Source organism: Rousettus aegyptiacus, unplaced genomic scaffold (genome assembly GCF_014176215.1).
Source record: "Rousettus aegyptiacus isolate mRouAeg1 unplaced genomic scaffold, mRouAeg1.p scaffold_m13_p_7, whole genome shotgun sequence".
Lineage (NCBI taxonomy): Eukaryota > Metazoa > Chordata > Mammalia > Chiroptera > Pteropodidae > Rousettus > Rousettus aegyptiacus.
This window is the reverse complement of record NW_023416310.1, coordinates 66,580,255-66,651,733: the sequence shown is the minus strand read 5'-3', so window position 1 is coordinate 66,651,733 and position 71,479 is coordinate 66,580,255. Positions and strand designations below refer to the sequence as shown.

The 71,479-nt window shown below is 49.8% G+C and overlaps 1 protein-coding gene and 2 long non-coding RNA genes across 10 annotated transcripts; 1 reads left to right on the top strand and 2 right to left on the bottom strand.

Moving 5' to 3' along the window:
• Nucleotides 1-19,987: 19,987 nt before the first annotated feature.
• BCL2L11 (BCL2 like 11) lies at nucleotides 19,988-57,717 on the bottom strand. Of its 8 annotated transcripts, XM_036225219.1 has the most exons (5): nucleotides 56,020-56,198; nucleotides 55,098-55,234; nucleotides 54,840-54,929; nucleotides 33,201-33,310; nucleotides 19,988-24,168 (listed from the first exon to the last, which is right to left on the bottom strand). In XM_036225219.1, exons 1-5 carry the CDS (start codon nucleotides 56,196-56,198, stop codon nucleotides 24,070-24,072), a joined length of 615 nt encoding a protein of 204 aa, XP_036081112.1. In that variant the 3' UTR covers nucleotides 19,988-24,069. The 8 variants fall into 8 exon arrangements, with proteins under 8 accessions (XP_036081112.1, XP_015981602.2, XP_036081115.1 ...); XM_016126116.2 differs by having other exon boundaries at nucleotides 54,840-55,234; XM_036225222.1 differs by lacking the exon at nucleotides 33,201-33,310.
• A 2,383-nt stretch (nucleotides 57,718-60,100) lies between these two features.
• On the bottom strand, nucleotides 60,101-60,823 carry LOC118605615. The gene is made up of 2 exons (XR_004952234.1): nucleotides 60,699-60,823; nucleotides 60,101-60,620 (listed from the first exon to the last, which is right to left on the bottom strand). It is a non-coding gene; the product is annotated as an uncharacterized LOC118605615 (long non-coding RNA).
• A 57-nt stretch (nucleotides 60,824-60,880) lies between these two features.
• On the top strand, nucleotides 60,881-65,730 carry LOC107500666. Its single transcript, XR_004952233.1, has 2 exons — nucleotides 60,881-62,087; nucleotides 62,721-65,730. It is a non-coding gene; the product is annotated as an uncharacterized LOC107500666 (long non-coding RNA).
• Nucleotides 65,731-71,479: the final 5,749 nt, after the last annotated feature.

Sequence of the window (71,479 nt, the reverse complement as noted above, 5' to 3'; positions counted from 1 at the left end):
CTTATTTACGATCATGTCGGATCTTAAAATATGGAAAAAGTTGTGATAATCTTGGCATCCAAAGACAAGGGAACTTCCTTTTATCTAGTTTTACCTTCTGCTTCTAAACACTTGTTTATTCTGTTTTATAAATATCTCTAAGTAGAATGCTTAAGTGAAAAAGAGGAAGTAGCAGGATATTCGGTGTACTGTAAAGCCAGCTCTATCAACACACAAGCCCACGTGCACGCATACACCCATACAGACATACACACAGAGACGAGAAAACTCTGAACGGCTTACTAAACTGTTGAGTGTTGTGATCTCTAAGACTGGAAATATAAACTCATTCTCTAACTTTTGCTTTCCTCTAAAGTGTGGTTATTTGCCACCGAGTTTTTATTGCTTTTGCAACTAAAACCAATACAAATCACATGTTGAAGACAATCAGGCATAAAGACACCCTTTGCGTGGGAGGTGTCCCTAATGGTGGACCATCTTCCCATCAAGCTACCTCCATTCCCTCTCATAGGAATGACTTCTTTCCTCCTTGTCTTTATTCTAAATGAAGAAGTGGTCAGCATCCTGGTCAGAGGGACCATGCGTACATTTTCACATTTTACTGTGAAAATTTCAGACACACCCAAGTGATCAGAAGTGACTAATAAACCCGGGGACTCATCCCCAGCTCCCACACTCACCCCATCTCTGCCATTCTGTTTTTATCTTGACCGTCATCTACCTTCCACCCCCACCGCAACTCAATTGATTTACATACACTTCTTTTTGGTTTTGAGGTAAAATGTACAGACTGCAAAATACACAAATCTTAACATTACATTTTTGAAACATAGATATACCTGTGTAACCCACACCTCATCAGGATACAAAAAAACTACCACCCGAAAAAGTGTCCTGGTGGGCTTGAAGGCATCTCCTCCTCACTCTCCACTCCTATGCCCTTCCCACCCCTACCGGCAACCACTGTTTCCCCATAGTTAGTTTAGGTGCCTGTCCTAGAATTTCTTTTTACTGTTTTTTAATATAATAAAGCTATTTCCATTATAAAAGTGGTACACATTAGAGAAAATGTTGAGAAGAAAAAACCTAGAAAAATAGAAAGAAAAATGGATAATTCCCCACCATACAAAGGGAAGATAGTTAAAATTTCTTTTTCTTTTTTTTGGTCTTTTCTAGGTATAAACTTTGCTTGATTTATGTACCTGTGATTGTTTATAAAAGTTAGTAGCATACTTTTATCTTTACATTGATCCCATAATAACTTCATATGATAAGCATATCTCCTGCAGTATTCTCAAAGGAAAAAAAGTCTGTCAACTTAGAATTTAATACCCAAGAAAAATATCTCTCAAAAATGCAGATGAAATAAAGACTTTTGCAGACAAACAAAAACTGAAAGAATTCTTAGCAGCAGATTCACGTGACAAAAAATGGTAAAGGCTGAAGACAAATGACAATGGATGAAAACATGTATCTGCACGAAGGGAAAGAGGACCAAAAATGGCAACCCCTTGAGTAGATGCAAAGGAATTTTATCTTATTATTTAATACCTTTGAAAGATCACTCAGGACCTCCAGTTCCAGCTGAGAGGGAGCAGCCCTGGGCTCTTGCCCACTGACCACTAAATTCCCTGTACAGAACACAGTACCGCAGACACAGAAAGACAAGGAAAGGGGCGAAGGATAAAGTGAACCACCTGAGACTTGAGGGGACAGCACAGCAGTGCATCCTCTCTTTGATTTTTAAAATTTTTTGTTTGTTTGATTATTCGCATCATGGATGTGATATCTGTAACCCCAAACCATCAACAGGCACAGACAAAACAACTCCAAGGAGAGTCTGCTTCCCCAAGCAAAGAACAGGACAAGGTTATAGAACACAAGAACCTGTTTGCTCATACTTGCCCTGTTCCAGCTACGCTGGTCCCCATGAAAGTTTCTGCTTCCTTGGGTGTTTTTGTTTCCCTGAGACATGATTATCTCTGCTTGCTTATCTGTCTCTCCAATTTGGGGGGTGGTGGTTTTCACTGGGACTTCACCTGTCTGACAGATCCAAGAAGAGTTGTCAGTTTGTTTGGCTTTTTGCCTTATGTTAGGACAGTGTGATGACACTTAAACTCCTTAGAGGACAGCCTGGAAACAAGAGGTCAACCTATCCTTTAGGAGTGAAGGTGAAATAAACATACTCTCGGATGCAGGGAAACAGAGGATACATCATTGGAAAGCCTGCCCTTAAGGAATGGTTAAAGGAAGAGCTCTGAGCAGAAAGGAATGAAAACAGAAAGTTTCAGGACCTCAGGGAGTAAATTTAAAAAGTAAGTATGACTATTAAAACATAACTGACTATTAAACAAAAGCTATAATGAATGAGAATATGTTTATAATCTATATATAAGTAAAATGAATGACAACAATATTAAGGCCAAGAGGAGACAAGTGGGATGCGCTGTTGCAAGCTTCTTACACTATACGTGAAAGCAGACTATGACAAATTAAAGATGTATTGTATAATCCCTAAGAAATACTAAAATACCACTTCATAGGATAAGCATATCTCCTGCAATATTCTCAAACGAAAATACCACAATGAAGAGTTACAGCAGTAAGACAATGAAAGAGATAAAATGTAGCCATAAAAATATTCAAGCCAAAAGAAGGCATAGAACAGATGGGAAACATTAAAAAAATAAACAACAAGATTAAACCTAATTGTATCAATAATCACGCTAAATATAAATGGCTGAAAAACCTCCAATAAATGGCAGAGTTTATCAGACTGGATTTTTAAAAAGTGCATTTCCAATCACAGGCTGCTTATAAAAATGTACTTTAAATATAAAGACAAAAATAGATGAAAAGAAAAAGGATGAGAAAATATGGACAGTGTGAAAATTAATAAAAAGAATCTGGAGTGGCTTTGTGAATATGAAATAGATTTCAAGCAAAGAAATTATCAAGGATAAAGAAGGAAATTTCAAAATGATAAAGGATCAATTTATCGAGAACATGATAATCTTAAATTTTTATGTCTCTAATAATGGACCTTCAAAATACTGAAGTAGAAACTGATAAAACTATAAGAAGAAAGAGATAAATATACCTTTATAGTTTTCAATACCTCTCTCTCAATAATTGATAGAACAAGTAAACAGAAAATCAGAAAAATGTAAGACTTAAACAATACTTTTAATAAAATTTACCTACTTGGTATTTATAGGACACTTCACCCTGAAACAGCAGAATACACATTTTTTCCCCACAAGGGCACTTGGAACACTTACCAAGATGAAATATATCTGAGCCATAAAACAATGCTTAATAAAATTAAAGGGATTCAAGTTGTACAAAGTATGTTTTCTAAACAAGTTGCAATTAAAATGGAAATCATTAAGAGAAATGTATCTGGAAAATTCTCAAATATTTGGAAACTAAATACTTCACTTCTCAATAATCCATGGGTCAAATAAGAAATTAAATGGTTAAAAGAAGTATTTTGAACTTAATGAAAATGAGAACACACTATATCAACATTCGTACAATGCCATTATAGAAATCTTAGTAGAAAATTTGTGGCACTAAATGTCCAAAAACAAAGGAAAGGTATTGAGTCAATGAATCCACTTTATACTTGAAAAAAGTAGAAAAAGAAGAGCAAATTAATCCCAACTAAGCATTAAAAGAAAAATAATAAAGATTAAAGTGAAAAATCAAAGAGAGAGAAAACAGAAAAACAATAAAGAAAAACCAATGAACCAAAAGCTAGTTCTTTAAAAAGATCAACACAGTTTTAAAACATCTAGTCAGTCCAATTAGGAAAAATTACTTAAGACACAAATTGGCCAATATCAGGAATGGCAGAGGTGACACCACTCAGATTGGTTAAAGGAAGCACACTGAGCAGGAAGGAATGAAAATAGAAGCCTTCGGAACATCAGGGAGAAATTTTTAAAAGTAGACATGACTATATAACTGGCTATTTAATCAAAAATAATAATGATGGAAAATTATTAAAAAGATAATAAAGAAATATCAAGAATAACTTTATGCCTATAAATTAGAAAACTTAGATGAAATGAAAAAATCCCTTTAAAGACACAAACTGCCAGAGCTTGCTCAAAAAGAAATAGCTTGCATATCCCTCCATCTATGGAACAAACTAAATTTGTAGTTAAAATGTGCTCATGAGGAAACAGCAGGCTGAGCTGGCTTTGCCAGCAAACTCTACCAAACCTTATGGAAGAGGAACAATTCTCAAACAGTCTCAGAAAACTGAAGAAAAGAGAATACTCCCAATTCATGTTATGATTCCAAAGTCAAACAAGTTATAGACTAGTAACTCTCATGATCAAAGATGCAATATTTCTAAGAAAAAATTAGCAGAGTCAATTGAACAATATGTAAAAATAGTAAAACACCATGACCAAATGGGTTTTATCACAGTAATGCAAGGTTGGCTTGATATACAGAACTCAATCAGTATAAGTCACTATGTTAATTACAAAAGAAAAATCAGGTAGTCATCTCAATAGATGTAAATAAAACCTGGCAAAATCTGACATCCATTCCTGATTAAAAACTTCTGGAAAACTAGGAGAGCACTTGTCATCCTATCTAAAGGCAGTTGTGGAAACCTATAGTTAGCTTCATATTTCATGGTGAAAGGTGGGATCTTCTTGCCCTAAGATCATGAACGAGGCAAGAGGGTCTGTTCTCACCATCCTACTCAACACAGCACTGGCGATGTCAGCCAGCACAATAAGGCAAGAAAAAAAATAGATGGTATAGGCTAGAAAGACCACAGCTGGCATGACCAGGAAAGCTGTTAGGAGTCTTCAAATAAAGTCCTGAAACATGAATGAGGAGTGAATTTACCAAGGTTACAAGACATGGGAAAATAAAAAAATATTGTATTTCTATATACTACATACCTGAAATACATAAGTATACACACACAAATTTGCACAGCTGTCTTTTGACAAAGGTGCAAAGCAGCTCAATGGAGAAAACAGACTTTTCAACAAATTATAGATTTCAGTGTAAAATCTGAAACTATAAACCTCTAGAGGAAATCAGAGGAGAAAATCTTTGTGGTCCTAGGTTACACAAAGGGTTTTTAGCTATGACATCAAACACATAATCCATAAAAACAAATTAAGAAATTGGATTTTATCATAATGAAAAACTTCTGCTCTTTGAAAGACACCATTAAGAGAATGAAAGGACAAATCACAAATTTTGGAAGAAATTTCTTGCCAAGTATATATCTGATAATGCACTTATATCTAGATATATAACAAACTCTCAAAATTCAGTAATCAGAAAACAGACAGCCCAATTAAAAATAAAGTAGATAAAACATTTGAACAAACATTTTCCCAAAGAAATTATATATGTGGCAATAAGCACACGAAAATATGCTCAACATCATTAGTCAAAAGAAAATGCAAATTAAAATCATGAGCTAGGGCTACACATATTTTAGAATGGATATAATGAAAAAGACAGACCAGGGCAAGTGCTGGCGAGAGAGTAGAGGAACTGGAACCCTTATACACAGCTGGTGGGGATATAAAGTGGTACAATCCCTTAGGGAAAACAGCTTAAAGCCTCTCAGAAAGTTAAACGTGTACCTACCATGTGCTCCAGACATTTGATTGCAAGATGGAGGAAAGAAGGTATCCCCACAAAGCCTTTCTCTATAGTGTCCACAACGCCGTAACTCACGATGGTCAACAAGTGGAAACAGACCAAATGCCCACCCACAGATAAATGGAAAAGCAAATCGTGGCACATCTTTTCAATAAACTACTACTCGGGGGAAAATAAGGAAGAAAGGAAAGAGAAAAGAAAGAAAGGGGTGATTTATTGATGTGCACAACATAAATGAATCTCCAAAATAATTATGTTGAGTGAAAAAAATCAGGCAAAAAAGGACTCCACTCAGTACACTCCATTTATATAAAGCTGTAGAAAATGAGAATCTACAAGGACGTGAAACAAACAATTAGGGATGGAGGAAAAAAGAAAGGAGGCCTGGGGGGCACTTCCGGGGGTGACGGGGGATGTCCATTACATTGATTGTCGCGATGGTTTCATGCACGTGTACTTATGTGCAGCTTTTCTCCACATCGATTCCACAGCAATAAAACTGCTTTAAAAAAATAAACAAGGCAATGGAGGGCAACGGGCTTTACTCCCGTACAACTGCTTCCATCTGGTCTCTGACAGGAGCTCACCAAACCTGCACATTTGGCTGGAGCCTGCCGATGGCCCCTCTGTCACATTTCTCAAATTGCTATGTTCCAAACCAGTGTAACACGGCCACTTCCGTATGCTTTTCTGTTGTTTTTTGTTTTGTTTTGTTTTGTCTTGTGTTTGTTTTTTTTTGTTTTGTCTTATTGTTTTGTTTTGTTTTCAGATCTGGGTTGCCTACAGCATGCGGCTGCCAGTTCACCCAACTCAGGGCTTTTCTCTTTGGTTTAGAGAATCTGACACGAAGCTCTGCCAGAGTCACATCTGCATGGTGGTTCGTGGTGGAGAGCACCCAGGGCTGCCCACAAACTCGGGCTCCCCACGATGGCCTCAGCATCCAAACCAACTCCTGTCTCCTGGGTTGTTGGCTTAGAAATAATCCCAGGGTTGCCATTCTGGCCACTTTTAAGTAACCTATAAGACACATTTCTTTTCTGGGCGCATGATCCCCTGTTGTTTAGGGTTTTCTATTTTCCACTTTGTGGGGGGACTCGTTCTCCCCAGAGAATGATTCCAGTACTACCCTCAGTCTCTACTCCCTTCTCCACTTCCTTCAGCAGACCTTCTGGCCCAGCTGCTGTGAAGGCCCTCAGATTTCAGGGCTGTTCTTGGCACCCGGATGGGCCAGGTCTCATCACGGAGGTGGCTCTGCCTGGGCACAGCCACCTGAAAAAGCAGCAGTCTACTTCGTGCCAGAAAATCCTGTGCCTGTGCAAAGCCTCTTCTAGAACTAACCATGTTGCGGTACGGTGGGGAAGGAGACCGAGCCCCCACAGCCGGGTTCCCATACCCTCACCAGCTCTGTACCTCGCCCCTGGTTTGTAACGTCTATGGGGAAGCACTGCATGTTGTGTTTGCAGGAGAGGGGAAAAGCCTCAACTGCACACCTGTCCCATGCTATGAAGGGTGCTGTCAGGGGACCATTCCAGACAACTTCTAAGACCAGCGCCATCCCACATGCTAGATGGAGCTCAGAGACCCTGGCAGCTCACATGCCTCAGGTCTTGGCAGGATGGGGCAGGGCAAGCGTGTGGGTCCAGGCCAGTCTGGCCAGAGAGCCATGTGCTTTCAATTTGCATGCTGCCTCACCAGGACTGCTGGGTCAGCATCACTCATCACGATCCCCAGATCACCGTTCCCCACTACTACCACCAGGTCATGTCTACTTTAAAATCACATGTATAGCCACTGGTGGATTTTGCTCATCAGTATCTTCTAGTTCCTTGATATTTTAGATGTTTAGGGGCAAAACGTATGCAATTTCCTGACACTTTCTGAAGTGGCTGACAAATCCCTGGAACCCTCCAGTGTGTTACCTGAGTGTGTAGAAGGCCAGGCCTCCTGAAGGGCAGGCATGCTGTGCCTTTACCCTCCAGGTTCCCTTACGACGGACCCACTTGCCCACACGGTCAAGGAGGCAGGTGCGGGCCTGCACATAGGCCTATTGGATTAGAGTGCAGAGCTTGGACTTTAGCCTAAGACAGGGTTTTGCACAGGGGATGTGATATGATTGACTCTCCCAGGAAGGATGCTTAGAGACCACTGCAGAGTACCCTGCAGTAGCCCAGACCAGAGAGCAGGGTGACTTGGACTTGAGTGGTGCTGGGAAGAATGAAAGGGACAGATTCCTTCAGAAACTGCTTCAGAGGGGAAGTCCAACTAGACTTGGTGAAGGGCTGTGTGTGGACATGAGGCTGACTAGTAGGATTTCACCTTGAGAAGTTGAAAAGCAAGATGGGAGAGGGAGGTGACGTCAGGCCTCGGCCACCTGGTGCTTTGTTTGGGATAAATTTTAGTGTGAAATCCATGTTCAAGTCCAAGGAGAGTGAACCATGGTTCATGTGGGTGTGGCCTCTGGATGGACAGTGAATCGAGAAGCATGAGAGGATAAGCGGGGCTGGAAGCTCTCACAGGGCAGGGCTCAGAGCAGAGGCAGCAGGCTGGGCTAAGAAGACTTAAGAGCCGCAGGGCTGTAGGAGAACTTGCAGCATTCTGGAAGCAGAGAGGAGAAGGGCGGCAGGAAGCAGAGAGGATAAGGTCAGTAGTACCCCATAAGGAGAAGACAGGTGTGTCTATTCGGGAAGAATTAAGGTGCCTGTCTGCAGTCGACACTCCCCCCATCTCCAAGGAGGTCCTGCCTTGGCTTGTAGTGAGTGTGATACAGAAACAGCACATATCCATCAAAACAACCCTTTCCCCCACCACCCCCTTCCCCCGCTCTCCCCCCACCCCTACACAAGAAAGCCATGCTGAAAGAGGAGGGAGACATAGCAGATATTAAGCCTGACCCGGGTCCTTGGCGTGTGGGCCTGGGTTCCAACGGTGGGAAGCCAGCCCTCACTGGAGTGGCACCCCTAACCAGGGGAGCCAGGGCCTGCCAGTGGGACAGCCACAGTCAGTAGGGACGGGTATTACCGTGAACGCCATTATATCTACTTTCTAAGAGTGGTGAGCTTTCCATGGGGTGAAGCATCATATCACAGACCTGAGCAGCGTGACAAACCATCCGTTATAGGCTCATCAGCCACAGAGGTGGGTAGTCCTCTCTTGCCAGGTGCTGGGAAAGGCGTCCTGTGACAAAGCAGGCCCACCGCCACCCCTGGGCATGGGCTGGGTCCCAGCCCTAACAATTCCCCTGATGACCGTGAGAACCCAGACCTGGAGACAGAGGGTGCCTGGATCCATGCTGCTGTCCAGCCCCTGCTCATCACAGGCTGACATAGTCGCCATGGAGCAAGGCAGGTGGGACTCCAGGCTCTGTGGCAGCCCTGGGCTGTCTGGGACAGGACATGTGTGGCACCTGGCCCAGACGTGCGGGTGGCGGAGCTGTAGAGGCCACCCTGAAGAAGACCATCACGCTGCTAGCTGGACGGGACCTCGGGGGAGGTGGCCAAGTGGGTGTTTCTTCAGCTGTGTGGTTTTATCAGTGCTTTTTATCAATACTTCTATTCTCTTCTATTCTAGTCGTTTATTTATACAAATGCTGTTTATTAGTTTTAATTCTAAGAATCGACCTCAAGACCATGACTTGATATTTGCCTATATTACAAAATGATGACAAGAAAAAGATTTTGCAACTATGGTGATGTCTCTTTTATTTTTATTTTTTTTTAAGTTATTTCCAAAAGAAGCCCACACTTCACTTCTCCCTTTTTCTCATTTCTTGTGTTCTCTCTCAATAGCTGCGCTTGCGGCGAGACTGAAAGGGAACACACACACTTTGCCAAGGTAAAAAAAAAAGGGGGGGGAGCTTTTTACTTATCAGGAGCTGCTGTTTGCTGGAGGGAGGACGTCAGGACACTGGTTTACTCAAAAAGAGCTGGGAAGGAAGGGACACCTGTGTGGTGACGACAGGACGTCCTCCCGAACAAGCCCACAGCAGCGCGCGGGGGCTTCCAAGCTGCCTTTCTCCAGACCCGGGAGGGGCCACGTGTGCACATGTGGTGCTTCTGTGGCAAATGCATGGAAAGTGAGAAGTTGGAACCTTCCAGAGAACGGGCGTATTAGCCAGGGCTCATCATCATCATCTTTTTTTTTGGTCCCAAGGAATTTGGGGACAAAGTTCTAGTCTTTGGATTTAATTCAGCTTGTATTTTGTGGATAAGGCTGTCACGTACCCTTACCTCAATGAAGACGGGCCTGGTTGAACAGGCTGTGTATTGCCTTCTGTCGAGCACCGTGCAGCTGTGAATATTGTTGCAGAAGGAAATTCAAGGACACGGAACACTGAATGGGAGAGACGTTTCCTTCCCATTGCGTGCACTGCAATAAACCCCTCTGGCATCTCTTCTCCCTCTCTCCTTGTATCTATGTGTGCGTACACGCACGCCTTAAAGGCTGTGCATCAAGATGTCCACAGTGGCTATCTCAGTTATAGTTCCTTCTTCTCATTTGTATTTATTTTCTAGGTTTTGTATAAGAGATGAGCGAATTCTTACAAGGTTAAAAAATAGATACCAAGAGACTCTGAGGCGCCAAGAACCCCAGGGGAGCAAACCAGCCCAAGTGCCCCCACGACCATGACGTGAAGACCAACCTCCCAGGCAGGTAGCCCACAGGAGAACCGCTCGCCCCCCTGAACCCACAAGCCCAGATGTGAGAGCTGCGGCAAGATCCAGCCTCCTGGCATTATGGTCAGCCTCAGTTACTGGGAATGTTCTTACTGTTTTTACATCCATTGTATCTCAACTCATTTTCTGGGAGAGGCGGCTCAAGGACTGACTAGCTCGGAACCAGAGACTGGACTGGGCAGTCTGCTCAGGCCAGCTACTTAAGTGTCCCAACTTGGGTCCAGGCAGGACAGGTGCCAGTCAGCCTGTCCTGGTGAGTGAGCATCCTTTGGTAGCCCTCAAACACACATCCTTCTCATCACTATCCAGCTTTTCTCTGGGACTTGCTGCTGTTTCTGAGATGGTACAGACAGTAGCCTTCCAGAGAGTGGGAGCTAGACAACTGGCAGGGCTGATATGACGCCCCTCACAGTATAGCACTTGGGTGGTGGCCAGCCCACTTTTCCCCCAGCTCTGCCTCCCTTCCACCTACACAGGAAAGGAGGTCAATGCCAGGTGAGTAGGACGCTGGATTTTGGAGGGCAGGGGTTGTCAGGTGAGCAGCCTTCACTTTATCACCTGCACACGGGGCCTCCTCAGGGAAACCACTGCTGTACAAGGCTGCAGGAATCAAGGTGTGCATGGAAAGCACCTGGACGCCCAGCCCCCACAGCTGTTGAGTCACACAGCTGCTATAGTACAGACAACAGGCAGAAGCCCGGTAATGGGCGACCTCTTCAGGGGTGGGGACTTGGGTCTGCTTTGTTCACTGCTGTCTGTCCAGTGCCTGGCACAGAGTGGCAGGCATCCAATGACCAAATTCATCATCAGATGAATGAATGCATGCATGGGATTTTTAGTAATTAAAGAAATGCACATACAACAATGATGTGGCATTCTCTTATATACTAAGCTGCCGAAAAATAGCTCAGCGAGAAACACACGAAGGCTGGTGAAAATGTCATAGTATCAGCCATATGTCTCATACTGATGGCAATGTATTCCTGTAACTCTTCTGAAAAACAGTATGGTAACAAAGTTCCTACTTGTTAATCCCAGTTCTGTAAATTTATATTAAATGGATAACCCAGAGAAAGAAAAAAAGCCACATGTTTGCTATATTCCTTAAAATATAATTTATAAGAATGAAGAGATGGAGGCAGCCAGAGTGGCCCACAGGAGTGGATGGTCAGGTAATTGTGGCTGCTGAGGCCTGAGCAGCAGTGGGGTGACCAAGCGGTTAAGTTAAAACAAAGCAGGATGCGAAAGTGTCTGTATACGACCAGGTGACCAGGCAACCATAAAACCCATAGTGGGGAAGAGCCCAGGCGGGTGGGGAGTTCACAGATTTTTTTCCCTCCAACTTTGTCATCAAAATCTTTTTAACCAAGAAGAGCTGAACTAAATGAGACCTGCCTTCAGTACTCCATGCACCAGTGAGCTCGCACATGGCAACTGGCCGAGGTACTCCCTGCTTATCCTGTCCCCGAGAACAGTGGTCCCCAAACCCCACGCCCTCCTGTCTCAGCTGGGTCTCCAGGTTTCAGGCCACTGGCTGGCCGGGCTGGGTGGTTTGAAGCAGGGAGTGTCACTGGGTCGCCCACCCTTGAGCACCAAGCAGGCACAGCAGATGAAAGAACATTGTTTGGTGCCACCGGAACGCTGATGGCAGAATGTTTGCCAGGAATATTCCCTGGGGCTTCTGGAAGCAGGTATTGAGTTGTTCTTCCTGGCGGGGGTGAGACAAGCTAGAAGCTGCGTTTTGATGGTAAAACCACAAATGCATCAAGACCTGCTTCCCTTCCTGTTGCCCCGCCCACAAGGGTGTCACCTGGTAAAAACTCAAGCCTAGCCTCCCTGGGATCTGGCTGCTTCAGCACCAGGTGTGATCCCCGCCTCATCGCACACAGGAGTCACCTGGAAAGCGCCCTGGAAAGCCTCTCGTGCAGGCCAGCAGGGCCCATGGCTCCTGCACGGGCTGCCCTGCCCTGCTCACCACAGGATGCAGAGCCCCAGTCAGGCGTCCCTGGGTTGAGGCTTACTGGGTCCGCAGGCTGGGCGCAAACTGTGCCTGTCACCTACCAGCTCTACAGCCTTGGCCAAGGCGCTCACCTGCTCGGATCTCCGAATCCCACCTGGAAACGGGGTGCTGGTCACCAGGCGGATGTCCAGCATATTCCAGAGTGGGGTGAGCCAGGCAGAACACAGACACTCCAGAACACAGATCTGGAGCACAGCTGCCCTCTGTGCCATCTGCATCTGTGTGGAAATAGTGCCAGCACTGTGCTAATTCACACAGCTGCGCCTGCATCCTGCTGCCCACCTGGATGGGACCGGGCTGCGCACCTGCGGCTCATGTGTCACCTGGTGAATCAATGGGCAGTCTTGTATAGAAAATAGGAAATAGGGAAAATGGAAACAGGGTGGCTAAGAGCACACATCTCTCTTTAGGGGTGGAGGGGCAGAGTGGGAGACATCTCTGAGAGCCACCTAAGGAGACAGCGCCGACCTCACACCTCCAGGGACAGGAAACCTGGCTTTGGATCTGCATGTGTCCTAACGATGAGATAAATGTTCTTGAATCCTCTGGCATTGGAGAAAACAAGCCAAGTACTGCGCCCAGCCACGGAGGAGCCCCTTTGCATCCCTCCACCCTGGGCACATCACAGGTGTGTGATGGCTGCTAGCCACGTAGATGACGACCTCTCCCCGTGTTGGAGCCGGGTCCTGGTTCTCTGCTGACAAAGGAACAGGAGACCCAGTGGGTCTCTGGGCTGCCTCTGGCCTTGTGAGTGTGGCCGCCGCTGCCGCCTGAGGCCTCCTTCCTGGTTCAGCCGTGGAAGTGGTTGCAGGTTGAGGCCACCAAGGGGACTGTGGTGGGCAGTTGCCCCACCGTGGCTTCCAGCCGCCGCCTCCCTGTGGCCAGTCAACAGCTCTAGGCTGTCTGTTCCCTTTTGTACTTTAAAACCAAAAAATCTTTTTGAAGTGTGGGCGCAGTAACCGTGGAAGCCCTCCGTGCATGCACTTTTATGTCTGGTCCCCGTGGTCTCCATTGCACTGTGGACTCCCAGAGGAGGGGGCACGTCTCAGAGGAGCGTCTGACGGAGGAGCCTACCCTCTCCATGTAGACATCCTGGGGAACCCACAGGAGGTACCAAAACTGAAGTTTCGGAGGACACGTGTGGTAAGCTGAGGCTCTGGTGCAGCCAGTCATCTCAGCAGAGCGACAACAGTGATGGCACTGCCATCATGACCTCCATTCTACAGATGAGGGAACTGCGGCACGGGGCACTAGGTGCCACAGCACTAGAGGTGCAGGAAGCAGACCAAACCCAAGCTGTGGGTGCCAGGGCCCAAGGTTGTACCCAATCTGCCAGGCAGCTGTGCTCCTGCTCTGGGTGGGTACCAGGGGCCCGGGAGGCTTGACATGTGGATGTCCACCCCCACACCTCAGCTCATGCACACCTGCTACGTCAGGTCCCTGGGGGATTCCGGGCCAGAAGCCTGCACTTTAATTCTGTAAGCAACTCCATGGTGGCAGGACCCAGCAAGGTGTCAGGTGTCATGAGGACCAAAACTAGGTGGCATTTCTGTGTGGGCAGGGTCCCTCTTTACCTGAGCATGGACTTGCTCCTGAACAGAGTTGGGCACAAAGCTTTGGTGGCCAGAGAAGTGAAGCCCACGCAGCAGTCTCAGTCCCTTTTGGGGCTGGTTCTAGAGAGGAGCCTCTGCTAGCTGCCAGGGAGCCCGAGAGCTCCAGCCCACAGCTCGGCCAAAGACATGGCTTCTGCCAGCCTGCTGGGCTGTTCCCTCCAGGGGTGGCAGCTGACTGGTCCCTGTTCCTTGCACAGGGCCCAACATGGGTGGGCGGAGCAGCCAGGCAGCTAGCCAGGCTGCTAGCCTGGCCGTGACTGGCCTTCCTTGTGCAGGCCATGCAGATGCTGAGATCTTGATGCCACCTGCACTGCGTGCAAAATGGCAGGGAGATCAGCCAGCTCACCATTACCTTGTGGAAGGTGTTAAGTATGGAGCTGAGGCCACCTGAGTCTGTCCCATGCTGTTCTGTGAGCAGCAGCAAGAGTGGGGACCAAAGCAGGAGGCGCGGGCCTGTGTACTCCAGCTGGGCCCCGGCCAGGTAGGGGGTCAGTGTATGTGCATCCCTCACCCCAGGGGGCAGTGCCAGTGGTGAATGTGGGAGGAAGGATGCAGTTTTCAAAGGATCCCACACATGTGCATTTGTCGGGGTGTGCCGTATGAAGTGACCACGGGTGCAGAAGGCGGCTTCAGACGCTACCCCCACCACCCTTTCCCCTGAGAATCTGATCTGCCAAGTGGCTGAGCACTGTGCCCCCTCTCCCCCGCCCGCCTCATCCCAGACCCTTTCTGAGTCACAGGTAGTGAGGACTCTCCACTAAACCCACTCACTCTGGCAAGGCTTTCTTCCCATTTGGGGTATTTTCAACTGGAAAGTGTGGCAGGCTTAAGGAAAATAACTTTCAGTCACAGAAAACCTGAAGCAGAGGGTCCTAGGCATTTGGGAATACAGGTAAAAGGTTCTGTCTCTCTGAGACTGGGGTTTGGTGTGACATTTCCTGGAAAAAAAAAAGCCACCCAACATACTTTATATAGACCTGCAGTCCTCCAGAGGGCTCGGAGTCAGAAAAAAAACAGCATAAACAATCCCCAAAAATGCTGTACTCGATCTCATGAATGCCGTTTCTTGCCTCCTTGTAAGGTGTGTTCATAAACTCTGAAAAGTAATTTCAGTGTGACCTTAGTCCAGCTTTACAGCAATAAAAATGTTCTGTTCCTGCCTTGGAGGTGATTATTTAAGTCACTGTGGCGTTATTTATACGACTGACACACATGACTCATGGAGGCCAGAGTCCTCCCCAGTGTTGCATCTGCTTCTCGGTGTGGACACTCTTAGAAAGGCGTTTGCAGGCCAGGGGGTGTCCAGTGACCCCCTCAGGGCTCCTCCTGCTATTGCTGACCCCAGGTGTTAGACTACCTGTGCTCAGCCTCCCAGGCCGCACACTGGGTTATAGCCATGGGGCACAAGAGTCCTCTCCCATCTCAGCCTGTCTATCTATCATCTAAACCTTCCTGGCTCTGCTCAGCAAGTCAATCCTGTGGGCTAGACCAGGTGCAGGTAGCAGGGCTGTGACCCGTGAGGATGGTGGAGAGCCTGGTCCCTCTCGTGCAGTGACAACAGCTCCCAGAGGCCTCCTGGCAGACCCGTCACCTGGTGTGCAAGTATTTTAAGCCTGGTTTCTGCTGGAAGGAAGAGAAATTTCTGCCTGGCTGCCCCCATCTGTGCCTGGTCAAGGGCCCCATGTGCCACATCCCATGAAGGGATGTTGTCATGGCCTGGGGGTGGGGAGCCTTTCGTAACTAGTCCAGGTGCTAGGGCACTGTGCCCTTGCCCCATGCACGAACTATGTCATTCCACCGAAGTTCCTTGAGCACCTGCTATGTGCTGACGCTGGAGGTGAAGATGGGGTCACACGGCCTCGTTCGCACGAAGCATCTAGCCCAGGCCTCGCCCATCACTGAACCCAAGGTTAGGAAGCCAGGCCTGCCTGTTTCCCCATAGCCACGCCAAGTCCCACACGGCAGCTGGGGCCCCAGGAGTGTGTGTAAACCCTTCCTGCTCAAAAAATGACACTAACGGTGGGGTTGGAGGAGCAGCTGGGATAGGCTACATGGGGAAGGTGGCATCAGAGCAGAGATCTGAAGCTGCTGAAGCCAGTCCCATGGATGTCTGGGGAAGGGCACTTTAGAAAGGGGACAGAAAGACGCGGAATGAGCCTGGGTGTTCCAGGAAACGTCCATACTGTTGGAATTATTTCCGCAAAGTGTTTGCTTCTCAGTACTAAGGAAGCCAGTAGCTTACTTATCCAAAATGCACATGCCACCAGGCAACAGGAGACAGCTCCACCAAGGCATTTGCTGTCACTGGTCCTCTCAGGGGACCTCTGAGAATCCCACTTGCAACAGGCTCTGGACAGTGGCTGTCCATGGGAGAGGGCGTGTGGCCACAGGGAGGATGCGGGGGCCTGAGGAGGAGGACTACCCCCCAGGCTAGACCTGCCTCTTTTTTTTTTTTTTTTTTTTGTATATTTAGCAATATATATATTTATATATATTTTCTAGATCAGTATGTTCAGTTTTAACCTGTTTTTTTTCTTTACAAACAGAACTCTTACAATAGTAGACTTTCTAAAATAAATACTATTAAAATAGAGCTTCAAAATAAATATTCTATACAAAGGGAACCTACTCTGGTAACTTTTGTTGTGGGGTGAGAAGGGACTACAGTGAAGAGGGAAAATGAAGAAATGTGATGGGATGGGAACCTGGAACAGTTTTTCTGTTTGTAACACGGAACCAAACTGTGCGGCAGTGAGAAGAGAAAGCAAGATAAGACACCACACAGTTACCTACAGTGAAAAATGGCAGCGCAAGAATTGTCATCAACCGTCACAGTAAGCAGAGGGCATGAAAATGCTTACCAAAGGCATGACCCAGAAGGGCGGTGAAGCTCGTGGGATGCCCTAGTGAAATGAATTATACAGCACAAAGTCGTGCTGCCCATGGCCCAGCAGACATCTCTGGGGCGGCACGGGGTGAACATGAAACCTGTAATGTGAACAGGCCCAGTGCTCTCACCACTCTTTTTAAGTGGCAAAAAGTGCAAATCATGGTCAAGCAGCCAAGCACAGTGATTGGCCACGAATCCTGATCAGACATGTAGCTGACACCACCCGCTCCACGGGTCACATGTGAGGGCTACCAGGTGCTGCTGTGAGGCTGGACACCGCTGAACCAGACAGATGCTGCCTTGACTCTCGCAGTCCGAAGGCCAGAGACACTTTAGGTATAACTACTGGCCCCCATGGCAGGGACAGAGCATTTACCTATATGCCAGGGCAAGGGAGCTCTGGTGGCTGGGTGGCCAGGGTGTCCTGCCCTTGGCGGGGCTGCGCCCATGGGAGGAGTCACAGAGTCTGGTCAGGACTATACCATAGTTTTGCCTTCCTGAGTCCCTTTTAGTAATGCTTATAATATGCAAAGCTAGTATATTCTATATTTTTTCTCCTTGGTTACAAGTTCTTTGAAGGCCTTGGGACTTCCCTCAGGAGAGGCCACTTCCGGGAAACCAGGGGCATGGCTTGTCCCTGAGGAAGACAGCTGTCACTTTACCTTTGCCTTGTCTCCCATCTTCTAACAACTTGTCATCTCCTGTCTTCTCATGGCCCCCTCTGTACCTTCCGAATTGGCATTGTTTGTAGAGGACTCCTTACAGCCTAGGCTCCGGGAAGAGCACTGGGGTGGCCAAGCTCAGAGATGGCCTGCTGGGTGCACCCCACGTTCCCCCGGAGAAGAGCCCACAGGAAATGTGCAGGCTCCATGGGGACAAAAGTCGAGTACACTAAATGCACTGAAGCACAAGCCTGACAGCCAGACACGAACTACTCACCTTGGAGAACATCTTGGAAAAATGACGGTGCCTCCCCTAAGGTAACACAGAGTCACTGTCATCCCAAACAAGACCCTCAAAGAGATTTTCAAGAAACAGACTAATTCAGAAGTTCACGTGAAAGACAACATGTAAAACAGCCGTGACAATCTTGAGAAATAAGGACAAGAAACTCAAAACACATCATAAAACTGTAGTAAGTAGAATAACGTTAACAAAAAGGTCAATGGCAAAAGGATAGGTCTGAGAAAGGGGACTACACACAGGAGACCTTGGTGGCAGAGCTGTTGCTGGTGGTGGAGGCCACGGTCTCAGTGGGGTACAGGGCAAGGAAGGCAAAGTGAGATTCATGTCACCCACCTCCAAAAAACTGAACTCCAGGTGGATTAAAGAATAAAAACAAAACAAAACAAAACAACAAAAAAACAGGGTTATATAAATGAAATACAAGAGAAGATATTTAAAACTCTGGCATAGGAAAGGGCTCTTTCAAAAGTATGAAATACAGAAAACTAAGATTCATTAGCCTGACTTCTCAAACGCTGACGCTGAGTGCATGGCAGTAGCTCGAAGATGTGCAGGAAAAGAAAACGTGTTCACAAAGATGCGGTCGCAAATATTCATGGCAGCTTGGCCCAGCCCGCCTCAAAGTGACAAGCTGACACACAAAGTGTGGTCTGCTCACACAGAACATGGCTCAGCAATGAAAAAGAAACAAGGAAGCTACTGACCATTTTAACGTGGTTCTCAAAAATGTGATGCTGAGCAAAAAGGAAACCAGACCCAAAAGACCACATACCACATGACCCCAATCAAATGGCCCATAAAAACTCACAGGGGAGAGAACCAGCGCAGAGGCACCTGAGGGCAGGTGGGGAGGCAAGGAGCATGGCTGGTGGTGAGAGGGGTTTGGAGGACAGCTGCGTCCTCAGCCAACACTTAGAAGAATGCACACGTGTAAGGCTTGTATGCTTTAATGTATGTACATTTCATTCCAAAAATTAAAAAAAAATTTTTCGTAAGAAAACAAATGAACTCTAAATGACATGCGTGCTGAAGTATATAGGAGAGGGTGCTGCCAACCATGTCCCTTGAACATATCACCAAGTGCACTGGGAAATAAAACAGAGGGTGGGGGCGGCTGCTTCGGAGCAGGCCTAGCAAGATGTGTGGCGCCCGCTGCAAAACCTTCAGATTTTCCATGATACAGCTCTTTGTAATAAAATTCTGGGGAAGAGGGACAAGCGGACGACAGAAGGAGAAATATTTCCAACATGTAAGGGATTTTCACTGGGAATAGAGTGAATCGTCACTAGGAAAAATGAAAAACCCAGTTGAAAATAATCAAAATCTCTCTCTCTCTCTCTCTCTCTCTCTCTCTCTCTCTCTCTCTCTCTCTCACACACACACACACACACACACACACACACACACACACACACACACACACCCCCCCGCCCCCCCCGAGAGAAGCCAGGAAAAACTCAATCTCCTGCTTTGGAGAGGAAAGGCCGGGAGCCAGGACAACTTCACTGGGAGAGAGCACAATTTGAAGTAATGTGTAACTGTGGGGCCAGATCGCTTTCTGGCTTCCTGCTAACCATGAGCAGCCAGCATAGACCACCAGTTTTAAAAGTAAAGCTCAGCAGTCACTAGCTTTCCCAGCACTTACGTGGGTAAAGGCAGCCAGTCAGGCACTTATTTTGGATTTTGTAGCATATCCCCCCAAAAAGCCTTGAATTCCAGTTCACATCTGCCACGCGACAGGGGTCCAACTCTCAGTAGCCCTTCACCGGGTGGCCACAGGCAGTCCGCGTAGGGTCTGGCCCTTGGGGGTGGCTCCCTGGGCTGAGCAGGGGCAGCGGATGAGCCTTTTCTGGGGTCAAAGGCTCCCATTGGGTTTCCTCCCAGCTATGAGTGGGGTGAGGCAGTAGGGTCTCTGCTGTCACCACCGACCCCGCTCAACTTGAGACTGAAGAGAGTCTGACCACGTGGGCAGACACTCTGCAGGGGTCTGGCCAGCTACTTCAAACTTGAGTGGCTTGCTTCGAGTGTCCCTACCACACGGCCGACCCCAAGTGAGACACACAGGCCCGACACAGGGATCACACATGCTGTGACCGACAAAGGTGGCTGTGGGCATGTGGACACTGTTTCAGCTGTCCTGCCACCGTCTCATGAAACAAATGAAATCGCTCACCAAAATAATTTGGAAGTTTTATTTATATAAAATTCATTAACATAAAAGATTGAGCTTCTTAAAAATCTGCAGATATTTACAGCAGTATTGCACAATAAAGTGGCAATTACCCTGTCAAAATTCATCAGTGCAAAACACAAGTCAGCCAGGGGAGTTGCAGTACAAATGCTACATACACTGGGTCCTGGGGACACATTAGTGACGAATCAGTACACAGATCAGTGCTCTTTACAGATGGGTACCTAATGGGTAACCACAGTGACTGGTGGTCACAGGACCTGGACACAGAGCTTAAGAGAGCTCCCGAAGTCTGGGATCACCCATACAAGTAGTCACATTACTTTGCTGGGAGCCTGGCACTGCTTCTGACATGCAGTGCTGTCCGGGGCAGCACAGGTGCCCCTCTATTTTAGCATCCCATGTGGACACATCCCGCACACGTGTGCATGAAGTAGACGCACATAGGCACCTGGCTAAATCAAGAGATGATGGGGCCATCTGCACAGAACCATGGAGTCCCCCTAAAGCTCCTACATCTTAACGCCTGCCCAGTGGGGTCCCCGACCTGTCTCGAAGGCGACGGAGAAGCAGGACAGCAACCCCAAAAAAGCAGGCTGATCGGATGCAGGGCCAACTGGTTCAGCCCGGGGGCCTGATTCACTACTGAAGTCCACCCCTCAAAGAGAGCACAGGAAGCCACAAAGAGGTGGGGGGTGGGACAGGGGCTAGGGGGAGCGTGCCAGTTGCCAACATGGGGTCATTGGCATGGGAAGGTTCTGGTCACTTCAGAAGCAAGGGCGACCGCTCGCTGTCCCTGCCCTCAGCGGTCTCAGGCACCTCTACAAACAAGGCTCGTGTTTTCATTTCTCTCAATATAGAATTGTGAGGGACAAATTTTAAATGAAAAAAATCTGTCCCAACTGCTGATAATACATCTAAGAAAAAAAAAAAAAGACATGACCTGGAGGTAACAGCATGTGCTTCCATGAGAAGCTAGCTGTTTGGAACAAAGTAACTGGGTGCTCCTTGGAGAACTCTAGCCGGTCAGACTTACGGCCTCTCAGAGATGTCTGAACACAAGCTCCGTCGTAAGGATGGCAAACCCCAGAACTTAAGCCCATTTGACCAGAACACCAGGGGCCCAGCTGGAGAACCACCAGAGAAGCTGTGTGGTCAGCAGTGAGCTGACCAGTGACCACCTCAGTTAAAGCAATTAATGGGATGGCGGGGCATATCAGGGAGACCAACACTTTCCAGAACTTAAGACATTAAATAAGCAGGAAATAAATACACATTTCTACAAGTTACAGCACTATGAACCAGTAGGACACATCACACAGAAAAAGAATCTACAATATTTACAATCCTTAATTCTGAAAAAGTTTAGTAAAAACAGTGATCTTTTTGCTCATTTATGCTGTACAAAATTTTACAAGAAAAGTAAAGGAAACATAATTGCACGCAGACATTTGGCTCAGTCGGTAAGTAAAATACAATCTCCTAACCTAATAAATAGTCAAAATATGTACAATATTAAGAAGGGGAAACAGGAGAAAATTGTATTCGACTTTGTACATTTTTTTTTTATCAGATGGAATTTTTATCTGGTTTCTCAAGAACCAAAAAAAAAATTCTTGATAAACTCGTTCCTAGGCAGGAGTACAGGTAACATGAATAATCACTCATGAAGGTATTTTGGGTACATTTATTGCTTTTCTGTGATAACCACAGGGCACTGTCTACAAACCTCACGTGAGCAGAGGTGGTCAAGGCACAAAACCCGCATCTCATAAGTTTTCAAAAAGGGAACTAGTCATTTTGTTCTACAAGAAAATCAGAGCGATAAAAACAAAGAATAAAAGGCACACCACGGGAGGTATGCTTTCTGCAGGAGGCATCTTGATGAACAGGTACGCGTAGCACAGAGACATCCGGCCACATCACATGCCGGTGCAACTCCCTGTCCCGAACGCCCCACAGTTCAGTTTCCTATTTCCTTGCAAGCTGTGTCCACGGCCAAATGCTGAGCCAGAGGTAAGTTGGCACGTGGCGAGCCCTGGGCACCGGGCTGCACCTGCGCTCCAAAGCAGTGTGAGGTGCTCTGGCCCAGGGACTGGCACGTAAGCACGGAAATCCTGGGAGGGGACGGGCCCAGAACCAACTACGTCTTTGGCGTGTATGTCCAGCAGGCCATGGGAGCAGCTCTTCACCTGACAACCATGAGGCTTCTATGACCCGGCAAGGGGGCTCCAGACCTACTAAGAATATAAGCTGAGACTCAACACAGCTCTGAAAATTATTCAAGATCCCAAGAAGATGTTTGGGAAAAAGAAAATTTTTAAAAAAGAATATTTGGAATCAAATCTCTCAACCTAAAGGAAGAAGTGTAGGTGTTCTATACACACACACACACACACACATACATATATATACATGTATACATATATATTTATATAAAACTATGGAGATAACACGAATGAATTTTTCCATTTAATCTGAAAATACTGGCCCTCGATGGGCCAAAAGCAAATATAATAGTTGTTGGCACTGCTGACTCATTTGAAAAGTCATGCATTTCTTTTTAAAAATTGTTTCATGATCTGAGGTTTCAAATACGAGGAGTTACTAGGTTCACAGAATGATCTGCACTCTCTTCCCTGCTCCCTACTCTCTTGAGCCTCCCCAGTCGTCTGCCTTTGAAAAGACCCACTGCCCCGTAAGCCTCCACCCATCATGACCCTCACAGGCCAGCATGGAGGGAGAAGTGGACTCACAAAGGATGGCCCGGCTAACCCGAGAGAGACAAATAGGTAAAGCGGACACCTGCCTGAGGGCGTTTCAGAGTTGCTCCCAGGACAGGTGTCAGTGGCACCACCAGAACTAAGACTAAAAGGGAGGGAGGAGGCTGGGGACCAAGTGTGGGGACCAGAGGAACTTTGAGCTGGACGGGGACCCAGGGTGCCCAGGACATAGCTGCCAGAAGCCTACCCACGGCATGTGCCAGTTCCCACTAGGGCTCTGGTTTGCACAACCACGGCCCACCCAGCTCAGCTGCAGGCAGGCATGTCAGCCACCCGGGACCTTGCGCTGAGTGCATCAGGACGCAAGGAAAGCCTGCAGCCAGAAAGGCCACAGTGCCGACGGGCCTGACATTGTATGTCACTATGGCTGTTACCTCTACAGAAAAGCCCAGCAGACCAGTGAACACCAGGAGTGAGCTTGTCCCAATTAGTGGGCTACCAGGACCCGACCAGGCTGTGGGTGACCTGGGCCGGTCATGTCCCAACCTGGTCACAGTTTATCACAGAGGCACACTGGACCAAACCAGCATCCAGGTGGACGAGACGAGCCTCACGGGAGAAAATAGGGAAACGCACACAAGTTGGCTGACACTTTGCCACAGAAGCATCTGAATTTAAGGAGGTCAGTAAATATTTACAGAATGAAAGTGGCACGTCAGCAGTGGCTGACCAAGGGCCTTTTGGTCCTTCAGTCAGTTCCATTTTTGGTATTAATAATGATTTTTAAAAAAAGTGAAAGAGGCAATGACAGGGAGGGGCCGTGTCACACCTCTCCCGCTTAAAAATTCTGTATAGTAGCCTCTCAAAATAAACTAAGGCAGCTTTAGAAATTAGCTGGCTCAGTTTCCACTGCCGAGTTTACATGATCCTCTGAGAATAGACAATAGGTTCTTAAAATTTTAGTACAAAAATCATTCATGAGTTGGTTAAAAATTTCCAATTCCTTTCTGAAAAACCTGTTATTTAAAAAGGCGAAAACAAACTGCCCTGCATGTAAACAGCGCTCTCGCACAAAGTCCTGCTCCAAAGAACCGCGGTTTGTGCACTTCAGGGGGATCCTCTTTTGTTTACATTCACGTGACTCCATCGGGGCCTCCAGTACGTGGTGACGAGCAGATGAGGTCAAGTCCGCATGCGGCTCGTGTTGTGGAAATGTCAGCTGGCCCTGCAGGCGAACCGCTGGCTGCATAGCTATGGCACCAGAAGGCTGCGGCGCCAGGCTCGTCGGCCCGAACAAGCGAAATGTCTGCACATGTCTGGGCTCTGCGGGGACCCGGTCTGTCATCACTGCATCCTCCACAGCAGACGGAGGATGTAACGCAAAAGTCGTAGGACGGCCACCTGGGGGTGGGCCCCTGCGGCTTGGAGGTTATTCAGAAAGACCTGAAACGACACAGGACAGCGGCTCACTCTTTGGCCCCTAGTGACCAACCACTCCTTCTTACCAGCTATGAGAGCGCTCCCCCCCACCCCCACCCTGCCAACCAGTGCCACACTGCCACGGAGGCCTGGTCTCCCCAGGACATGCAGGGGGAGGCAGTTCGCCAGGAAGAGCAGGCACCCGTGTCCTCTCCTCAGTCCTCAAAGGAAAACAATGACAGACGAGAGCTGGGAAACCCACAGTCCCCTCTGTAAGCCATCACAGAGACGCGTCACTGGCCAGCACCGCCCTTGCCGGGAAATGAGCAGTTGCCACCTCCATGCTGGAAGGAAGCCACTGGGACACAAAGCTGGAGTCCTGGGAAGAGGGTGGCTGCAGGGGACCAAGAGAAAAAAGGAGACTGACAGGTGCACAGTGCCCGCTGTCCATGTCACTGACAGGCAGCATGTCCCAGACTCACGAGGGCTCAAGAAAGCAGCGATTGGACAGTTGGCCCACGACACTGATAGAGTGGTATCCTGATTTGCTATGGCACCTGACTGCTGTCGGGTGGCTTCGTGGGATAAACACTGTGGCCAGCACTGTGGCCAGTCACACACAGGCGAATCCCCTCGGTCTCCCTGCAGCCCACTGTGGGGAGCGGCCCAAGGAGAAATGAGCAGCCTCTCTACGTGTGAGCTCTGGTCACAAGGAGATGAGAAACTGCAAGAGTGCGGCCAAAGGTTCAGAGGACTGGGGGTGTTGGGAGTCCTGGCCTCTGCTTACAGCCAGGGTACCTTGGACTCCACACTGGTAGCTGCAGCCTGAGTCCCAGTCAGCTCTTCTGGCCATCCTACTCGGGGCCTTAACGGGAACCTGCACCTGAGACCAGTGGCTTGCTCTGTTGGCGGAGGCTCCTGCCGCCCTGCCGCCACAGTCCCACTGGCCACAAAGCAGCTGAGGACAAGAGTCCTGTCCCCTCCCCCACTGATAGCTGTCTAGCTCCCTCCAAAGCCTGTCCCATAGCTCCTGTATATGCTAGACAGACTGTGCGCCCCTCCTTCCAGAACAGACGGGAAGAAAAAGTGCTGTCCGCACCTCCTACAGAGCCGGGCCCTCCCACCTGTTTGGTGGAACTTACAGGATGACTTTGCTGCTCCTGCGAGAGGAGCTGAGGGTCAGCTCGCTTGAGGTCCCACCAAGGTTGACAGGCTAGAAGAGGCCCGTCCAGAACCAGACCCGCTCACCAAGATAGCTGGTGCCAGGCTCCAACCAGGGTCACTACGGCATCAGCAGGAGCAGAAAGTGGGCCAATAGGATAACTGCCACAGGGCAGGTCACCTTAGGGAAGTCCCCAATGGCTCCCTTAGCCGATTTCATGTTCCAGAACCACCAGCGTCCGAGGCAAGACACCTTCCACCCCCAGCCACTCTGGGGGCTGCAGGGGGAGGGCGGTGGCTGGGATGAGCAAAAGGAAGTCGCATGGCGGGGAAGTCCACCCGAGGGTGTGGCATCCTGCCTCCACCCCAAATGGAAGGGCCGGGGAGCACTGGCAGACATGCTGGGGAGGGAGCTGGCGCCGGGAGCAGCCACCAGTCCCTGACATAACAAATTCTGCAGCACATCGGATAATAAGTGTGCCAGGACACCTGCCTTGGAGCTGGTGTGTGGGACAATGAAGTGTCCTCATTCAAGCACGCGAGACATGGCTTCTGGACAACATTCAGAGGAGGGACTGCTACCACTACCTCCAAGGGCTGGTGCCCAGGAGAGCCTGCAGGCTCCGGGCCAGCCCACCTCCCACACGGTGGACAGCGCCAGGCCTCTGCAGGTCCACAGCCCCCAGCCATGCACCACACACACCAGCCTGTACCCCGGCCATGCAGGCCAGGAGGCCCAGCAACCCAGCCATCGGCCTTGGGCCCCATGTGGCCTGCCTGGCACAAGACGTGGGAGTTTGGCCTCCAGAACAGTGAAGATAATCCTGGGGATGGGCGGGAGGCACGCAGGCCTGGGCAGCCGTCCCCTGTCGCAGGACCACCGCCGGGTCCTGCCCCTTGTGCAGAGCAGAGCCGCTGAGGCCAGAGTGGTGCAAGGTGGCTCTGGTCTATACCGTAAAGCACTTTGGGAAGACGAGTCACACTGGGCCACCTGGGTGGCAGTGGCTATTAGTGAGGGAACTAGGTGAGCTGCGCACAGACAGCTGTGCCTCACAGTCTGTGTGGTCACAGGTGCTAAGTGTGGCCCAGCCTTGGGGGACGTCATCTGTGTGGTCTGAATCGGGAACTGCCATCAGGAAACCGACTTTCTAGCTGGCCTGCTGTCCACAAGGTGATTCCTCGGTTGTGCAGCTGTGTCTCCCCATCAGAAACCTGGCCCAGATGGTCCGTGGGGCTCTTGCATGGAAGGGAAATGGTGGTGTGTGTGTGGGGGGGCGGGGACGAGAGGCCCTGGGATGCAAAATGGAGCGCAGCCTGTACCCGCAGGTCTGATGGCAACAGCTATGGTACCGGTACCATGTGCAGCACCACGACGGCATGCCCGCATAGCTGGGGCCCTCGTGTAGCCAGCAATGAGGACGGCCCAGGGAAGCCACCTTGGCCCAGCCTCTAGACCAATGGGACATGTGTGTAAAGTCCCCACCTGGAGGACAGGGACATCTACACAGTCCAGAGAAACTTAGGCTGGTAGAACGGAGTCGGGATGCAGAGGCTTTTTCCTGTCAAAAGACAAGTGTGACAGCACCCTGGTATGGGCAAGGGACAGAGCCAAACACGCGAATAAGATGCAACAGTGAGGGTGACCCCGAGGAAGAGATGGCAGAGGGAGCACTTGGCAGAGGTGGCGGGGCCCGTCAGGCAGGCGGAAAGCCAGTCCCCATGCTGCATCCCCAGAGAGGACAGTTAGTCAGAGGATGGAGAACGTTCCAGGAGCAGCAGCAGCAGCAGGAGGCCCAGGAGCCCTGCTGAGGGGGAGTGGTCAGTATCGCAGACAGAACTGAGTGTCTGATTTCTCACGGCTATTGCCATTTAAGACAGTGCCCCATACGAGATGTGCCATCTGATAGCAGTCCCGTAAAAGTAGGAAGCCAGGGGTCCAGGGCTCTAAGTTTCCCTAGGACAGATGTAGGCACTTGTCACAGGCATGGAAAGTGTCCGGGAGATGATGTCAACAGCACACAGCAGGAAATGGCCATGTGACCCCAGAGACAGGGGCTTACCTGGGCAGCTACTGGAGTAGGGGCTACGCCGAGGGCACACCCTGGTGCAGGTCCCCACTGACCGTAAGGCCTGAGGGCAGCCAGCCAGGGAAGAGACTGCTGGTGGGGAGGGCGAGAGATGGGGTGCTTGGAGCCACCGTAGCCCTGGACACCCTGCATGCAGCAGCTGAGAAGCAAGAGGATAACAGTGCCAGCCACCATGGAGGCTTTAGCACCAGGGCCACCTGCAAGTTATATTTCAAGAAACATGTCCCAAATTACACTGAGACAACCAATCAAGTACTAGGGAACTGAATTACATTTTAATGCCAAAATAATCACAGCAAAACATGCTCTGGCCCAATTCAGGGGCATAAGTGTATGGCAAAGAAGAGGCCTTGACCCCAGACTACCCAGGGAACCTCAGAAAAGAGTCTCCTGGCGGTCAAGGTGACAAGGGAACAATGACACCATCTCCATCAGCATCTCAAAGGGAGCCCAACACTGAATTCTAAGAAACAAAGCAAACCTCAAAGCACACCTAGAAAATTGACTCAGAGCAGTTCCTTAACTTGTTCAAAAACCCCTTTCTTACAGAATTTCAATACTGAGAACCCAAAATGTCCTAAAGTTCTTTTCAAAACTATATTTATCTATATATCTATGCATCTATCTATGTATCTATGCATCTATGTATGTATGCATGCATGCATGCATGCATGAATGTATGATGTATGTATGTATGTATGTATCTATCTATCTATTTATCTTTCTTTCTTTAGGTAATGACATTAAAAGACACTGAATTCTGGACTGAGAACCAAAAGGACTCTGACAAACCCAGTGTAAGTACGTGTCCATCAGGATGGTGTTTGCTTCCCCAGCGGCTATCATGGCACTTTCTAGGACAGTACCGAGCACTGCCATAATCAGAGGTGACAAGGTGGGGCAGGGGACAAAGTGGCCCCAGGGGTCCCAATAGAAAACTACTATTCCTCTTCCCATCAATCGAAACAGCATTTTCAATGACAAGCAAGTGAGACGGGGCGCAGGACAAGGGCCCCATGTGACAGAAGAGCACATTGTGCAGGTCTCTGGGGGGGTCTGGTCTCTGTCCCCTTTAAGGCCAAAGACCACAGTCGTGCAGCATCTCGGCTGGGAGTCTATGCGGCTCCCACATACACTGTTGTCCACCTAGGCGTCAGGGCCAGTGCTGCTGCAAAGGAGCCCACAGACCGAACTCGCTTTCCACTTGTCACCCGGGCAACACAGGCATTTGCATACCTGTGCCCACAGGCTCTGCTGTCAGGGCACCAGAGGGCCCCTCTGCCGGCTGTTGTGCTCCCACTCAAAGCCAGGGGGAAGTTTGCCGGCACCTACCAGACTCCTGCAGCTGCAGCTGGCCAGCCACAGCGGCGATGTGATGTTCAAGTATCATAGCAAAAGACATTTGCATGAATGCCACTTTCCTCCTGCTTTCGGTGCATCGTTTCAAAGACACTATTAGTTGGGCCCTTCGTGGGATAATCACTCCCCCAGTTCCCCTCCAGCTGGGGCTGCTGGGCACTGGGTTTTGTTCAGGCAACATGCAGGACACCTGCAGGCAGAACCCGCCAGCCCAGGGCCACGCTGGCTGTGGAGGGCTGGGACATCGCTTGTGAGGGGGTCATGGCAGAAGGACCAAAGAGGCCAGAGACAGTGCCTGCACCCTGTTTGGGCACCATCAGGCAAAGCTGCACAGTGCGAGCACAGTGCCCCCTGCACCTTGCCACGAAGAACTGCCAATGAGACGCACACCCGTAACAGCAGTATGCACCTTTGTGTGCTGAATGGCTGGGGATGTGTGGCCAGGTTGTTGGGGCCCAGGCCCCTCGTGTATCTGCACAGGACCCAGCCTCGCCTTGGCTGTGCCTCCACTTCCTCCCTGAGTCTGCAACCTGAGCCCTCCGAAGCCCCCTGGGGCACCTCAGTCTCCCAATGGGTACACATTCACGACCTATGTCCCCCAACAGCAAGGTGGCCATGCAAGTGTCCCCACCTGCTGACTGAGGGGGCACTCACAGTGTCATCAGCGTGAGGCCACCCAGCCATGTGACATGCACCAGTGCTCAGCCCTGTCACAGAGTGTTTGCGCGGGCAGACAGCAGGGTCGAGTGCACAGCATGTCTCACAGGCTGAGGATGTGACAAACAGACAGGTGAATAGCTACCAGCCTCTCCTCCTAAACCCTGAAGACCAAATGAAAACATTTCAATCACAGTTCAAAGTGACAGAAAACAATGCTGGGGAAAGGGGGTGACAGTCTTTTCTAGCGCCACCTCTAAATGCTGTAGTTTGACTGTGATCCACTGTATCCCTAAGGGACTGACGGACAGTGGGCTCCCGCAGATGAGTGGAGGGCTCAGGGCACAAGGTCTGACCCAAGGGCCACACGTGGCTGTGACCTGTGTTTCTTGACAAGATTACATCATCCTCAAGAAGACATGAAAGGCCTTGTTCACAGCACCTGTGTGATCCTACAACATATGCGCCTGCCACCCAGGCACTTAACACTGAAAGACATGGTGAAACCGCACCTGATGGCCACCGCTGACCCAATCTATGGCAGTGTGAGCATCGAAGTGCATAATAACCCACTGGATTAAACAGGGACCCATGAGCTTAGGTGATAAATGACGCAGACACAGAGGAGAGAGGCTCAGCTACTTTGCAAGCTTCTCTCCCACCACGAATGGCAAAGTGCCAAACCAAGGACACCACCTCTAACCAGAGTCCTGGGGACAAGACACTGACATGCCATGCCTCCTGATGTGCTGCACAGAGGGGACACGGCGCCACACTGCTGGGACACACCTGCATGCGAGGGGCAGAGCACACGTGGTTCTGCGGCAGTGTTTGTGCCTGATGGTCCCTCTCTGGTCATGTAGGAGCATGCTCAGGAAACATGCTGACACGTTTAAAATTTATTCCCAAATTGGTCAGAAAACACCTCGCACACACTCACAGGAAGGAGAGTGCTAGAAACAGTCACAGCAGGGAGCGGGACTGGTAGGAGAGGGGTTCTCTGCGCCATTCCTGTAGCTTTTGTGAGAGGCTGAATTATTTCAAAAACAAAGTTATAAAGACACTCCCCAAATGTGTGCTGTGACAGGGCCACTCTACCGGGTAGGTGCTCTGGGAAGTTCCTGGGTCACTGGAGAGGGAACATGCAGGGACTCACCCACCCGTGCCTCGGCCTGCCTACAGCACCCACCCCACAGCTCCATGTGTCAGCTGCACGCTGTCCTGATGTGGCTAAAACACAACTGGGTGGCAACACCCGCTAATGCGCTGGCTGGGGAACGGGAGGACACCCGTCAGGCTCCATGATGCCTGTGCAACCAGAGCCCTGCTTCAGAAAGGTGCCACTGTGGTGGCAGGCAGACACAAAACACTCAGGAACAGTAAAGGACGAGTGACCAGTGTGGCTGCGGGCCATAGGCTGTCTAACCCGATGACGACCAGCAAAGCACCTGTGCCGCTACCTGAGTTTCAGTCTGGTGTTCTGAACTAGCTATTGATAAAATCTGGAGATTTGCGTCCATTTCAGAAAAATCAGGTTTTAAGCTGAAATCTGTCCTTAACTCCTCTGCAATATCCTAGCCAACTTACAGTACGGCAGTCCCTTAAATTGTTAATTTGCGTTTCACGCTGTTCATATTTTGAGATACAAAACGAGGTTTACAAAATACAGCAAAATACTGTAGTGAGACTGACATTTATTTTACCAAACGCATTGAGAGCAAACAGGTTACATCTCACCTGAACAGAGATGACTGTCTTAGACATCAGCCTGGAATGACACTGGGAGAAGGGGACACGGAATTTGCTAGGGAGGGGAAGCAGACCCCCCGAGGGCCTGTGTCTCATCTGCATGTGGCTGTAGGTAATCTCTACCACCTACCTGAGGACATGGCTGTGCTCCAACCCTCACACCACCCTTGGCCTGTGGCCGGTCACTGACCACACAAAGCCACCATGGAGGGGCATCACTCAGACCCACCTGGCAGACTCAGGGGATGCTCAGTAGAGCCACTGATTCTTCACAAGCGGCTGGAGAGCAACGGCAACATTACTAAGTGTCCCCACACTCATGCAGCTCTGGTCCAAAGCCCTGGCAGTCCAAGAACAGCTGTACCCATGGCTCTCTCGGGCGGCCCGCCAAGTCCCATCTGGCCCCAAGGACACTTACACTCCCAGAGATGGGGGAAGATACAGGCCCAGCTTGGTGGTCAGTTCATTGCCTAGATGCATCAGTGACTCAGCCCACCCTCTTGAAGGGACCTGTGTCTCTACCTCAATGTGGGCACCAGTGTCCTGCATGTGCTGGGCCTGTTTCCAAAGAGCCCTTCCTCATCCAGCCAGTGACACTGGGATCCTCCAGAGAAACCAAGGCACAGGAACTGAGGCATGTTAACACAATTTCTGTGGCACGTTACACAACAGCCAACCTTGTAAAAATGACTGCTGCTTCAGATCCAGGCTGAGAAGGACGTCTATGCTGTGATCTGGTCAGTGTTAGGAGCGGGGAGCCAGGCCTCCTGCCAGCCTCAGACAGTATCATGGGACATCCCGGAGCCCATCCACCAAGCATCCATGTGACCCTTCCCATTTCGCGTGGGCCACACTGTAGCACATGTCCCATCGACGCCCCCCACCCCCGCCCTGAAGGAATGAACAGCATCCAAAGTGACTTTTCTGTCACATTCAACCCCATTACTGAGATTCTGAAGAAATGAAAGGCTCCCTTGAAACGCAAAACCATCGATATGTGTGTTTAAGAAAAGCTTGGAAAGCATTGTACATAGACAGGAAGGCGAGAATGACTAAAAGCGACTGACAGGTGATAGTGCAGGATGGAGGTACGGGGTGTCCTAAGCATGTCCCCCACCAGAAAAAAGAGACTGAAAAAATTCTTTACGAGGTACTTACAGGAAACAAGTATTTAGAAAAAAAGTTGCCAAAAAGGACACAGTGAAAAAGAATATTAACGGTTGTTACCTACAAAGTAAGTTTCTTCCTTTCAGATACATTAACAGAAATATCGTAGAAAAAAGTGTGAACCAGACAGAATTCCACAGCCTCCCACACTGGAGGTGCAGCCCTTACAGCAAGTCCTCGCACAGCTCCTCAGAGCCCTATCCACACCCCGGAGTTAAAGCCTATATGTTTTAAGTGTCTCCCTGGGAAAAGAAGTCTGAATGGCAATAGTACACTGACACTGGGCAAAACGAAAAACACCCCTTGTCTACAGAGTAAGACATGGAGCTGAATTAAAAGATGAATGGCACATCCCAATCATTTAAGTGACAGTCACTCTGGAATACAAAATTTTTACACCCCAAATGACGGCTGTTAATGGCCTCCAAATACATTTCAATAAACAAATATACAGCCAAGAGACTGAAAGGACATGCCCCTGCTGTCACCCATGTAGCTGGCAAACCGGTCCGTAAGGCTGGTGCCCAGCTTTGCTCCATCAGACAAGTGAAGGTGGCAAATTAAAACTTTAACTTGGACCCAAACTGCCTGGGGGTGCAGATACACCAATATGGGCTGAGAAGCACACTAACATTTCTGTGGGAGGTTTTGAAGTATAAAAATAACGCGCTTCCAGGCTGCACTCATGGAGGCCCCCCAGGCCACCTTGTACTGGGTCCCGTTTAAAGACCATGGCCCGACTTGGCCAGAAAACAGCTGTGGACAGCAAAGGAGCAGCACACTGGCCACACAGGGGCAGGGCTTGTCACTTCCAGAGCCGCGCAGGGATGCTGGCCCTGGCAGGCGATGCGGCAGGGTGGGGCAGGGGGCTCGTACCCGGCGTGGGTAGGACTCGTTGAACTCATCCCCGATGCGCCGCAGCTCCTGTGCGATCCACGTCTCCGGGCGCAGGTCCACGGGGAGGGCCTGGGATTGCCGCAGGGAGGCTGCACAGAACAAACAGACAAAGGTCACCGCGCGGCCTGCTGCTCAGCCCTGGGCAGTATCCCCCACGTCCACGCTCCCACACAGCACCCCACTCTGGAAGAGGGTGAGGTGATTTCCTCACAGAGTGGGAGGCCTGGACCCATGAAATTCAGAGCTATGCTGGCCAGTGAGTCACTGGCTCCTGCTTCAAGGACACACATGTGCGAGTGCACGCACGGACGCCACCAGACACACACCTAAGACCCACAGGAACATAAACGTTGGAGACGGCTGCAAAACTACTCTGATCTAAATAGGAGGTAAAACCCTAGGAAAATCTCAGACATCACAGGACCAAGAGATGAAATGCTCATTCTGCTTGAAACGAAATAAGTGAACACCTGAGAAATGATAACCCGAGCAGCTCCTCTCTATGGAAGCAGGTGCGGGGACACAGCTGTTCCCATGGTGCCACTGCAGGGCCAAACCGAAGCCTAATTTCACATTCTGTCAGTGTCGACGTGGCCACTAAAGACGGGACTCCAGCCTGCCACCCCCACAAGGAGGGCATCTCGGTGGGAAAGTAAAGGGCTCTTGAAAGGAGAAAAATGAGGGAGACAGCTCTTCCGTTAAGCTGTCACTGGTGTCCACACCCACTCGTTCACGGAGCCATGAAAGCCACTGACAGCCAAAAGCAAAAGTGTGAGTAATCGGAACTCCTCGCCACATGCCACATGTGTGAAGACAGTCTCCATGTGCCCCCAGGGAAAGTGTTATCCACACTCGGGAGCAGCAGGAACACCAAAGCTGCAGCTCGCTGTTAAAATGGCCACACTGCACTCCTGACTGAACACGTGCCTCCTTTTCTGCCCCACAAAGTGCCAGGAACCCACGGCAACCAGACTTCACAACAGCACAAGGAGAGCTTCCTGTTTCTGTAAAAAAGTTTTGTATTTTGTATTTATCGTTATAAATAAACCTGATGTTGAGTCACAGCGCCTATGAAAGCACTTAAAAGTAAACCCTTGGAAGGGGTTTTAACCTAGTCTTCTCACAACTCCTGCCTCATCTTCTCTGCCCTCAACCCCCACCCAAGTGAATTCCACAGACCCCACAAAGCCAGCATGCGAGGGGTGGGACACCCCATGTGGGCGGGGCTGAGGGTGTGTGAACAAAGAGAAGCACGTAGGTCCCTCACTCTGAGTAAGCCAGGGGGAGATGGGGCGACGTTAGGATAAGCCAGGCTGTCCTCCGAATTCATGCCTGACCACAAGAAAACCGCTCTGGCTGAACCCTGTCACCAGGCACTTCCATTGTTACTCTGTGAGCATTCATCACAGGTTTCAGAGCAGATGCAGGTGGTGACACGAGGGCTGACTCCCTTCCCTGGGCTCAATGCTCTCAGGATCAACCCGACACAGGCACGAATCACGACGTTCTTTCTGTGCCCACAATAATTGACGGTTTCCTGACTTCGGCTTAAAGTGAACTCCCCTTTTCTCAGAGTGTATGTGACACAGCAGCAAGTGCTTCTTGTGTGTCATCTCACACAACCCTCCTCAGGGCTTGCAGGGAGATGCACCTGCCCCACATGCAGGTGATCAGACTAGCCAGCAGGAACACCTCTTGGCTGCTCAGAGCTGCCACCCCCACCGCTCTGGGCTTCAGAGGAACCCACTTACAATCTGAGACTCAAATGAAGAAAACACCAGTGGGCCTAAGAAAACCTGCAACAGACTGTTTTACTAAGAAGGCAGACTGGCAGTAACTTCTGCCTGGCATCTGGTCACTGACTGCCCTAGCGACAACAGACATCTACATGCCAGACGACACGGTTCCACCAGGCTCAGCAGCTAGGGGACAAGCCTGCGCAGAGCCTGCGCTCTTGTGGCTCACGTGCTGAAATTTTAATGCCGTGTTGGGTTTCTTCCAGACAAGGATACCTCTAAGTACACCTGATACTTCATGTGACACAAAACATAGCTGCCCCCCAGTTACATGCCTGCTGAGTACCCCCAACACCCTGCCTGGGCATGTGCTTTGTGAAGCTCTGTTGGGCTCATGCTGTGGCCAGTACCCAGAGCACCTCCAGGAGCCAGTCCAGGATGAAGTCGGCATGGCAAGATGAGTGCCCAGGAGATACGGTACCCTCACCAAAGCATGGCATCCTCATGGCCAAATCCAGCTATCTCAGAGACAAAGGCCCAGGTGTTTGGTGGAAGGAGGTAAAGGGGACAAGCAGACATTTCTTCTACAGGAGAGAAAGGCTTGATGGCTTAAATAAGCTATTATCACAAATGAACACATGGAGAGAAACAAGTCCTTGAAGCAAGCTGACATAGAGGTGTGTCTGCAGGGGGCCTGGGGATTTACCCTATAAAGCTCCGCAGGGGACTCTGGTGTGATGGTCCACAGGCTAGACCCCAAGAAACACTGAGCAGAAGGCAGAGGTCCTGGAGCCCAATGTGTGTCCCCAGAGAATACTCAAGAGTGAGGAGTGTTGTGGTCGCCAGGGACATGGATCAGAGTGGCTGAAAACATGCTAACCAGCCAGAGCACTGGGCCAGCCAGGGGACTATCAGCTGCACCAAGGAGGCTGATCTGCCTGGTGGCTTGAATGGCACCTGCCCCATCTGGGTTGTGGAAGAACTGGTATCACCTTCTGAGGCCTGTACCATTCTTGCTGCCTGAATCCAGACACCTGAACTTCAAAGACCAACACTTGCCCTGAAATAAAGCCTCACAGCGTGTACACGGAATAAGACAATTCTGTTCAGGGTTTTAAGAAGCCTCCTCTCCTGTGCTGACAATGGTGTCTCAGTTGGTGTGCTGCATTCTTTAAAAGAAATGTCAATGATGATTTCTGAAGTGACCAAATATTTTCTGTTCTAGGAGGTGGAGAAGCTTTTCTTAACTTCATCACTAGTTTAAACTTAGTGACTGTCCTATGGGTCTCATGTCATATGAGAACCTGCCAGGAAAAAGATGACCCTCAGGAGTTGGCCTATCGGCCCAGGGTGGAGTTGGTTAGAGCCAGGACTCAGTCTGCTTACTCCTGGTCCCACTGTTGGGGACATGATGACGAAGGGTTCCAGGGGCCAGGACTGCTCAAAACCAAACCACTCACCCTCACACCCCAACCCTGACTCCTGTCCACTTTCTAAAAAAGTGAAGGTACACTTCCTTGCCTTATCTGTAAGGAAGACAAGTACGGAGTACAAATATTTCACTCTATCTGCAAGGTGCCCAGCAACCATGAACACTGATACCTGATCAATGAAATGGGTCTTTATTTGAAAGAAAAACTCTCATTACTACGTGGGAAGATAAATTTCTAACTCTAAAGCAATTTTACGTGGACCAGAAACTTCAACAGAGAAATTCTTCTAAGTTGCATTTTTACCCATAGAAAGTGTAGTTTCCAAATTTAAGAAAGCATTTTACCCCCGTGAACGTGGCACTACTGACACTTGAAGGGCACAATGAAATACAAACCACTTTAAATGTCAAGACACCCAGGAGCTGTCACCTGGTGTCCTTCCACATGAGGCCAGCTCCAACCCTGCAACACTGCTCTGAGCCAGGATGACCGGCAATGTTTTCTGGCCAAAGCCATTCATCAAACGTACAAGACATGGAAAATGTGATGTTCACATAATTTTCATCAAAACCCTTTGAAGTAATTTTTCAAGATACAGCATTTACTGATAACATCATTTCCCATGAGGCGGGGGGCGGGGGACAATACCATGAGGATCATAATAGGCCTGTCCTATGCTGGGGACAGGTGTGGAGGGGGCATTTTTTCAAGGTGTGAGCTAATTAACATAGTTTTGCTTCAGCTATAGAACCATCTTCCAACCCAGAGGTCCCTAGTCCATGGCCTGTTAGGAACCAGGCCACACAGCAGGAGGTGAGCAGCTGGCGAGTGAGTGAAGTTTCATCTATATTTGCAGCCACTGCCCAGTGCTAGATCACCACCTCAGACTCCACCTCAGATCATCAGGTGTTAGATGCTCATAGGAGCACCGGTCCCTGGTGCCACAAAGGTTGGGGACCGCTGCTCTAGCCCACATGGTTGGAGCTGTCCTCATGTGGATGGACATCGGGTGACAGCTCCTGGGTGGCTTTACATTGGAATAGCCGTTGGGTGCCTGAGAGAGTGTATCAGGCTGGAGCTTCAGGAAGGGCTTTACTGTCAGCGTGGGGACGAAAAGCCAGACAGTCAATGCACAGCGAATAGTACACCAGGCAGGCCAAATCTTCTGATTCCCCTGAATGCCCAGTGCTTAGCCTTGTGGTTACCAGGGACAGGATTCAAAGTTCATATCATGGGATTCACCGCCTCCCTTTTGACACCCAGCTCTGGGGTGGTGAGGTGGGGGCTATGAAAAGCCACCTCCTGAGCTATGTGTGCTAGGTGTTGCCACATCACAGGTGCACTTGCCACCACTGCAGTCTTGTGCAGCTCTGACTTCTGAGGGATGGTAGCCTTAGAGTGGAGTGCGGAAGTGGAGAGCAGACTAAGATGCATGGACACACTTCACTCTGCACTGTCCTCACATGCTCAGTAACAAGGAGTGGGTGCAGTCAGATTTCAAAGGGACCAACAAGAATCGAGCTGTGAACTAACACACATCTCAGAACTGAAAAAGGGTTTCTGTCCCTGAAGGGACACGAAATGTTAGGTTTCGAAGGAACAACTGCTTTGATTTTAAACATAACAAAAAACACTTGAGCAGGTAAGTGCATTGAGCAAAGGCTTTGGGGCTGGCATGTCAGAGCTGTCCCCCTTTGTCCCCTAGCAGAGCCTGATTTAACCAAAGCCATAAATGACCCCCAATAGGACCATTTCTTTGTAGGCTCGGAAGCTAGAGCTAAGCCAATTACACAGGAGTTACTCCAAAAAATGTTACAGAAAGCACTGTTGCTGCAGGTGACCATGTTCCCATGGAAATGTGAATTCCAGGATGCCTGTTCCACCCCACAGTCTACTTCCCTAAGTGAGCGACTTCAGAAACACCTACCAACTCAGTTATCAACAGCTTGCAAGTAACCAGCCAGCCTGCCAAGGTTCCTCTGGGAAGCACACCTATCTGATGGGGCTGTGTCGCCTGCTCCAGGATTCCCAGTGACTACAGAGCGGAGGGCCACTGCCATCCCAAGAGGCTGCTCTGCGGTTAGTTCACAGACTCAGCCCCAACTTGGCCGGTTCTGACGTCAGTGAGCCAGACTCCATTCCATCCATACCCCTACCCCACCCACCCAGCCTACTTCTCACTTGCACGGTTTTATTTTTGGGTAAATCCTCTATCCCGTCTATCAAGCCCCTAAATGAAAATGAAAGTGGTTAGAAGTGAAACAGAGAGAATGGTTAGCACTGGTGCCCGTGTCTCCCCCAGTGCACAGTGTCCAGCCAAGGCAGGCCCATGGATTCACATGGTGGTCGGTCGACAGCTGCGGGGACAGAATGCCACAGTCACGAAGCTAAGGCACAAAGCCAGGGCTCCTACACTCTTGTGATGCATCTGGATACCGCTTTATGTGGCCAAGACTCAGAAGTCAAAACATGCAGCTCTGACAAATTTCCAGGCTGACCACTGGGAACTGCCCACAAGGTAGGACAGAAGTCTGGGAACGAGCATGCAGGGTGTGTCTGCTCTCCCGCCACCACTGTCTCTCACGATAAACCGAGAACCTAAAGGGATTACTGCCCAGATGCTCACCCACTACGGGGTGCCACTTCACCTGTGCATCCCACACACATGGTGACATATTTGCTAGAAGCCAGTGACATGCCAGGGGCAAACCCAGAACACGAGGACTAATGTCCAAGGACATACCTGGCTAACTTCTGGTCACCTCATGCCAGACGGAGACCTGAGCAGGGCAGTGGGGCACATTTTTTTCCCAAGGCAACACAATCCTTGCAGGGGACAGAACACTCCCGGCTCCCCCAACTCCAACCTTCATTCTGGCCCCTAGGGTAACAAAGACAGTCTATAATCCCTGTCAACGGTCATCCCTCTGGCAATCAGTGAGGCTGCCACTGTGTGCCCCAAATCTGGTCCTGAGCCAGCTCCTGCCAGATACCCTTTACAAGAAGCCCTGGAAGACCCTCTAGAAGTACTCTGGCCCCCTTGGCGTGCTCCAGAATCATGCTGCCTTGGATGGAGTGAGGCGGGACATAGGACATGACCCTGTCCTTGCTTTCCGTCAACTGCCCAGGCCCCTGGGTCTCCAGGACAGCTCAGCTCTATTCTGCCATTTTAGATCCCTGTCAGAGACCTCCAGGGGACGTGACCGTGCTATCTCATTTTGAAAAAGATAAAACAAAAACCCAAACTAAGTACAGCCAAATGAACACCAACTCTGAACCTGCTTTCAGACAGACACAAATCCCATACCTATCTACTGGCAGGGTCCTATCCAGCCAGGCAGCTGATTACATCATTTACCCCACCAAAACCATACAAAGGAAACACTATTTACAGATCTTTTAAAAGAAAATATGCACCACATACATTAATTCACTTAAGTTCATTTCTTAAATACTAAGTGTTAAAAAACCTGAAGTTACTAGCTTTCGGTAGCTATATGTCATCCCTAGCCAAAAATCAGATCTTGGAGAGGAAATGAGAATTTAAACTACAAATACAAAAATTCCCGATTCCAAGGCAAGTGTAGCTTCCTGTATGAAACTCAACACTGGCAGCAGGAAACAGGTGACAAAAACTCCGAAGTTCACACTAAGGTGCTGAACAGTGCTGCATTCCACCCCAGGGACAGGGAAGACCGAGGCCTGGGGCAAGCACAGACCCAGCTATGTCTTAAGCAGTTTTTAAATCAAAACCTGTAAACATCTACCAATTTTATTCATGTAATTTAAACATATTATACACAAAGTTAACACAGATACACAGTGAGTGGTGACCACACCAGCAGGATGAGACATCATGAAATCATCCCAAATACTTAAGACGACCTGACAAAAACCAAATGCCTCTTTTGACCTCAAACTGTGTAGAAGAGAAACAAACTTTACACCTCAATCCCAGATACTATTTTATACAATGACTAAGGTGTAACCATCACATTTGGACATTTACTGGTTTATGTACTCTTCTTAAAAGCACGTCTGCCACGTTGGGCCAACTCCTCCCTACAACATTCGAGGGGCCTGTGCACTCCAATCAAGCACACTCTCACTGAGAGCGGGTAGCTCGCATCTCACGGACATGAGAACACAAGCCCACAGGCTTTTCTGGGAAACGCGACAAAAGAAGAAGTAGCAAGAGGAAGGTGCTGCAGCAGCAGCTGGGCGCACAGTGGGAGGTTGCCCAGGACAGCGGTCTGAGCCCAGTTCCCCCAGCACCGTCTAGCCCATGCTAACCGGTTGGCCTCCATCTAACATCTGCGCAGGTGGCAATTTGGAGGGAAGACCCTAGGCCCAGCTTGCAAACCACAGTGTCGCCTAAGAGACTGTGCTCGGTCTCCTACATGGGAAAAGAATGGCAGCTATAGCACCATCGGCACAGCATGAGCCTCAGATGTGCAGAGCCCTGTGCTGGCTGGCTGCTGGCTTCAAGGGTCACACATTACTGCTCCTCCCCAAGGCCCTCCAGGGGATACAGGGCTGCTGGCTCAGCTGTCCTGGGCAAAAAACTGAAAAGGCCACTGTGCATACAGACAAAACAGGGTCATTCTAACACAGAGCCAGAGCCCCTACAGTGCTCACACCTCCTCTGTGAGGACAGGGCACTTGTCCCCAGCCAGGTGGACGGTCACTAGGAGAACCAAGAGTACACTGGTCACCTGCTGGAACCTTCCCCGCCAATGGTTGCTCCACACCATCAAGAGAGGCCAAGAGAGAACAGAGCGATCCGGGAGGCACTAGGCTCCCCTTGCGGAACGTCCAGCTCCCCGAAGCGGGCCAACCTGCAGAGGGACTGCAGGCACCCGCACACCACATCGGGGCCCTGAATTCTAGCTGAACCTGCAAATGCTGTGATCCTGCGAGACACCAAAGTGTTCTTTTTGGTCGGTGAGCTGTGATGAGCCTGAAAGAATCGACGCTGGGTGTGAGATCCAAACAGTGCATGTCTTAATACAGGGCACACCCAGAGGCAGGGTGCACACAGAGGCAGTGTGCACACAGGGCGCAAGTGGAGGCAGCACACACGCGGAGGTACACTTGGTGTTAAGAAATTCCTCAAGGGACTAAAACTAGATAGATGGGAGAAGGCAGCTTCTGGTCCTTCCTCCAGCGCTCTTGTTCTGCAGAAAACAGCTCACTTAACCAACAGAGGTTGGCACGTTTAGCTCACGAGAAACCCCTTTGGACATGTCTGTCTATAAGACACACAGGCCTCTCCGCTAGAGCAAGCACCTATCCCAGAGTCCCGGGTGTTCACCAAGGCCCTCCACGGCTGATGTTGCGGCACCACATTCAGGGGGCAAACATGTCCCGGAGCAGCCCGATGGTCGACGATGGTGCAGAATTGTGTCCGTGAGCAAACATACCCTCTCAGACCAAAGTGGCGGATTTCCCCTTTTATGTTAATTTTAGTTCTGATAGCATTTCGCCTGAGGAAGAGAAGCAAAGCCCGAGCTGAACCGTCAGGGCCGCCGCAGGGCACCAAGGCCAGGGCAAGCCCACTCCAACCCGCCAACTATCTCCTCTCTAACAATGACACGAGGTCCCAGGCTGGCAGCTACAGCCCACGCAGCCAACTGGCCTGTCTGCTGTGAGCCCACGAGGAGGTAAGATGAGGACCCATTGACGTACAGAGGTTGTGCACCCCGGCACCAGCCCAGGCATGGCCCTCCATCACTATCAACCTGCATCCACCTGGGCAGATGGGAGGAAAGAGCGAACCTGGGTTTCCCGCAGGACCTGGGTACCAACGCATCCTAAGCAAATACTTAAAACGTGAAGGCCCTGCCTCTTACAGAGAAGTTAGTCTTGTCTACCTGGACCGTGTCTGATACTGATAGGTGGCATCCATGAGTCAGTCACCTCCCAGGAAAGGTTCGCTCACTCAAGAGTAAAAACCACAATGTAAGTGCACAGTGGCCAGAGTGTAACTTCCTCTGGGAAAAGCTGTTTTAAATTTTTTATTTGGTTTGAGCAAAGAGTGTTTCTACTGTTGTCACTGAGAAGCCTCTGCCTCCACTGAGAAAACAGCTGCATTCCTTGATGGCAGGAAAACGTAGATCACTGTGTCTTCCATCTCCAGAACTCCCCTCCAAACACACGTCTTCAAGTGGAGTCTAGTTTCTGCCAGGCCAAGTGGGTGTGTCTCGCCAGTACTCTAACACCACCATCAGGTGGGGTGCGGGTTTCCAGGCATGGCTCCATAACCCAGATGTCCCGCTGACACAGAGTTTCTACTCAGGGTAACCTACAGCTAACTGGCAGTTGCAGGGTGACTGGGACCCCCCTCCCCGCCTGGCCGGTTTCTAGAAAAGCCTTTCTATTTTGCTTGTTTTGTGACCTGCAGGTTAGAATTGTGGTAGCGTTTCCAGATGAACCCCCTGTACTCCTGATACGACAGCTTCTTCCTGTGGGAAGCAGGAGAGAATATTCCATCACCGTCACATGAGCTGATCCACCATGGCTGGGACAGGTCATTGAGGAATGAGTGAGTGAGATCCTACTGGATGCCTTCTATCCACGAGCTTCTGTGAGAAGTCCCCATGACCCTTGGAGGTAAGCACATTCCTCCTCACTTGATGGATGAGGACACAGGTGCTCAGTGACTAACATTTGCTCAAGTGGCATGGAGGGATGCCAGGATTCCATCCAGACCCTGCTTCAGACCAGGCACAGCCCTGCTGGGAAGGCGGCCATAGTCTTGGGTGCTGAACTCACCTGGGACCCCTGTCAGATGGGGAAGCTTCAGTAAAATGCCCACTCTGCTAAATAAAAGTCAGACTCCCAAAGAGAAGATTAGGGGATTAACGTCCACTTGAGTCCTGGTGATGGCCAAAAGCCTGACCTCACCTGGATGAAATCTTTATTAACATAAAGGCCATGGCAATTAGCAGCAAGTCACACAAATGACATAGGTGCCACAGTGACACTGCTGGGCACGCCACAAGTGAAGATGAAAATTAAAAGCAAAATTTAAAATACAGTATATCTACCAGATTTGTTGCATTAATACGCTACTTACAACAATTTTGTAAATAATGGATGACACACAGAAAAAATCTGTAACCAGAATGCAAAAAGATTCACTATGAACACTTATGTTTTCTTTATTTTTCTGCTACACTCATAAACTTCTTGAACACCCACCCAATTGTTACAAACTAAATGTCTGTGTGCGCCGCAAACTCCTAGGTTGAATCCTAAGCCCCGGTGCAGGGACATCTGGAGGTGTGGGCTTCAGGGTGTTCAGGCCATAGAGTGGAGCCCCAGGGTGGGGTCAGTGCCCTGATAAGAGGAGACAAGAGAGCCAGCATGCTCTTTCCACAGTGAGGAGGTCTGACCTCCAGCCGCCTGAACTATAAGGGAAATGGCTTCAGCCCCCAGTCTACAGTGATTTTGTTACGGCACAAATAGAGTGACCTCGGGTGACACCTACAACTCCATAACCTCTTTAACATTAACATTATGCCAGGAGCATTTCCCAGTGCCACCATTTTAATAGCATTAAGACAATGGTGCCATGGACCATCACCACAGGAGTGGTAACTTAGCCATCTTCCCAGACTTGTGGGGCTGCCAATAGCTGGGTGGCCAGGATGAGGGGCTGTGCTGAGCACTCTTGTGTATGTCTGTGAGCAGGTTCTGAGTGTGGACACCAAGGGCTCAGTTGGTGAGGGCATAAAGGACAACATCAGGTCTGTATCAACAGGACCTACGCAGAGAAAGAAAGCAGTCTTAGGGCACATGTCCCAGAATAGGTCCTAGCCACTAAGAAGGACGAGAGGACACCGGAAGGGGAGAGGCTGAGAATCATCACATGAGGATTATATCAAAAATATGAGACGAGCTAGCAAAAGAGGAATGGAGATGATCTAGTTCCAGGGCATGGGTGATGCCGGGACGGGAAGAGGGACAGTGTGCAGGGAGCCCTGTCCAGCATAGCACGGTGACCATGTACCAGGAGTGCCCAGCGCAAGGTTCTGCATCGGGCGGGCAAGAAGCAGGGCCTCAGGCTGGCCTTTACGAGTAGATCTCCGTCCTCAAACCTAACTGCCCACACACAGCTCAGGGTGAAGCAGGACGAGCCCAGAGTGCACAGGCCCACCACACGCAACTGCACGCCTGCCGTCCTCTTTAGTAAGACATCCCCACAGCAAACACTGACAGGGTGACAACAGTAGGCTGCTTGGGGGCCCAGGGCCAGAGCCCCGTCTCCTTATCACTTCCAATCACCCAGGACCAAGTGCTGCCTGCAGAGGCCCCGACAGGCACAAGGGACAAAGCCCCAGGGACAGGCTGTTCTTCCAGCCAAAGGACTGGGCACATGGCACACAACCAGAAACCTTTCTGGCAACACCTGTGCGACTTCCATTGAACAGCACACTGTGGTCCCGGTGCGGTGAGTGGGGCCGATCCTCCAGCTTCCCCAGCCCAGTGTGGCAGCTGGTGTTCTGGTCCCATGGAGAGGTGTCATTAGGCTAAGCAGGGTGCCCATCCCCCAGCAATGGCTGATAACTGCTGCCAGGGCCTCTGCCCTCCATCCTAGGGCAAGGGGCGATGTTGCCCCATTTCCCAGCTAGGGTGGCATCAGCAGGAGCCCCCAGCAGCAAGTGAAGCCCACACCCCCTCTGGCATGTAAGGAGAGTGGAGGACCCCGCCCAGCACTGGCGATGGGACAGTGGTGGGAGGGGGGCTGACTGGCATAGACAGGGAGCAGACAGGAGCTGAGCTTTACCCACCAGCCCCAGAAACAGACTGAGCCAGTCTACCGCCTCCTCTGCAGGTGTCAGCAGGGCCAGGGTAGAGGGTACACATCCCAGCCAACAATGGGGGCAAGGGGGTCTGAACATGCACCCCACCCTGCTGAAGCAGGCAAAAGCTTTAGAACTGAAGATGTAATTAAAAACAAACCTCACTAGATGTGTTCAACATATAGTGGAAGTGACAGAGGGGAGTCAGTGGGCATGTCACAGGGCAGATGGACAGTTTACTGCCCCTGAATAGAAAGACTATGATGAAAACAAGCAGAGTTCAGGGGCCTGTGTGACCACAATGTCGTCCTCAAAGAGACAGGATGGGACTGAAAAATGTTCAAAGATACAATGGCTAAAAGCTTCCCAAACTTGGCAGAAAACAAACTGAAGAAGCCGAGTGAACCCCCAAAAGGATAAATCCAAAGAAATCCAAGACAAGACACATCATAATTAAACTTATGGAGACCAAAAGACAATGAAAAAATCGTGAAAGCAGCAGACAGAAATGACACATTACTTGCAGGGAAACAACTGGGAGAAGCAGATTCTCATCTGAAACCCTGACCGTCAGAGGAAGCAGCATGTTTTTCAAGTACTGAAAAAAATAAAATCACCCAACAGAAAAAAGTCTACAGTGACTTCTATGACCAGGGAAAATAACCTCTGGAATGAAGGGGAAATGAAGCTATTCTTGCAAAGGAGGACTGAGAGGGTTGCTGCCAGCAGGCTGAGCACCATGAAACGACCAAAGTTCCCTGAACGGAACTGGCGACAGAAGCTTTGGGCTCCAGAAAGGAAGGTACACTGGAGTGGGGGAACACGGGAGTAAGTACCACAAACTAGCCCACTTCTCATGAGTTTAACTTACACTTGATGGTGGAATAAAAAATGGAACATCCCCTGATATGATGGCTCAATGTATCTGCAGGAGATATTTAAGACAACTGTATTTGAGAAGTAGGGCAGGTGAAGGGATCGAGAAGGGAACCGAGGTGTCCACGTGGCAGCTGAAGTCACAGCACATTGACAACCTTGATTCTGGTGGATGACAGAAAGCACCTAGAACCACCACCAAAACAACAACAACAACAATAACAAAAAACAAAAAAAAAGCCCTATAAAGAACAATTCCTTTAAAAGCACTGTAAATAAAAATGATGGTATCCTAAAAAAATGTTCATATAACGCACAGTAAGGTTTAAAACACAAAAGGAAGCAGAAAGATAATAAAATGGCCGTGTTAAGCCCTAACATATCAATAATTACCTTAAATGTAAATGGTCTAAATACACCATTTAAAAGACAAAGTTGGTGAAGTAAATAAGACAATATCTGAAGATACACTGCATAAAAACAACTTACTTCAAAAAAAGTGTATGTAGGTTGGAAGTGAAAGGACGCAAGGAGACACCCCGTGTGAACATTAATACACCAATTTTTTTTTTTTTTATGAAAAAGAGTGGCTATATCAGTATCAGATAAAGTGGACTTTACAGCAATGTTAAAGGGATTAATCCAACAGGGAGACAACAATTTTAAGCACCAAATGACAGTACCTCAAAATATATGAAGCAAAATCTGATTGATTTTAAAGAAAAAATAGACAAATCTACCACATAATAAATAGTTAGGGATTTCAACACCACACTGAGAGCAATTCACAGATCTACTGTACAGAAAGCCAGCAAGAAGAACTGGGTGAGGAAGGACTAAAAACTGAGTGAGGAAGGACTAAAAACTGGCAGAAAAATTATCAATAACTGACACCGATTTACTGGCAGAAAGAAGTAGGGGTTTTAAATGACTTATGAGAATGAAAGGTATAAAGCAGGACTATATCCGAACACCAAGAAGACAAGATGACCACAAAAGAAACACTTGATTTTAACACAGACAACAAAGACACAGAAATTGTTAAACATTTTGATGGTTTGTTCATCAGTTCAAATGCAGACGGCAGCTAAGACACCAGGAGGCGGAGACTCCAATGGGCAGCGAAGAAAGGGTCTCTGAGGGCACAGATATGGCATCAGGGACTGAGGCTGTGACCAGGGACCGAGGCCGTGACCACCCACACCCCCGTCTTCCTAGTTCATGGCATAGATGTGAAAGGTGGACAGTGAGGAAGACCAACAGGAAAACATGGATTTATCTGAAATCTGGCCTGGGGGAGGGCTCCTCGGAGACTCCGGACCTTGTGCAAGCTAAGCCTGAGACATCACTGGAGGAAAATGACAAAACTGCACTGTCCTGCTTCAGGCACATCATGACAAGACGGGGTTCTCTGGGAAAGACGATAATGCAGGAAAAGAGAAGACAGGAGGGAAAGAGGAAAAACAAACATGACCTAGACTGACTCTCTAAGAGAAGCTACCGGCTGAGTCTGCAGGAGCTGAGCAAGGCTGCTGGGGACAGGACACTGTGATGGCACTCACTCATGTGGTCACCTTCAATGGCACTCACACACACAATGTATGAAGAGTCACCCTGACCAAGTAGGCTATACCCCAGGCACAAGACGTAATCAACAAGGAAAATCAACCAACACAATGTGCCTTCATCAACAGGTTCATGTAGGAAACTCATATGACTCTATCAATTTCTATACAATAGAAACTTTATAAAACAACAGCCCTTCCATCCATGAGAACTCTCAGCAATGAACGAAGAGAAACTGCATTTTTTAAAGAGCACCTACAAAGCACCTATGGTAACGCTGGACCTAATGATTACAGACAGAAAGCCTTCCCCCTCAACCAGGAGAAAGGCAAGGATGCCTGCTCTAACCATTCAACACAGTGCTGAAAGTTCCAGTCAGTGCAACAAGGCAAGAAAAAGAAATAAGATGCCACCCATCAGAAAAGGAGAAATAAATCCACCATCTGCAGGCTGCATGACTGTTGAGAAAGGACTCCCAAGAAATTCATTAAAAACAAACAAACAAACCTTTAAAATTAATGAGTTCGGCAAGGCTGCAGGATACCAGATCAACACACAAAAATGAACTTAATTTTCATATACTAAAAATGAACAATTGAAACAGAAATGAGACGTGCAATACCATTAATAATTTCTCTAAAGCAAATGAAATCTAGTGAAAAACATGTGCAAGAGCTTTATGTTGAAAATGATAAAACTAAAACAAAACGACTTGAACAGACCTGTTTATGGACTGGAAAACACAACATAGCGAAGTGCACATTCTCTCCCAAGTTAGTCTATAGTTTAACACAGTTCCTGTCAAAATCCCAACAGGGTTTTCTGAAGGCACACACAAGTTTATTCTATAATATATGTGAAAAGGCACAGGACCTAGGCTAAAACAATTTTTTTTTGGGGGGGGGGAATAGAGTCTGAGGAATCACTCTGTCCACCTAACTGGCCTAGCATGTGACCCTAGCAATGATGGTGGTGTGGTATTGATGGGAAGACACCTCATTCAGCAGAGTAAAGAAGGACCACCACAGGAAACAGGCCCAAACTCAGTTGACAAAGGTACATGGAAAAAGCAGTTACATGGAAAGGGGGTCAACTTTTGAACTGATGGTGCTGGAAAGAATAGACATTGATCTGAACCTTGCCTTTTACACACAAATTAACCCTCACATGCACAGCCAGAAAACTTAGGAAAAAGAAAAAACAAGGCGAATCCTTTGGGACCTGCGGCTTGATGTAGGATTCTGAGACATCAAACATTTGACCCATAAAAGAGAAACTGACAATCTGGACTTCACCAAAACTAAAAACTTCTGCTGTATAGAGAGTGAAAATACAAGCTTGGGAGAAAACATGTGTGAATCACGTATTTGACAAAGGCCTTGAATCTGAACACACAGAAGCCCTCAAAACTCAAAGGACTAAAAAACCCAAACATCACAATCAGACAACTAGCAAGACACGAACGGCCATTTCACTGAGGACACGGACACAAACAAACATGAAAAGTACTCATCGTTAGCCCTGGAGAGTGCCAGTTACAACTACAAGGGGACATCATCACGTGTGTATCACTGGCTACAATAAAAGCTAGCAGTCACATTCAATGCTGATGTGAAGTCAGGTCTTGCACACTGCTGGCGGGAATGTGACAAGAACAGCCACTCTGGCACACAGGGAAGTGGGTTATTAAAAAACAGAACTACTGCGCAAGCCAACAATCATACTTCCAGGCATCTACCCCAGAGGATGACACCACTGTTCACACAACAGAGCTGTTCACAGCTCACACCCTGCGGGAGCCATAGCTGCCAGTCACCAGACAGAGACCTCACCAGCAAGTCTGTGCACCTGGCCTTTGACAGAGCAAGGGACAGTATGTGGCATGCAGTGTGAGCCAGCAAACCCTCCCCAAGGGCCAGTTGTGCCAGGTCCCTGCAAATGACACAGGTGTCCTTCAGTAGTAGCACCACGGTGCGACCACACTATAGAGCAGCACACCGCAAGGAGCGCCAAGTGAGGCCAGGTGCATGGCTCAGGTGGGGGTCACCAGGAAGCATGCAGAACGAAGAGGCAGCCTGACAAGGTCGCACATGGTGCGCTGCTATTTCTGCAGCATGTATGAAATGACAAGTGTACAAAATACAAATGGTGACACAGGTCAAGGATCAGGGAGTGGAGGTGGCTATGGCCGTGAAAAAGGCAGCTTGCGGGTAGAGCTGCTCTGTATGACTGTGGTGACGACACAGGCCCACATGTGACACAACTGCGCAGAAGTAAACACGCACACAAACGTAGGGCACACGGAACCTCTGAAACCTGAACAAGGTGGCTGGACACCATCAACATCATTTGCTGGTTGTGACCCTGTCCTATCACACAAAGTGTTGCCACTTGGGGAGCCAGGTGACAGCCACACAGAATCTCTCTGCATGACCTCTTACAACTGCATATAAATCTATAATCATCTCAACACAGTGTTTCTTAAAAAGTCTAGACAGCTATCAATCGGTAAATTTTGTTTGGAACCAGGAAAGAAAATTTTTTTCTTTCGTCACTCTCTAACCCCATTCAGGACCTACGAACTATACTTGTCTGCCTTGGTGTCCCAACTGCTGAAGGCTAGGACCAGGTTGTCACAAGTAAGACCATCACTGTTGCCCAGGCCAGGTGGCCTTGAGGTGGCCAACCACTGGCTTTCCATTTTTAAACCCATGTGTACTGCGAGCCTGAAGAGGTGACACAGCACTGACACCGGAGGGCAGCCAGCTACCCAGCCCACAGATATTTAAGAGGCTCACAAGACGGGGTGAACTGCCTTCCAACCCCAAGTCCACAGCAACCCAAGGATTAAGTGCCATGGAACGATGTGTCCCCAGAGGGAAGAACAGTGTCTGGTGCCACCGCACAGGTGCTGGTTAGGGGTCTCTTCTGACATTTTTCTAGTAGCCACACTTAAAATTTTAAGTAAAAAGAAACAGGTAAAAGTAAGATCAAAAATACATTTAACGGCCAATAAACACAAAAGATACTCAAAATACTGATTGTGAGAGAAATCGAAACCGCCAGCTCGCGCCCACCAGGGTGGCCATCATCAGGAAAAGGAGAAAGAAAACAGAACACAGTAGTGCTGGTGAGGACGTCGGGGAAAGGGAGCCTCATGCCTGCTGGTGGGACTGCAAACTGGTACGGCTGCTGTGGACAACGGCGTGGAGGGTGCCCAAAAAGTCAAGAGGAGAGCTACCACAGGGCCCAGAAGCCCCACTTTTCGGTGTCTCTCTGAAAAGAATGAAACCCCCATCTTGGAGAGGCATCTGTACTCCTGAGCTCACTGCAGCATTATTCACAATACTCGAGACATGGAAATGGCCTAAGTGTCTGTGTGAAGTGAATGGGACATTGTCTTAAACACAACGGAACGTTGTCTTAAAAAAGAAGAAATGTTCTGACACTTATCACAACATGGATGACCATGAAGACACTATGCTGAATGAAATAAATCACTCACAAGACAAACGCTGTGTGATTCCGCTTATATGCGCTCCCCAAGTAGTCCAGATCAGAGATGCAGACAAAATATGCAGGGTGCTGGGAGCTGGGGGGCTGCTGTTCAGTGGGTACAGTTTCAGTTTTACAAGATGGAAAAATTTGAGGAACTGGTTGCACAGCACTTAACTGTACTTAACACCACTCAACTGTACACGTAGAAACTCAATTTCATATTGAGTTTTTTTAGCATAATAAAAAATGCATTTTTAATTTCACTAGATATATTCAAAATACCTCAGAGCACATAATTCGTATGAAGCAACTGGGATACTCTACCCCCTCCTTTATAACCTAAGTCTTAAACACCCCCAACCCCCCCGCCCATGCGGCCTGACAGTGATGGCTCGTCTAAGCTGCAGGAGCCCCACCTGAAGTCCCAATGCCGCTGTGGCTTCCCTAAGAAGCCTGTGCTGAGCTAGACCTCACCTGTCACCCCACGAAATGCACCTTATGGCTAGATCCAAATGAACCGCCAGGGCGGGGCACACAGGTCTTTTCTCTTGCTACCAGATGTTTGTGGCAGCTCTGGAAGGACTAATGGGCAAAGCTTGAATGACCAAGAGTCTCCAGCATCTCCTCTTCATCAAGCCCTCTCACTGGGATTCACAGGCCATCATGCATCCCCACAGAGAGCTCAGAGCCTGAAGGACTGGCTCCAACGGGCACATACCCAAGATGGTGAGGGAAACAAAGCCTACAACTAGCTCCCACCTGGGAACCTAACGTGGCACGGATGAGCACAAAGTCCAAATCACTTACCAAAATGACACATGGGGTTAGTAATAGTGTCCATCCACCATGACTGAATTTCTCACCCCACCCCCCCCTGCAGTGGCATTGGCTGCACCTTCAAGTGTGACTCCACAGCATTTCGTACACAGTTCAAACAAAAAACACATCCAGCCTAAGCGTACTTACCTGTGGGTAATCACAGCCAGCCAACAGTACCAGTGGTTCTGACAGAAACCTTTAGGTCTTCCCTAGGGGCCATCTGCCCACTCCGTCCCCTGGGGCACCAGGGGACTAATCTTAAAGTGAAAAGGCAGTCACCTCTCACCAACAAACGTTAACGCTCTTTGAATGCACCATGGAAAAACCAGGGATGTAGAGCAAAAATGAAACATTCCAGGTGCAGACACCAAGCTGCCAGGAGACTGTCCCACACAGAAGGCACTCTCTCAGTGGGGCAGAGTGCAGGGTGACACCTGCCACACTGTTCTGCACCCCAGTCTCTAAGCAGAAACCAGCTGGACGAAGGCGCCCTGGCTGAAGTGGAACCCCTTCCCAGCCTTCACCTTTGCCCCACCTCAGAGATCACAAAGACCTGTGAAAATGCATTCTGCAATAAGCTATCGAAAGCTCCATTGACAACCTTAAAGGCTGAGTAAGGAACACCAAACACGGCCAAAAGGGGAAGGGGCTGAATTCACCGAGTCAGCACATTTCAGGCCCTGATCTAGCAGCCCAACAGCCAGGAAGCTTCACAAACAGATAAATGTTACCTCTCTACCCCACTTGCATCTCACCAGCCTCTCTACCCACTAGGGTCCTTGCTGTCCCCACCCTAGCTCAGCCTCACCCCAAGCAATATTCCAAGACCTAATCCTGAAACTTACTTGGGTACATTAACTTCAGACACACTCCTTACAACTTGTCATTTAATCCTCTGCACTCAGTGATCACACTCACCTACTGAAATGTAGTTGATGCCATAAAATCACACCTCAGGCCCCATTACTAAGCTTCGCAGACATAACCATAACTTTGCTTAATCATTTAGATGTGATCATTAAAGCTCTACACCTGTCATCTCAAGTAACAGTGTCCTATGCCTTATAATTAGCTGGCTACAGAAGTGTGTCACCTGCCCTTACTTTAAAAACACACTTGCTCACCCACTGATCCTGGTCACAGGGAAGAAGGGACTATTTCAATGCGTTAAGCCACCACCTGCAGAGACTGGGTTGTGGTCTGCACTGAAAAACTCTGATGCTTCCCAAGGCCTCCTCATACGCTCGAATTTCTAAACACACACACACCACTGAGCCCTGTTACTCAGCAAGCAGGAAGGCTGTGGGTTCACTCAGCATCATGCTCAGGAGAAAAACATTTGCAGGAGATGGAGCAACAGTGGTAACTACAGTGACGGCATTGATAAAATTCCCAGCTCCTTTCCCTAAGTGCAGGGTCACAGAGAAGATGGCATGTAACCTGTGCCTGCACAGGTGATGCCAGGACGTGCCACACATCACTTCGCGCATGTGGATTCAGCCCAGTGCTTGGCAAATTTGAGCTCCGCTTTTTGGAACTTTCTGGGATTCCTTCCCCCGCCCCTTGAATATTTTCATTCTGCAGTTAGTTGACTCCTTGATTTGAAACCTGTGATACAGAGAGCTGACTGTGTCTCTCAGGCATTTAGGATACATGGAGCCACACAGCTGCTGGAGTTTCTGTCACTCTTGCCCGCCATGTCCGGGGACGCCCAACTTCAAACAAGTAACCAACCTTCTGAGGTAATGAAGACAGACTCCTACAGAATTTGCAAATGCAAGATTTGTCACACACCAGCAGTTAAGTGTCTCTTATGTGTCACCTACATTTTACTAAAATCAATACTAGATGTTTTAATCAGTAATACTATCTTGACAGTTAACGAAGAAAGAGCTAAACCAGGCTGGTGGTAAATGAGAACCTGCTGGACCCTGATGGGGACACCGGTCTTTTCTATGAGGTGGAAACATGGCATGAACCCACATGTTCACCCCCTCACTGCCCATACTTAAAAGTCACACGCCAGAGGATTAGGGTCTAATCAAGCCCGCAGATGTTTTTGTTTGGCTCATACACTTGTTTGCAATGTTCCAAATTAGTTGCAAGTATTTGAACATCAGGACATTTGGCATCAAAATCTGCCTTGTTATCCTGCAATATAGGAAAACCTACCACTAGGAAACTATATCCCCCAGGCTGTAGCTGGGGGCAGCCCCAATTTGAAAGGGGTAAATGCTCTCCATTTACCCTAATCCCCCTTCCCCTGGTCAGCTCCCTCATTGATGGTACTGCCGGGTGTTCAGACCCTAAAACTGCCCTTAATCCCTGTAAGAAAGATCCACAACCTAGGCTCATCAGGACAGTGTCCAAGCTCTCTGAGCAAACAAAATAAGCCCAATGAAGAATGAGTTTAGGAAAAAAACTATGCTTGTGGCACTATGTTGGCACTGCCTATGTGAACAAGTTGATTTTTTAAGGTCACTTTTGGAGTTTCAGTTACTTGTCTCATTTCTTCCTTCACACTTCCAGTTATGTTAAACTCCCTGCTGTAACCAACCAAGTCCCTTCCAAGTGGAATGTCATTAATAAGTAAATCTAGTGGTGAGAACAAGCCATGTAATACACTTAACAAGGCAGCAGGACTCCACCTTTGCTGCCTAATAAAGCTGATCCTTTGACCTCAAAACTTATCGCTAGCACAAAATGTGGTGATATATATTTTTGAAATGTTGGTTTGATGTTTTATTAGACACATCCTGCATTCCCACCAAAATATGGAATAACTCAGTGACAGGATTCTAAAAGCGGCTGCAGATGCTACATGTAGCTTTTGGGCATATCGCCAAGCCAGCATGGTGCAGGCCCCTTCCCGGAGAGGCTTACCCATCGCACTGAGACAGTGGTTCAAGGCCTGGCACGGAGGACTCGGCGTTTGTGTTGATTTGTCACAACTCATGGGTGCAGGGCTCCTGTCTGTGTCAAAAGAGAAATACCCACTGGAAGACCGTGACAGCAGGGAGCATCTTCTCACAAAGATGAAGAGTGGGGATCTGGTAGCAAAAGGCCCAGGGCTGGCCGTCGGGGCCAGCGGGCCCTGAGGGCTGCCGTGGGGGCAGCGGTCCCCTTCGCCTTCAAGGTTACCTTGCGGCTCTATCTGCACAGAGGCAGGGGCCCCAGGCCTGAGTTGAGGAGGCCGGGCAGCGGGCTCCAATTGTCCACCTTCTCTGTCACACTCAGAACTTACATCGGAAGGTTGCTTCGCCATTTGGTCTTTTTTTCTGCAAGAAAAATAAAAACTAAGGTTACCTTAAGCAAAAAATAATCTCAAGTAACTAGATTAGCTGTCACCTACTTGTTAAAAGTTAACACCAAATACTTTAACAGTAAGTCATGAATGCGTATATTTGACAATCTTACCCAAAGAATAAAAACAAATCCAAAACGACAAAGGTATATTATCTGTGTACGTGTGTGTCTGTATGTGGGAGGGAGAATGGGTGGTAAAGTTCTGGCCACCAAAAATACAGTGACAAGGTCAGTGATTTGTGTAGTTGGTGCAGGAACACACATAGAAGTTTTAGGAGAGGCAGCGTGACCCGAGTCCATTACCAGGCTCTGCTTGGGGCTACTGGACCAAGCAATAAACCCGGCCGGCCGGCCGGCCACGGGGCCAGACCCGGCTCAGGGCACAAGAGCGCGCGCAGAGGCGGCGGCTGCAGGCGGCTGGCCGCGCTCCCCACTCCGGCCCCATTGTTCTGCCGAAAGTGCTGAGGGCAGCAAGTCTGCGGAGGTTTGGCAAGGGCCTCCCGTCGTAGTAAGTGCGTCACAATAGAGTTTGTAACTCCAAGCCCGCCCGCCCGCCCGCGGTCCCTCCCGCGGGGGCAGCATGCCGCGCCCACCCCAGCAAAACTTCCCCGAGTCCAGCCGTCTACTAGGTGCACACCTCCGAGCGTGGGTGGTGGGGTCCCGGAAGCTGCCCGGGCGCCCCTGCAAGTCCACAGCAACCCGCGCGCCGGGCGACCCCGCGGACCCTCCCTCTGCAGGAGAGCAGGCCAAAACTCACGTCCGCCCCTTCCTTTCGGAGAGTAGCGTCCGCGCCGGGGCCGCCCAGGAGCCCCAGACTGTCACCGCGAAGGCGACTCGCGAGACAAAGCCGGGGACCCGCGTACAGAGCCCGCAGCTGGCCGCGCGCCCGCCGCCGCGCTCCGCCGGGCAGCCCAGGGCTCCGCGCGCCGGGGACATCCTCCCTTGGCCGCTCCTCCCCTTGCGCTCTGCGCCCGCCGCCGCAGGCTCGGCCACCTCCCAGCGCCGCTGGCGCCGCTGCCCTGGCTCCCGATTGGCCCGCGCGCCCTCGCTCCGCGCTCCAGCCAATCGCCGGCCCGCAGCAGGGGCGGCGCCTACGGGCCAAGCCGCCAGAGACAACGCGATTGTTGACAAACTCGCCTCCAAGCGCGGCGCCGGCTGAGGCGACCGCGGCTTCAGCGGCCCAGCGACCCGGACAGTCCGCCTACCCCGCCAGCCCCTCTGCCCGTGCCTACACCGCACTCGCCTCAGCGGCTCCCGCCTCCCCGGGAGCCGGTCACATGGAGACAAAGCGGTAGCCGCAGGCTATCCTCAGACCCCAGTCCTTGCCGCCGGCCGCCACCCATCGCCCAGGCCGCCGCGGACAGGGCCCTCGAGGCCGGCCGTCCCTAGCCGCGGCGCCCATCATTGCCAGCTTCTTCCCCGTGCACGCGGCCACGCACCAACTCCGACCCGCTGTCACCGGCCCCGGGCGCGCCTATCCGTGCGCATCGTGACCACGGAAGACAACCAACACATCCACACCTCACTCCTGGCGTCCCAGCGCCAACCCGAGGGCACCGCACTACCAGCAGCACAGCGAGCGGTCGGGCTGCGCTCGCGAACGCCCCGGTCGCTAAGACCGTCTGACCCACGGACCGAGCAGATCCACGTTCGTCCGCCGCGTGGCCCCAGCGGTGCAGGAGGCCCTCGGTCCTTAGCTGTCCGTGGCTCATGCGCCTGGCATCATCCGAGACGGCAGACGCGGCAGCTGCCCCGACCCCTGGGCCTGACTCTACACAAGGAAAAGCCGAATCTCATCGGCTAACCTGCGAAAGTTCCGCGAATATTCCGCATCCAGCCCGCGCGCCCAAGAGCAGGTAGTACGGCCAGGTCCGCGAGACTTCCCGCCGGGCGCGCAGCTCTCCCGGCGGAGCGGCCCCAGCTCCCTGGCGGCGCCGAGAGCGCGCGCTGCCTCACTCCAGCAGCCAGAGACGCCGCACCATCCCGCGTGCCGCATCCCGGCCGTGCGGCACTTCCACTATGCGCTCGCAGCCTCTGCGCGAACGACCCTTTCGCAAAGTGGACCTGCCTGGGGAGAGGACCCGACCGCTGATCGCCGCCTCCCGCCGGGCGACAAGCGGGACGAGGACGTGCGTATCGGCCAAAATGTGCGCGGGAAGCAGGCATAAGGTAGAGCGTTGACTCCGGTGCTAGTCTTCCACCCGGCCCAGCCCGCGCCCCGAGATCCGGAGGTATTTACCTTGCGTTTCTCAGATCGAGAGTCAGAGTCAGACATTGGGGGGTGCGGGCCAGGGAAAGGCGCCGAGGCGGTGCGGCGGGATCGGGGCAGCCCGAGCAGCCCGAGGTGGTGCTAGCCGCAGTGGGCAGGACACGCTGGACTTCTGCGAGGACGCAGCGACTGCAGGGGCGGCGACACAGGCCGGAGCGATCGGATGAGCTCGAGACCTGAGGGCGGCGCGGAGCGAAGTGAAACCTGCGCGGCCCTGGAGCCGAGCTCCGGCCGGCGGGCGCGCCCGCGCCCAATCACAGTGGGCCCCGCCCCCGCCAAGGCCCGCCCCGCTCTGACCAGCCCCGCCCCTCCGGTTGCTGCCCGCGTGCGTGTAGGCTGCAGCAGGTAAAGGCGGGGCTGCCCGCTAGGCGCGCCGCCCGCTCAGCCCCTGAACGGCGTGTTTACCGAGTGACTCGGGTTGCTGGCGGCTGTGTGTGCACCCATCCCCCACCCCGATGTGCGTCTTCGCCCCTCCTCCACCCAGCTGCGGCGGCAAGCGCGTGGAACGGAGGGGGCGCTCCGGGCATACTGAGCCCGGCGGGACGCTGCCGCCCGCGAAGCCTCCGGAGGCAGCCCTGAGTCCCTGACCGCCTGCGGGAGTTTCTCTCGGCCGCCCCGGGGAAGGCGCGAGGGCCGGTGTAACGAGGAGCTCTGCGCCATCTCCCCTTCCAGAGTCCGGAATCCTGGCGGGGCCGAGCTGCAGGCTGCTCATCTTACTTGCCCTGGCTCCCACGGCGCTCTGAGGCGCTCTCTTCACTACACCCTCAGAGGCACCCAGCCTTTATCCGGCTCCGGACTCCGCTAAGAGGTAAAGTCCTTAGCGGGCAGAGACCAGAGCAGGGTGCCGAGCCATCCCTGGGGCCTCTTCTCGCAGCCCGGGTGCCAGGCGGGAAGCGAGCAGACACCGGTTTTAGGTAAAATAAGGAAACGAAAAAAGAACTTGGGGGAAATATCCTTTTAAGAAAAAAAAGAAAGGGCCGAGAAGAGCCGCGGCTTCCAGGTGGAAGGGAGAGAGGTGCCCTCGCTGGCTTGGGATCCGGAAGGTTTGTTGGGCTCAGAGAACTGCCGGAGAACCGTCCCTCGGCGTGCTGAGGCCGGCGCAGGTGGCCGCGGGTTTGGGGCACGCGTGGAGAGCGCTGTAAGGCGTGCAGTATCCCCTACTTTTCCACCCTGCGCGCCCTGTCCTCCTGCTCAGGGTCCGCACCCCCACCTGCCCTCCCAGTGCGCGTCCTACGCGCCCTCACCCTGCGCTCCCCCAGCTTTGAAACACAGATGTCGGCCGGGAGATGGGACGTCTGGCCGCTGGGGAGCCCACGCTAGACTTATTTAAGAAGTTCAGTTAAGGGGCTACCGTAATTGGCACCCTGTTCGAGAGAGGGATCCTCGGTGCTGTCCCACTGTCTGGTCACCTTGGTCACTTTTTGCTCTTAAGCAGATCTAGAAGGGCAGCGTGACGCACAGCCCAAGATTAAAAGCTCAGCGCATCCCCGGCGAGGCCTGAGCTAGCGGCCAGGGCTTCCTGGAAGGGATTTCGCTGCAGGAGGGAAAGGGCGGGAGCGGCCAAGTGAACACAGAAGCGGGATGTCTGTCCTGACCGCGGCTTGGAACGCGCGCCGGTGACCGCAGGTGGCGGCCGCAGGCGCGCTATACGCGTTAGCCGCCCGATGCAGCTCTGGGAAGCAGCCACGGAACCGCTGCGCCCGCTGGGAGCCCCCACCCACCTGGAGTCCGGGTTCTTCGCGCTTTCCGTGGGACTGGGCGAGGCAGGCGGAGGCCGGGAAAAAAAAACACACACACACAGAAGCCCCGCTGGTGTCTGCTCCCGCGCAGCTCCGCCACCCGCGCGCCGCCCGCTCTAGCGACCTGGTGAATACTTTAAAAAACAAAGACGCGGTGAAAGCAACACGTGAACCGCTCTAATCTGTTCGCGCCACCCAGACTATGCTGGGGATCTTGGGCCCAGCGCCCCGCGCGGGAGACCGCCAGCCTTTCCTGCTCCGCTCAGAGGTCCTCCCGAAACCGGCCGAGCCCAGGGGATGGGCAGCGTGAAAAGGGCGGCGGATCGCCGCATCAGTCCCGGATGGGCCTTGCGGACACAAGCGATGCCTCCTTCACGACAGCAGGAGCAGGTGGACGGAGGATGGCTGGGACCGAAAGGGCCCCGGGGACCCGAGGCAGGGTAAGTCGCGGCGCTGGACGGGCGCACGGGTGTCGCCGGGCTGGTTTCTCCCAGTTCCGAAGCCGACTTACTGCAGCGTCCTCCCTGGCCCGCCTCCTCGCCCTCGGCAAACCGCAGGAGCGCCTTCGCATTGCCTAGTTTCTTTATTAACCCATATGTCTGCGTTCTGCGAGGGAACGGAGTACATCGCGCTCTGTATTGCCAACGTTTCCCGCGCAATATCTTGCGGCGGAGAGGCCCAGCCGAGCTGGCGCCTGGCCCAGCCACTCCAGATGCAGATTCTGCCCGGCCAAGCGCTTCCTCTCCGCGCCGAGAGGCTGTGACTCACTGGAACCGAGTCGCTCACGGGGCCGAACTTCTGCCCGCGGGCGGTTGATTTCTGTGCTTTGATTTTTTTTTTTTTTTTCACCCAGCGCCACGGCTTTTCAATCACTGGGAATCTGAGTCATCGCTGCCAGCCGGAGACTTTGGGTGGCATGGGGCCGTGGGGCGCGCTCTCAGGGAGCCCCTCTGTGAAGGGGGTCCGCCGAAGCCGGAGAGGTGGTGCAGGCGGGCGGGTTACAGCGCGAAGGCTCAGCGCCGCACGCACTCCCTTCAATACAGCTTGGCGCGCGCCTCGCCAGCCTCGGCTGGACCCCCGTTCCGCGGCTCTAAGCGCGCCAGCTGGGCCTCCGCCCCCGCTCCAGGAGTCAGAAAAGCGACATGGTGGCAGCTGCGGGCAGACCACCACCTTGCCACCACAGTCCAACTTGGCCGCCGGCTTGGGCCGCAGTGGCGCGGGATAGAAAGCCTGGGTGGCCTGCGGGTCGGCTATCCCAGCAATCGGCGCATGCAGGAAAGCGTGCGGAATGTTAAAAGCGGAGATCACCCTCAGGGCATCGTCCTTCACTGAGTCACACAAATCCAGCAACTGCAAAACACGACACAAAGGGACAGGTCAGGTGCTGTACCGCTCACGACGGCTGGATGTCGGCCCCCAAGCACTCACCGGGTGGCGGGAGTCCCGGGACCAGGAGGCAGGGGCCGTGGGTCAGGAATACCCTTGCGAGCTTTCTCCATCTGAGACTCGATCTGTCACGCCTAGTCGGGCAAGAGCCCATGTGTTTCTTAAAGGGTGCAGGTAAGCTCCAAACCCGCTGGAAGGTCCAATCTCGAGCCTGAGAGCTGTCGATTTCCCCTCCCGCAGTCCTCTCCCTTCCTCCTGTCCCCTCCGAGTGCCTGGAGTGCCACCCTCTGGCGCACACAGGCAAGTGAACCGGCAGAGCGTCTGAGCAGGTGAACAGAAACCTAACGGGTTCTTCTCCCCGACACTGCCTCCCCCGCACCCGCAACGCCTGGCTGACAGTGGGTCACGGTTCCTGAAACGCTGCCCAGTGGTGGGTGGGACTGCGCAGGGACTCGCATTGGTACTTTGGGGCACCTTCTTAGAAGTTACCTGCAGTCGACACTAAGGAACCCTGACACTCCAGTGTAGTGTGACAACCACTGGAAGGCAGGATAAGGCAAAGACAGGAGGGACAGAAGGGTGCAGGACAGAGAATTCGGAGATGCTGCCCTGGGCTGCTTTTATCTCATTTTCTGTGGTTTAGGTGCCAGTGCATTTTTTTTTTTTTTAATTCCCAGAGGAGAAAAAGCTACCAAGAATAACAGATGGCTTTTCCAAAACTCAACAAGGACTGGGCAGAGGAGGGACTACTGTCCTTTCCGGTCAGCAGCTACACACTATACACCTCCATTTTTCAACTTTTCAGCCATAAATTTCTTTTGCTCATAAAGTTACATTTAACCCAGGCTTTCATAATTTGTGTTTATGATTTTCAAATACACAACCAGCCCTACCTTTACCCTCATGGGGGTGGTCACTGCTGGGCCACACCAGTACTTGGACGTGGTGGGGGCAGTGTGGGCTAAGAGCAGCGTCTTAACAGTCCAACAATGCCTCCTCCTTTAAAATGTTCTCTGTTGCATCAGTAATTTCTAATGAAAACCTTTATTCTTTACACACTGTGGTTAAGCAGCATCAAATCAGTACTGAAAAGACTTTGATCATATTTGCAAGATGCACCATGATGAACTTTCACCGACCAAGATTTCAAAGTTTGTAATTAATACTCTTGACAAATCCCTGACTAATCTGTCAACTCTCAAAGTCTTTAACCACAAAGTTCAAAACCAGGAGGTAGAGAACAAGCCCCTGAGCCATCCACAGACTGTAACATTCTTACTCAAGATCATTTATCCTTTGGGCCTGGATTGGGAAACGCATCAATTTTTATCATATGTTCCACATAGGGGAAATTCCATCTTTTGAGTGTCACGTGGAAGGAATCATGGTTCTGCCAAACACAGAGTAAGAAGCCAGAAGAAATGACAGCAGGTGGGTTTCAATATTTTTATAATTTTAAAATTAAAAATAAAATAGACTTAGAAAGGAGTCAAGTGGCTGGTACAGAAGAGGGTACCCTTGCTTGCACACATTTGGGGTGGGACCCACCCCTGGCACTCTGATGAGGAATGGTCACTGATGGGAATGCCAGATGTGTACCACTAAGGATCCGTCTAAGCCTAAATTCAGAGGCTGTCTAAAGTACCCCTCCTTTCACTTTCTCCATCTTTCACAGGCTGCAACAGGAACCCCAAAACGATTAGGGTCTAGATGGAAGGAATGGTTCTCTCTGATCCCAAATATTCTCCCACCTCTGCCTGTGAGAGTGTTGATAATGGTCATCCTCTCACAATGCATGCACTGGGGCACCCACTGCCTTTGGGACTGGGCTGGGCACCAAGGTCTCCAAGGTGCACTGTGGGACTTTTCACAGCATGATGTCAATACAAAATGAACCTGGCTAGCTAATGTAGCGTGGATGATGATACAGTTACAGCATTTTCTATTACTAGGGAGCCCTTAGGGGCTAAGCAAAGTACTAAAAAAACTTATTTTCTTACCAAACACGGTACGAATTGTAGGGGCCCCTGTCCTGCCTGTGTGTGACCCACCATCTCTTTACAGAGAAAATTATTCACCAACTTTTGAGAAAATATCAACAAAGAGGGGCCCTTCAAAATAAAAGAACATGAACAAGTTATAAATTCTTGCTGAAAATTTTAAAAAGGACAGAGCCAAAGCAGAGACAGTCCTGCTCTACAATAATAAAAACCTTAGCCACTGGAAGTTTCCACTGAGCAGAATTTGAGAATATCTACCATAGAGAAAGCAGAAACAGAGTGCACAGGACACTCTGTGGATGTGTTAATTCACGGATTTTCAGGGGAAATTTATCATATCGGTTTGGCTTCCCACCCCGCCAAGTTGCAGCAGGTTGTTTCTTCCCCTCCTCGGTCTGACTCTCCCTGTATTTTCCTAGTTTTGGTTGGGAGAGTAGGGTGGCCCAGGATGCCGATGACAGAGCTTTGCAGCCTCTAGGCAAACCCTGTGTTTCCACAGTGCCTGCCAACCTGTATTCACTATGCAACAGATGCTCCTGCAGCAACATCCCCACTATACCTGGTACTCTGCATATAGGTTTTCTGGCCTCTTTCCAGGTCCCTTACCCCAACGTGAAATGTCCCCAGTCAGCCCCTGTCTTACCCAGGGACTGGGATCATCCTTGCACCCAGCTGCTGGGACATGCCTCAACCAATGGAATGTGGAGGAAGTGACACTGTGTGAGTTCCTCACACCAGCCACCTCACTCCCCTAGGACCCTAAGAGCACCAGCTGGGTGGAAGCCAGTCTAGCCCACAGGAAAGAGAAAGGCCAAGTGCAGGAGGATGCAGGGCCTCCGCCCACAGTCGGGCTATGGCTGGACATGTAAGTGCGGTCATCATCCAGGACATCTAGTTCCGCTGAATTCACATGGCCATGGCCACCATGTAACCACAGAATCTGGTCCTATCCTGTTTCTAACGAGACCCAGAACCAGAGTTCTAACTGTGGACGCACCGCTTACAAGTGACACTTGTGAACCCCTTAAAGCTCCACCCTGAATCCTGGAATGGGACAGTTACATTAATATAAAATAGTCACATGTAGATACTTGGACAAGAACGAGGCGTTCAGGAAAAGTGCAAGTGATAGAAAAGCAATTGGAATTAAGATCGAGCTAGTACAGAATGCTTCATTATCACAAAGCTCCCTTCCACTCTCAAAAGTCCATGGTGTTGTGCATGTGTGCCATCGGGAAGGAGACCTTTGTACAGTGACAACAGGAGTGACCTGACCTAAGACCAGCTGAGAGACTGCCCAGGTGCCCAACCACAGAGTGGCAGGAGATAGACAACTGTTACTTTAGATCAGTAAATTTTAGGGCCATATGTACACCGTGGTTGGTAACTGAAACAGACACTGTCCTTAAACAAATCCAAGTTGGCCAGCATCAGAGGCATGTCTGCTTCTTAATTGTCTGAGGACAGTTCTATCGTGACACAACTAAAGCAGTTGACAGTGAAGTGTGGCTGACTGTAAGAGAGAATTTCAGTCCTGAAAGAGTAGTTTATAAAACTAAACAGCTGCCAGGTTGGTGTGGTACCCAGGGGAGAATTGCAGTGTGGGCTGAAAGTCCCTCTACAGGCCACCCTGCCCCTCCGCCCCACCTCTCCTGCGGGTGCCTGTGCACGCGTGCGCGCACACACATACACTTCCCTAATGCAATCAAGAAAGCAAATCACCAGGACTTGCCTACCAACCATCCGCCAGACTGTCCGCGTCTCTGTGAGGGGCTTTAACCGCCCACAAAAACAAAGTGTCAAGGGTGGAAAAGGTGGCAGAAAATATTTGCAACCAGCGGTCAAGTCTTGTAAATGTGTAAGTTTTTTGCACTGTTCATTAGTGGGAAAAGGTGGATGAGGCTGGTTAAGCCCTGCCAGTCAGATGTGTGTGATGGAATAGACTGGCATGTCTTTGTCACCATACTTTATTTTGCCCAAAATACCATAATCGAGGCCCTAAAAGTTTTTCAGGAATTCATAGCCAGTCAGTTCCAACATAAACCTGTCCATTTACACAGAAACTTAGGGGCTGAGCATGACAGAATGTGGGACCAAGCATGTGTATGCGGATGCGTGACTTGCCACGTCTGTCCAGCTGGACAGTCTCATGATTCTATGATGCAGAGGCATTTCTCACGTGAAACAGCTGTGAAGGAGGCATGTGCTGCATCCACACGTGTGCCCTCATCAGCTGAGCTTGTGGATGTCACTCATGACATGATGGCAGCCTGAAAATGACACCTGGGGGTCAATACAGAGGACTTTCTCGTTTGATGTCTGGGCCCTTTTATATGTCTGAAGCCTTTCATGATGACTCTGTGCACAAGTGCCACCTTCTCCAGATGGCTGTTGAACATGTTAAATGAAAGTACTGCCAGCCTATGTCCCTCGGGCGTATGGTTAACATTTGTCATGGAGAGGAAGGCTGACTTGCCCTTGCCATGTGTCTTTATCATCCCTGGAAAGGCGTCTGGTTCTCTGCTCTGGTTTTTAGAGACCCCTCCACGGCTTTCCTCTGACTCACCAGGTTTCTTTCCTCCTGCACTGATCCGATCTGCTCACTCTTCTGCCCCGAAGCCTAGAAACTCAAGCACCTGCCTCTACAGGTAAAGAAAAATCATCAACTCAAACTTACTCCTTACATGGCGCTTGATCGACGGGGTGTCCATCACTAGGTCCTCGACCACCACTCAGCACGAGCTGCACGTCCACTTGGGCCCAGGAAATGTGTCTTGTCATCACATGACGCTCTTCATGCCAGTCACCCGGTTGCCACATTTGCTGTTTACTGGACCTGAATGAGGTCTCTTTCAAGCTTCTGGGGTTGGTTACAGGTTTACTGCCTCTCTAAATCCACCTAAAATGGCCGCAGTGAGAGAACACGGGTGGGCCATTCAACTTTGCCAGGCCTTCCACTGTAGAAACGGGATATTAGTGCTCTCCTAGGATTTTGTGAGGATTAAATTAAATAATGTGTAATAACATATTTATGTTTCATGATACTTGTGATAATAATAAAGCATTTAGCACTACTGGCCTTGTCACAGAGTAGGTACTCGTTCAATCTATTCTATTTGCTTTCCTATCACTTTCATTGTTCCTGAACACCTAGTTCTTATCTGTATATCTACATGTGACTATTTTATATTTATGTAACTGTGTGTGTGTATGTATGTATGTGTGTGTATATGTGTGTGTGTTTGTGTGTGTGTGTATACATTTTCAATTCAAAAATTTCCATTTGACTCTTCTTTATAGTTTCAATTTCTTTGCTGAGACTTTCCTTTTTTTGTGTTCGTTTCAAGTGTGTTCCTATTTTCTCCCCGGAGCACATGTATGGAGGCTGCTTTAAACTTGCCAAATAATTCAAACATCTGTCACCTCATTGTTGGCATCTTTCATTCAGTGTGAGATCGTTGTGGTTCTTGATATGACAACAGACTTTCAGTGGAAACTTGGACATTTTGGCTGTTAGTCAAGAGTCTGGTCTTTGAATCTTAGTCCCCTGACCTCCAGTGTTAGACAGTGTCAGGCAGGAAAAGAATACATCTCTCTGGGTGGTTATTAAAACCCCTTCCAAATCCTTGCATCAGTGAGATGTCAGGTCACAGAAGAACATACTCTATCGGGAGGTGGCATGTCACTGTTAGAGCTCCTGCATGGCCTGCCAAGGGACAGCATTGGCAGAGTGGCTGTCCCTGCACTTGAGGCCCTCTGGCTTTGGCTGCCGGAGGAGCACAGCCAGGACCCAGGGAGGTTCACCCATCACTTTCACCTCCAGTGTACAAGCTGTCACTGGGGAAGGACAACATGCCTGACAAACGGGTGCTATGTCCACTGGAAAAACATTAATTTTAAAGAGTGAGATTTTGGAGCACATCTTTCAGGAGGTATGGACTGGTTAAAATAAAAGGATAATACCTGTTTTTACATGTCTCACATGCCTTCTTACCACATGAATGCTGCTCAGATAAGTATGTGCAATAGCAGAGCCAGATGTGACAGATTAGCATGTAATATGCGTGGAGAGTGATAAAAGGAGAAGTCTATACAGAAGCTCCCCCCTGCCCCATGCCTGGGAAACCAGGAGGGCTGAGTCTGCAGGGGATTCTCTCACAAAAGCACACCAGGGAGCCAGGGTGGACACGGTACTGTAATGTCCTAGCTCTGGGACTGTGGCCAATAGCCTTCCCTGACCTGTTCCTTTGGGTGCACAATGACAGGCTATCTGCATCCCAAAGGTGCTCGGCAAGTGTCCCCAGTTTGGTGCCAATCACAATACCTGGTTAGTGCACAGAAGTGGAAGCTTTAACCATGCAAGCCAAAGCGCACACAGACTTGCTGTGAGATCGCAGCTCCGTTTGACCTTCAAGAGTCTCTGCAACCAAATGCAACTTCACAAGGGACAGTTAGTGTCAGTGGGCTACCATGCAATTTTCTGCCCATTCTTTTCTAATTAACTCAATGTTGGATTAACTAGATATTGAGCCAGAAACTTTACAAGAAGGGGAACCTTAAAACAATCAACAAACAGTTTTTAACCTAAGAGATGAGGTAAGAGGATGAGATTGAAGGGACTGGTGAAACAAGCTTTCCATGTCCCCTGTGGCCATCGTATGTGGCCTTCGCTGCTGTGACATGGAATAGGCTCCACGAGGTGCCTCGGGCCACTTCTGCCTGCCTGTCTTCCCATATGCTATTCCCCACTTATGTCAGCCAACTCCAGTCCCTTGCGGTCATTTCAGAGGTTGGTGCCCCAGCCAAGGGCCCATCTCCCATGTAGCATCTGTCTGTGCTCTCCACACGCCACCCCAGGAAGCCAGGAGTATAAAGGCACAAAGTCTGGAGGGAACCATAGGACTGCCAGCCTTCCTGCCTCCCCAGTGCCATGTGATAACATGCGGCCTTTGACAGACATCACCGGGTTTCTGTGTGCTGCTCCCTCCTGCCTGTGACTGCCATTTTCTGCACACCTACTGTGTGCCAGGTAACAGGGGAAATTCTTGTGTCAACTGCCTTGTCTGATCCTCATGACAACTTTGTCAGGTGTCACCCCATTTTACAGGTGAGCAAGCCAAGGCTGAAAGGCTGTATAGGACTTTGTTTCAAGTCATATACATCGTAAGTGGCACAGCCAGGGTTTTGCCCCAGAGCTTTCTGCCCCTACAGCCACCACCTTTCTCCCAGAGCCTCCCTCAGGGTTTCCAGTACCTGGAGGGCAGGGGTGTGGCACCACAGCAGACCTGTGACGCTGATGCTTTCTCAAAGAATGATGGCCCAGTGTGCCTGGTGTAGAGAGCGCGGCTCTGCCCAGACACATAGACTCCCCAGGAGACCAGGGCAGCAGGGGGGCCCCAGGAGCCTCTAAAGAGTAGTCACAAGAGGAAGGTGACAAAGACGCTGGCTCCAGAGCTAGCTGCCATGCTGTGGAAGGGCCAGCCTGATATCTGGATGTTCTTCCTAAGGAGGACAGGCTTCGGCTCTCCAGAAAACATGCTGATAACGAGGGTCAGACAGGAGGGTGTTTGAGGGACAGCAGACTCTCCTCCCGTGGATGGAAGGCCACTCGCTCTGCAGGCTTCCCTTCAGCAAGTGGACAAATCCCCCATACTGGTCCGCAGGCCTCCCTGCTCCTCCAGTCCATATCTCAGGTCACCAAACAATTCGATCCCTTCCAAAGAACAATATGCTGATGGTCAGTAGTGGTTAGTGACGATGACCACAATCCAGTAATTTACCCGCCTCTATTACCACTTCTTGTGAAGACTTCCGAACTCCCTGGCCACACAGAGGCCTTGGTCTCACTTCTCTTTCACCCGCCGCCTCTCCCGAAGAACTGCCTACCTCCACACGAACATCCTCCAAGGGGGCAGACTGGTGGGTGTGTGTCAGCTAATTTTCCACCTGAGCCCCAAATGTCTGGCTGGTGTTTGACTTAAAGGACATACTGGAAACTCTCCCATGAGGCATGGTTGCACTCTGTGTGCTGTCACTCTTGCTCTTTCCACTGACCCAACAACTGCCGGACAGGGGAGCACTGTGCCTAGCGTTACCACTGGCCAGCATGTTGGGCCTCCTGGTCCCACGAACACATGCATTCTCACCGCTTCTAGTCATGTTTCATCAGCGTGCAATGCAATTCCATGTTTCTATTAAATCATCAGGACTCCAGCTTGCTATTTTCTCTTAATCAGCATAAGTTACATTTTATGTTGATTAGTTCTTCATCTGGTGAAAACATTTAGCATAACCTGAAATATTAGAACGGAGAAATTTCCTTCCTTACCAAACAACAAAAACACCTTCATTTAGCCTAACTAGAGAGTTTATTGTGAGGAGAAAGTATACTACCTTAGAAGTATACTTCCTTAGAAGTATACTTCCTACTGCAATGTTATTTCAAAAAAAGAACACAATTCTGTTATTCCCTAAGTATCACTAAAAATGCCCTTCTAGTAAAGGAGTGGGACCTTGAACCCTGATGTGACTTCTAAACCATGCTCTCTTCCTTATCTCTAAAATGTAATGATTGAGAGAGTTTAACACAGAGGATCTACAAATGTTATTATTATCGTGTGTTCTTTCGTTATTAATGGACTTAATTTCTTTGTAAGTCTGGCATTTTCCATCACAAAGTCTGCTCAGTCATCATCACCTAAAACAAGAATGCTGCGACAGAGGCATCCACGTCAACCACTGAATAAGAGCTTCTGAGATTTATTCATACTGCTGCTGATTCATAAGAGGAGCTTAAAAGAAGACGAGGGCTTCTAGCCTCCCTTGAGAATACAGGAAACCATATAAAAGTATCGGCGATGAAATTAAAGTAACCACAATGCCGCTCTCAGTAGCGTTTTATACAAAGACATTTACATAAAACGAGAAAGAATATGAAATTAGGTGGTGGGAATGAAGCTTTACGATTAGCTTCACACTTTTTTATTCAAAAGAATATGGTATTTTCATCAGCTGATCATTCAGCCTTCTAAGTACAGACTCAAAGAAATATAAGCATACCCAAGAAGGGATAATTCTTTCTGTCGAAGACTTTTTTCAACAAGCAGAAGCCTCACATCTGCCAGAACTAAATATACACTAAGATTCCACAGTTATGGAGAAATTCCGTGTCAGTGCATCCTGGGATTTTGAATGTCATGGACCTGAACGATTTCAAAAGCAACTTGGGAGGATTCTACTTCTAATCGGGCTGTAGAGAGATTTGGGAGAACTTTGCTCCCAAGGTAATGGTCAGAAGTTGAAGCCAAAGATGAATCAAATATTTCTGAGACTCTAGTCCAACATCCCCCAGCTCAAGCACTGACTGGCCCAGAAAGGCAGAGTGGGCATGGGGGTGGGGCTGTTCTGAGTGCCCTGAACTTAGTAAAGCAGCCCCTGGTCAACTTGACTAGAGAGGAAATCTTAACGCTCAGTCCCCCGCCAACCGCCAGACAAGAGAAAGGAAATAAAAGAAAAGAAAATTGGTTTTACACAGTGTCTGGAGTACCCTAAAAGTCATAAGATTTGCAAAGAAGCAGGAAAATGGTGCCCAAAATCTAGAGAAAGCACAATCAGCAAAAGCAGACTTAATAGATGACCAGTTATTCTAATTAGTGGACAAGGATTTTAAAACAATTATTATAAATGTATTCAAGAATTTGTAAGAAAAAATGGATGTAATAAATTAAAATGAGATATTTCATGAGATAAATGCAACCTCTAAAAAAGAATGATAGTGAAAATGACAATACTACCTAAAGCATTATACAGATTTAATGCAATCCCCATCAAATCCCACTGGCATTTTTTAAAGAAATAGAACAAAAAATCATCAGATTTGTATGGAAGCACGAAAGATCCCAAATTGCCAAAGCCATCCTGAGAAAAAAGAATGAGCCTGAAGGCATAACTCTGCCTGACTTCGAATTATACTACAAAGTGACAGTAATCAAAACATCATGAAATTGGCAGAAAAACAGACATATGGACCAGTGGGATAGAATTGAGAGTCCAGAAGTAAACCCATATTTATATGGGCAAATAATTTTTGACAAAAAAAGCCAAAAATTTACGATGGAGAAAGGAAAGCCTCTTCAATAAATGGTGCTGGGAAAACTGGAAGGCCACCTGTAAAAGAATGAAATGAAACTAGACTGTTGTCTATCACCACACACCAAAATTAACTCAGAATGGATTAAGGACCTGAATATAAGACCTGACAATAAAATGCATAGAAGAAAACATAAGAACGAATCTCAAGAACCTTGGACTTAAAGAGGATTTTATGAATTTGACTTCAAAGGCAAGGGAAGTAAAAACTAAAATAAATGAATGGGACTACATCAAACTATAAAGCTTCTGTTCAGCAAAAGAAATCATAAACAATGTTAAGAGACAACCATCTGAATGGGAAAATATATTTGCAAGCAATGCCTCCGATAAGGGCCTAATATCCAAATACACAACGAACTCATACGACTCAATAACAACAAAAAAACAAACAATTCAGTCAAAAAATGGGTAGAGGACCTGAACAGACACTTCTCCTTAGTGGACATGCAAATGGCAAACAAATATATGAAAAGAAGCTCGACATCACGAGCTATTAGAGAAATGCAAATCAAAACTACAATGCGATACCATCTCACACCTGTTAGAATAGCTGTGATCAACAGGACAAGTAATAACAAATGTTGGAGAGGATGCAGAGAAAAAGGAACCCTCATACACTGCTGGTGGGACTGCAAATTGGCACAATGGCCAGGACATGGACGCAACCAAAGT

Coding starts and splice junctions, on each gene's coding strand:
- BCL2L11 (XM_016126116.2), bottom strand. CDS start 56,198: ATGTCCCCGGCGCGCGGAGCCCTGGGCTGCCCGGCGGAGCGCGGCGGC. Junction 55,235..56,019: donor TCCGAAAGGAAGGGGCGGAC/GTGAGTTTTGGC, acceptor TTTTTCTTGCAG/AAAAAAAGACCAAATGGCGA. Junction 33,311..54,839: donor CCACTGTCTCAGTGCGATGG/GTAAGCCTCTCC, acceptor TGTTCTGTGCAG/CCTCCCTGCGGCAATCCCAG.